At 41.0% G+C, this 60,948-nt stretch overlaps 1 protein-coding gene across 2 annotated transcripts; it reads right to left on the bottom strand.

The window, feature by feature from the left end:
* Positions 1-580: 580 nt before the first annotated feature.
* On the bottom strand, positions 581-52,633 carry LOC106560306 (volume-regulated anion channel subunit LRRC8C). 2 transcript variants are annotated; one of them, XM_014123066.2, is made up of 7 exons: positions 52,425-52,633; positions 18,772-18,914; positions 12,413-12,796; positions 11,631-12,229; positions 10,898-11,219; positions 6,173-6,535; positions 581-5,957 (listed from the first exon to the last, which is right to left on the bottom strand). In XM_014123066.2, exons 2-7 carry the CDS (start codon positions 18,907-18,909, stop codon positions 5,391-5,393), a joined length of 2,373 nt encoding a protein of 790 aa, XP_013978541.1. In that variant the 5' UTR covers positions 18,910-18,914; positions 52,425-52,633; the 3' UTR covers positions 581-5,390. The 2 variants fall into 2 exon arrangements, with proteins under 2 accessions (XP_013978541.1, XP_013978545.1); XM_014123070.2 differs by having other exon boundaries at positions 12,422-12,796; positions 52,425-52,630.
* Positions 52,634-60,948: the final 8,315 nt, after the last annotated feature.

Below are 60,948 nucleotides of genomic sequence, written 5' to 3'. Positions count from 1 at the left end.
GCGGTGTGTCACAGCATCATCGGACTGAGCTTGTTGTCATTGCAGGCAATCTCACTGCTGTGCGTTACAGGGAAGACATCCTCTTCCCAGGCTCATCCTGACATGACCCTCCAGCATGACAATGCCACCAGCCATAGTGTTCGTTCTGTGCGTGATTTCCTGCAAGACAGGAATGTCAGTGTTCTGCCATGGCCAGCGAAGAGCCCGGATCTCAATCCCATTGAGCATGTCTGGGACCTGTTGGATCGGAGTGTGAGGGCTAGCACCATTCCCCCCAGAAATGTCCGGGAACTTGCAGGTGCCTTGGTGGAAGAGTGGGGTAATATCTCACAGCAAGAACTGGCAAATCTGGTGCAGTCCATGAGGAGGAGATGCACTGCAGTACTTAATGCAGCTGGTGGCCACACCAGATACTGACTGTTACTTTTGATTTTGACCCCCCCCCTTGATCAGGGACACATTATTCAATTTATGTTAGTCACATGTCTGTGGAACTTGTTCAGTTTATGTCTGTTGTTTAATCTTATGTTCATACAAATATTTACACGTTAAGTTTGCTGAAAATAAATGCAGTTGACAGTTTCTTTTTTTGCTGAGTTTATTTTAACAAAAATGACAGTTAGAACCTTATAGTCCCGAGGTCTCGAGTTACTGGTACGCAGGTATGTGTGGTTTATCTACAAAAGTAAAATCTACAAATAATAACACGCAATAATGTGCATAATTATGTGGCTGTTAACTTGTATAATATGAATATCAATGCAATGACAATATACAAATACAATGTAAATGAGTAAAGCTATACATAATTAGTGCAGCAATACAACAAATCTCATGGCAAAGAGGCTGCAATTGCATGTGGCATAGAAGACAAAAGCTAGAGCAAGCTAGCTGTGGCTACATAGCATAGCATATGGCAGGCAATCAAACAATATAAAGCTCACGAAAAGATTTCAAGCAGCAATGCAATAGCCACAAAAAAGAGGCCTTAATTAGCATAATATAAGCAAATGCTCAAAAGGTGTGTACAGTGATTTAAGGTGTGTCAATTAGCAACTACATGTAACAGAAAAAACAGATCAATTAATCAAAATGGCTACTTGACTTGGTGTTGGTACCACAGAGATAGTTAGAGGACGAAACACTGTATATGTCCCATTATGTTGTCTGTGAGAGAACAGACTCCTTTCTGCGTTTGCAAACATTGCTGCACAAGGGTAACCTAACCTAGAAAGTGGAAATAATCTGTGGATGTGCCCTTGAGCAAGGCACTTAACCCTAATTGCTCCAGGGTCGCCGTTGATAATGGCCATGACCCCAGTCTCCGAGGGTGTATCAGGGGGAGTTGGGATACTCAAAAAAACACATTTCCAATAGGAAAAATATAACCCACCATTTATTATTATATTGGTTGCAAACAAGGGGGAGTTCTCATAGACCACCAGCAAAAGAAGCCTCCATTTACATGTTGCTTATGAGTGCATTTCAGACTACTTTAGGATTAAAATTGGATTTTAAGACTCGTATGAATGCCTTGCTTAATATAATGTAAAAACGGCATTATACTTAAAAAGCTCTTCAACTTCAACCAGTAAAATGTCCGTTAGCATTCTAGCTAACAACTGCTGGATCCAAAATAGGTATTTTTGCAAAGGTCACAAACAAATTTAATCTTAGCGACTGTTCAAGCAATAATCAAAACAACATTGTAAGCATACAAGAACCCAAAGTAGGGTTTTTGTTTAGACGTAAATCTAGATATTACTTCTAAACAAAAATGGCCGCAGTTGACGATGGGGTATTTCTGCCTCCAAGAAACCTGTGCATCCTTGCCTGATGTGAGTGTGTCATGTACTGAAGAGTGGACTAAGGGCAGCGCCATTGAAGGCATCTCCATTTCGAAGTAGTACATTTTCTTCTTCTACTACTTGAAGTTAGGGCTGGGCATGGCCAAAAAATTATATCTCGATTTATTTTAACTTGTGGGTGATTCCCGATATATCTTTCAATTAAAAAAAAAAAGTTCTCTAAATATGCTTTGTTGTACAATTAACAGTAAAATACACAGCATTTAAACAGTCAGCAATACTCTAACGAATTCAGGGCTTGCATAATTATATTTAGGCTCAATATAAGCCTTCCACAAGCATAAGACCCACTAATAAATGCACTATTTTATTGAAATAGTTTAACTTCTTCGGGCTAGGGGGCAGTATTCGGAAGTTAGGATGAATGAAGTGCCCAAAGTAAACTGCCTGTTACTCAGAACCAGAAGCTAGGATATGCATATAATTGGTAGTATTGGATAGAAAACACTCTAAAGTTTCCAAAACTGTTAAAATAATGTCTGTGAGTATAACAGAACTGATATGGCACGCAGAAACCCGGAGGACAATCCATCCAGCATTTTCCCCCCCAGCTCATCACTGATTAGAATGGCTGTCAATGGGAATATAAAAATAATTCCTCCCAGATTGCAGTTCCTAAGGGCTTCCACTAGATGTCAACAGTCTTTAGAAAGAGTTTCAGGCTTGTTTTTTGAAAAAATGAGCTAGAATTTGTAGTTTTTCCAGGTGGCTCCCATTTTGGCTGTAGTGTTATGACGAGCGTGGATGAGAGCGTTCATTTTCCAGAAACCTTTTGGTTACTGACCCAACGCTCTAACCTGCCACCCCTAGGCTACCTGCCGTGTATGAGCAAAGTTTTCGACTGATCCAATGAACCATTGGATTTCTGTATGATTTCTGTATGAAGTCTGCCTGAATGTGCCTAATTGGTTAATTGATACATTTTCAAGTTCATACCTGTGCACTCTCCTCAAACAATAGCATGGTATTCTTTCACTGTAATAGCTACTGTAAATTGGACAGTGCAGTTAGATTAACAAAAATGTAAGCATTCTGCTTATATCATTTGTCTATGTCCTGGAAAATGTTCTTACAACCCCATGCTAATCACATTAGTCTACGTTAGCTCAACCGTCCTGTGAGGGGGGACGACACCGATCCTGTAGAGGTTAATGTTATAAACGTATCATTATATTTATCGTTATCACATCAATTCAGGCAATTTATCACGATATAGATTTTTGCCACCCAGCTCTATTACCAAGCACAAGCCCCCACGTGCTAGTGAGTAGACGGCTCATCTTTATAATTAAAGTCAAGCCAACTTGGATCTATTTGCTAGCTAGCAAGGTAGAACAGTTGAATTATTATTAACATACCCTTCTGTACATCTCCAACTGTTTGAACAGCATTCTAGCCTGTCCACTTTGTTCAGAAGTTGAAATCAAGTGGACAACCTTGTTTCTTAGAAGGAGAATGAGTTACCGATTCCTTATATAATTGCAAATGTATAAAACAAAGACAACTAGTATAACAGTCTGTGGCTAAAATGCTTCTATAGGTACGTGGTACTGGGCAGACATAAACTAGAGGCCATGAGGAACTTGATAAAAAATAATGGCACCAATTGGCCTGTAGGTGGCACTGTTATAAGTAGTCTCACTTAAACCCTCATTTCCCCTGCCCCATTTGACCTAGAGACTTAATAAAAAACTTTGTACCTACGTGTCATTTCTCATGCTGAACAATTTGCCTCAAGAACCCATAAGATCCGTCAGGATAGATTTCCCTCCCTCTTGGAAATCCTAAACACTTCTTCTCATGAACCATTTCCAAATAACAAGGTATATAGCCTCATGGTACATATCTTAAATACTTAGTTTGAGAAAAGCTAAGGGATTGGTTTGGAGATGTCTGACTTATTGATAAATCAGGAAATCAGATTTTATGTGTCTGTCCATTTTAATCCTTTGAACTACTAACAATTAACTATGTAAAACTTATCATAAAAATATTCTCATAGACAAAAGTCAGATTCACTCCAATGTTGGTCTTTGGACTCATCACAATAGTCCCTAAAGAGTTAACATTGATGCATTCAAAGATATTCACACTGTACCAGCAGATGCACAGTAGCACATACGCTAATATGCTCAAATATGCTAAAAATACTTTAAGCATGCTTTCCAGTGTGAGCTCACTGCCTCTATAATATCTGGCATGCTCACATGAAAGAGGGAACAGCTGTCGCTGGTCTACTTATTGTCCCCTTCCCACTCGCTCCACCCTCCCCGACCAGAAAAAAAAAGCCAGTGAGATATCTCCTTTCCCTAGTCTCTGGGGCACCCCTTCCGCGGGGTCAGGGCAATAAGTAGACCAGAGTGGCCCCGCCTCGATCAGGAAAAATGTGGGTGTGGGATGTTTTGCTTCTCTACCGTCTCTGCCGGAATTGAAAGGAGGTGCCCTCAAACCTGCCTGTTTTTGTACCTGGCCATAGAGCTGGTTAGAGGGCACACCTGTCATGAATGCCGTCTGTCCTCAAGTGACCATAGAGATGGCTAGAGGACACCTGCCTTGAATGCTTCTCCCCACTTTTACCCCACAGACTAGAGAATTCTTAACAATTTTCATTCTAGTATGCATTCTATCTTTCTGATTATAAGCCTGCATTCTATCCAGTTTATGTTGAATGAAGCGTGCTAGACAAACTGCACAATACATTACAGTGTAATAAATAACAGTATCGACAATACAAGAACAAGCAATCTAGTAATTGATATCATCTGATGGACAGTATACCTTAGCTTGGTCCCATATCTGTTTATGCTATCATTCCACTCATTGCCACTACACTCCATGTCATGCAAAACATTACGAGTACAAGCAGTCGAATGTTAGCACAAATCAATGACTGTATATATGAATGGACAAAGACATCCATCACATGACACCATTCATTCTTATGTGAAGATGCAATAGCGCATTGACCACAAAGATTGACATTTTTTCATTCACTATAATGGGGATCCTGTTTTCTGCTATCAATGCCTGCAAAACTGCAGTCAGCCATGAACTTCCGTGGCTTCAATGAAAGTGGGCATTTGTTGTCCCCTGGCACAAATAGGCTGGTACCAGGGCTAAGTATACCATGCCTGTGACTAATTATATTGTTAAGAACCATTAAATTACAACATATTTCCTTCTGTTATATAGCAACACTTAGACATAATACTCAAAAACATACACCCATGAATATCATAACAGTTCCCCATTACGAACTGAGGGTATAGTGTTTAGAGTTTGATCATGATGAGCTAAGTATACAGTAAAATCTACAATTTTGGTTGACTATGATTGTCAGATTAAGACAAAATTGGCATTTTATTTTTGCACAGACATGTAAATTGGCTTGTCCAAGCCAGAATGGCCCATATGGCAGAAGCCAATCTCCTGTTTATGTAAGGCAGCTTGATGTACAAGTACACCCCCTGGACAGGACGCTAGTGTATGGCAGGGTCCTTTGCATAGATACTGTAAAGCATTTCACTCAGCCTTCATTTTGTCTCTGATATCCGAAGGCAAGGTTTCAAACAGGACGTCCTCCACTACTAGGCCGCCACGCTTCAACGCCCGACAGAACCGCAGCTCTGGAGGCAGGAGCTCAAAATGGTTGCCCTTCAGTTCCAGATGTGTCAATAGAACCAGGTATGAGATCTTTGGTGAGAGCAACGACAGCATATTCTTGCCCAGCTTGAGGGTTTTGAGCTTCTTGCAAAAGAAGAGCTCGTCTGGGAGGTTCTCGATCTTGTTGCACGTGACAGAGAAATACTGAAGACTCTGTAGGACGCCGATCTCTGGTGGAATGAACCGGATGTCATTGTTGGACAGGTCCAGGTAACGAAGCTTGTTGCATAAGAACAGGTGTGGGGACAAGATCCCTATCTTGTTGTGGCTGAAGTAGAGGCGCTCCAGGCTGCCCAGCTTCTTGATGTGCTCAGGGATGTAGCAGATACTGTTGTGCCAGAGTTTCAGGCACGTCAGTTTGCGAAGGTGCTGGCAGCTGACTATCTCCTCAATGGAGTGCAGGTTGTTTTCCTTCAGGTCCAACTCCTGTAGAGTTAAGAGTAAAACATTTTTATTATAAGTGTAATTCCACAATATTATAGCAATTGGCCATACATATATATTTTGGCAACCCTAGTTGTGTGACACTGTATGCAATCATAGCAGGCAGTTACAGTAAATCACACCTGTAGGCCGACTACTCAGAGTTTTTAGACACTGTAGACGATCATATCAGGCAGTCATAGTATAGTATATCATACCTGTAGATTTGTGAGGCTAAAGATAGCATGTGGGATGCGTTCCAGGTCACAGTGCACCAGCTCCAATTCAGTCAAGTTCACCATTTTCTTCAGGTTGTTGAGCATCACCAGCTTGGTGCAGTCATTGTAGATGTACAGCCTCTGCAGGTGGCTGGACACGTCCACAATGGACTGGGGGATCTTTGTAAAGTTACTTTTGATCGAGAGGGTCTTCAGATGCTTCAGCTCCCTCAGGGACTCCAGACCCACATTCTTCGAAGCGTCAGGACTCAGTGAGCCAATGAGGTAGAGCTCCTCTAGATTCCGCAGGTGGTACAGCCAATGAGGTAGCTCCCTGCTGTCATCAAACTTCACCCTGAGCACCTTAGATAGAGATAGATAGATATATAGATACTTCATTAATCCCTGCATGGAAATGAAATGTCAACAACAACAGCAGACAAAATACACATGTGTTGTTCCAATAAAATGAATGCCTTTTGAGTCCCTTTGATATTTTAAGTAGAAATTGTACACAAATGTTGAATTTTAAGAGTAACCCGGAGTCGCCTCTTCACTGTTGACGTTGAGACTGGTGTTTTGCGGGTACTATTTAATGAAGCTGCCATTTGAGGACTTGTGAGGCATCTGTTTCTCAAACTAGACACTCTAATGTACTTGTCCTCTTGCTCAGTTGTGCACTCCCACTCCTCTTTCTATTCTGGTTAGACCCAGTTTGCGCTGTTCTGTGATGGTAGTGCAGAGCGTTGTACGAGATCTTCAGTTTCTTGGCAATTTCTCGCACCTTCATTTCTCAGAACAAGAATAGACTGACAAGTTTCAGAAGAAAAATCTTTGTTTCTGGACAATCGAACCCACAAATGCTGATGCTCCAGATACTCAACTAGTCTAAAGAAGTTTTATTGCTTCTTTAATCAGAACAGTTTTCAACTGTACTAACATAATTGCAAAAGGGATTTCTAATGATCAATTAGCCTTTTAAAATGAATAACTAGGATTAGCTAACACAACGTGCCATTGGAACACAGGATTGAGGGTTGCTGACAATGGGCCTCTGTATGCCTATGTAGATATGCCATAAAAAATCTGCAGTTTCCAGCTACAATAGTCATTTACAACATTAACAATGTCTACACTGTATTTCTGATCAATATGATGTAATTTTAATGGACAAAAAAAAGATTTTCTTTCAAAAACAAGAACATTTCTAAGTGACCCAAAACTCTTGAACGGTAGTGTACATTCAACACCGAGGCACATACGCTAATTACTCACATAGATGCACACATTCCTTCAGGTTACAGACCATGTACAGTGCCTTCAGAAAGTATTCACACCCCTTGACTTTTCACATTTTGTTGTGTTACAGCCTGAATATGAACTTGATTAAATTAAGATGTTTTGGTCACTGGAATTATGTTTTATATTTTTCTTTTTACAAATTAATGAAAAATGAAAAGATGAAATGTCTTGAGTCAATAAGTATATACCCCCTTTGCTATGGAAAGCCTTAATAAGTTCATGAGTAAAAATGTGCTTAACAATTCACAAAATAAGTTGCATGGCAATAATAGCGTTTAACATGATTTGTTTAATGACTACCTCATCTCTGTACCCCACACGTACAATTATCTGTAAGTTCCCTCAGTCAAGCAGTGAATTTCAAACACAGATTCAACCACAAAGACCAGCCAGGTTTTCCAATGCCTCGCAAAAAAGGGCACCTATTGCTAGATAGGTGTATCAATACCTCCAGTCACTACAAAGATATTGGTGTCCTTCTTACTGAGTTGCCGGAGAGGAAGGAAACCACTCAATGGTGACTTTAAAATGGTTACAGAGTTTAACCTCACTAGGGTAGGGGGCACTATTTTTACCTCTGGATGAAAAGTGTGCCCAAAGAAAACTGCCTGCTACTCAGGTCCAGAGGCTAGGATAATAATATAATTAGTTGATTTGGATAAAAAAACACTCCAAAGTTCTAAAACTGTTAAAATAATGTCTGTGAATATAACAGAACTGAAATGGCAGGCAAAAACCTGAGGAAAATCCATCCAGGAAGTGCCATTATTTTAAAATGGCTGTTTTTCCAATGAAAGCCTGTCCAACATTTACAGGAATAGGACCCAGATTCCGTTCCCTATGGCTTCCACTAGTTGTGAACAGTCTTTAGACATTGTTTCAGGCTTTTATTCTGAAAAATGAGGGAGAATGACAACTTTGAGTCAGTGGATAGTGGGATGTCCCCAGAGCTCTTTCCTGCGAGCGTCTGAGAGTGCGCCTTTCTTGTTTTTCTTTTATATTGACGACGCTATTGTCCGGTTTAATTATTATAGATTATTTAGGCTAAAAAACAACCTGAGGATTGATTATAAACATTGTTTGACATGTTTCTACAAACTTTACGGATATTATTTGGAATTTGTCTGCCTCTTGTGACCGCAATTGAGCCATTGGATTACTGAACAAAATGTAGCAACAAAATGGAGGTTTTTGGATATAAAGAGGGACTTTATCGAACAAAACGAACATTTATTGTGTAACTGGGAGTCTTGTGAGTGCAACCATACAAAGATCATCAAAGGTAAGTGATTAATTTTAATGCTATTTCTGACTTTCGTGACTAATCTACTTGGCTGGTAACTGTATGTAATGTTTTGTGTGCTGAGCGCTGTCCTCAGATAATCACATGGTTTGCTTTCACCGTAAAGCCTTTTTGAAATCTGACACGGCGGCTGGATTAACAACAAGTTAAGCTTTATTTTGATGTATTACACTTGTGATTTCATGAAAGTGAAATATTTATAGTCATTTAATTTGAATTTGGCGCTCTGCAATTTCACCGGATGTTGGCCAGGTGGGACGCTACCGTCCCACACCCCCTAGAGAGGTTAATGGCTGTGATAGGAGAAAACTGAGAATAGTTCAACAACATTGTAGTTACTCCACAATACGAATCGAATTGATAGAGTGAAAAGAAGTAAGCCTGTACACAATACAAATATTCCAAAACATGCATCCTGTTTGCAACAAGGCACTAAAGTAATACTGCAAAAAATGTGGCAAAGCAATTCAGTTTTTGTGCTGAATACAAAGTGTTATGTTTGGGGCATATCCAATGCAAGACATTACTGAGTACCAATCTCCATGTTTTCAAGCATAGCGGTGGCTGTATCATGTTATGGGTATGCTTGTAATCGTTAAAGACTGGGGAGATTTCAGGATAAAAAAACAGAATGGAGCTAAGCACAGACAAAATCATAAAGGAAAACCTGGTTCAGTCTTCTTTCCACCAGACACTGGGAGATTAATTGACCTTTCGCAGGACAATAACCTAAAACACAAGGCCAAATCTACACTGTAGTTGCTTACTAAGAAGACAGTGAACGTTCATCAGTGGCCGAGTTACAGTTTTGACTTACATCTGCTTACAAATCAATGGCAAGACCTGAAAGTGGTTGACTAACAATGATAAGCAACCATTTTGTCAGAGTTTGAATTTTGAAAAGAATAATGGGCAAATGTTAACTTTTTTTTTTACAAATTGTTGGAATTTTTCTTCTATCACTTATTTCGTGTAGACCGTTGACAAAATATGACAATTAAATACATTTTAATCCCACTTTGTAGCACAACAAAATGTGGAAAATGACAAGGGGTGTGAATAACTTTTGAAGGCTCTGTAACTAGGCATAGGACCTCTAGACAAAGCGAGTGCATCAATATCCATAGGCTAGTAATTGGGTTCATAACAATACTTGACTCCAAAAACACTACAGTAAATACTACAGTAATGTCATCAAAAACACTACAGTCCGCAAAACACTACAGTAATAACTATAGTATATAGCGTAAATTCCGGACTATAAGCCGCAACTTTTTTCCCAGGCTTTGAACCTCGCGGCTTAAACAATGACGCGGCTAATATATGGACTTTTCCCGCTTTCAATTAATTTTTTTATTTTTTTTAAAACACATTCTGTGACGTGCTCAGTTTTTGGGCGGCATGAAGCTTTCATTAGACCAATGAAATTGCCAAACGGGTTAAGGTCAAACAACTTTTTTGTTTACTGTTTAGATTAAATCGAGCGCTCTCAAACTTCCCATCATTCTGATTACGGTAGTCATTTTGTCACCCTCATCATGGCAAAGACACGGAGAAATGCATATGATGCAGCTTTCAAGTTGAAGGCGATTGATCTGGCTGTTGGAAAAGGAAATAGAGCTGCTGCACGGGAGCTTGGTCTTAATGAGTCGATGATAAGACGTTGGAAACAGCAGCGTGAGCAATTGACTCAGTGCAAAAAGACAACTAAAGCTTACTGCTATTTTTGTATTTTTTGTTACAAGCCGTGTTTCGTTAAAGCCTATTTATTTTTGTTACAAGCCGTGTTTCGTTAAAGCCTATTTATTTTTGTTACAAGCCGTGTTTCGTTAAAGCCTGTGTAAAGTTCATTTGTTTCAATGTACCGGTAGGCACCTGCGGCTTATAGACATGTGCGGCTTATTTATGTTCAAAATAATATATTTTTATATTCAGTGGGTGCGGCTTATATTCAGGTGCACTTAATAGTCCAGAAATTACGGTACTACATTATAAACTGGGTGATTTGAGCCCGGAATGCTGACCCACATACTGTAGGAGACAAAAACAGAATACAGAATACAAAGTCAAGAGACATAAAAAAAAACATGCCACACCAAAAGACTACCAGAATGGCATACCTTGAGTTTCTCCTTAAGGAAGGAAGTGGCTGTGGTGTGGATCTTTAAGGAACACTGATACAGAGACAGCTCCTGGAGGTTTTCCAGCTGGGTGATGGAAGCTGGGATGGTTACATTGTTGATGATCTCTAGCTTCAGGGACTGGAGCTCAGTCACCTCAAAGATGGTGTCCGGGAGCCCAGACAGCATGAACAGCTGCAGCTCCAGTCTGTCGTTGTGGTTGGTCAGCAGTCTCTGACGCAGCTTCTCTGGCGTCCATTCATGGTTCAGGTTCAGCTGTTTCAGTTTGTTCTCGCTGACCTCAGACAGGAACACTGCGAACCTGAGAGAGAGACAGAAAGAGAGAATAAGAAGATTACTTTATTGTCCAAAAAAACGATGTAAAAGGATGTGCAATGGAAACTTGTCTTCTGCTTTATTGAAATCAAAATTATACTTTGTCACATGCTCTGAATAAAACAAGTGTAGACCTTACCATGAAAAGCTTACTTACAAGCCCTTAACCAACAATGCAGAGTATTTAAAAAGTAAATTTGTAAAATGTGCTAAATAAACTAAAGGAAAAATAGTAACACAATAACCCCTTCGAAGGGTTGGAGCAGAGGGCAGCCATACATTGGCAGATGAATGGTTTGTTTTACAATTGGAGGCATTACATACTTATCAATAAGAACAAAGAGCTGAATCACTTGAAAGAATTTACAATTGTCTAATTTAAGAAAAAGTTTCACACCTCTTGGAATACAGTGGATCATACTGGTCGATCATGTGCAGCATGAAGGCAAAGTCATTCTTTACGTCTGGGATGTCATCGATTCCCGTTTCTTGCCGCACGTATTCAAAGGAGTACTCCTTCAGCGAGCGGTAGAAGAGCCAGTAGGAAGTGTAGAGGCAGGTGAATCCGTACACAGCCACGAAGCACAGGTAACAGTACGACAACTTAGAGAACAGGTGGGCCATGGTGTGATTACAGGAGAAATGCTTATATCCCGTCATGTCCTGTATGTCCACACTGCACTTCACTGTGATCTGCACCTCAGAGACTAAAGCACTGTTATACGCGATGATGAGGAGGAACTTGAACACCTTGAGAACAGTCTGGCGAACATACATAACATAGAGGATGTCCCCCTCTTCGACGTGCAGGCGGAACTTCTTCACCTTCTCAAATAGAGCTTTGGCCTGTTCTCCTTCCTTCTTATCCAGGGCGCTGGCTGTGGGCTTGTCCACTACGATCTTCTCTGGGACGGATTTGAGGGACTGGGTCTTCTCCAGGTTGTCCAGGTTCCCCTCTATAGACACATTGAGGATCGCTCTACTCTTCTTGGTGTCCTTGAATTAATTCATGAATGAATGGATTAATGCATTTTATTTCAAATATATACAATATAGGGCTGTTTTCCGGGATATAGATTGAGCCTAGTCCTGGACAAAACATAATTTTACGCATTCACACACCCACACACAGTAAATACATACAAGACATACATAAATACAGTACATACAAACACATACCAACAATACCTTCTCCTCTGGGTTCTCTCCAGATACCTCGGACAGAGCTCTGGTAGTCCAGGGGGAGTCGAAGCACTTTCCCAAGATGGAGATGAAATGCTCTATCTTAGAGCTGGAACCTGGGAACTTGAACCAGAAATTGCTACACACCATGAAGATGAGGGTGTGTATGAGGACTAGGTAAGGGAAGTACTTGGCGTACCAGTGCAGAGCTTTCTCATAGCACATCTGGTTGATGAAGCTATACTGCTGGAAGTCCAGGTTCGTTTTCCGGCCCATCATCTCGGGGACATCTGGCTGCACAGCAGTTTTATTTGGTAAGAGTATTGTTTGGTTGTACATGGTCATTTTTTGGGGAAGGCAGATTATTTTGTCCTGCCTCACCTGAAAGAAAACAAAGAACAAACAATAACTCCACAAACCAAAATTGTTTCTGTGAAAGTTCCCAGAACATTCGTTAGGTCAAGACAAATGTTCTCATAACACAAAACTGTCCAGTTGTGCTGATGATTATACAATGTTTGTATAAAACATTTGACTGATGTCGACAGAAAGTTGCTCTCACATTTTGATGCAGCAGTATGTTCTAAAACATTACTGGTGCATTGTGTTATTACATTACCTCGAAACCTAATGAGCATGTTTGGGGAATGTTCTGTGGTGCTTGTTACAGATGTTGTTACAGATGTTACTTCATTTTTTTTTTATCTGAATGAAAAAAACATCTTGTTATCAAAAACATTCCTTGAATGTTATTGGGATGTTATCATCCTAATGTTAGATAAACCCCTAACTAAAACTTAATGGGAACCTTAGCTAAAGTTCTGTGAATGTTCCCGGTTTTCTGTGAAGAATCAAGCTAGCAACACAGCAACATCAAAACTTGGAACTTGAAACTAGTCTATTACATTAAGTTAGTTAGATTCAGTGATAATACAAACAACGGGGGGAATATCTGATAATCTGGCCTGGTTACCAGGCCAGATTATCAGATATTCCCCCCGTTGTTTGTATTATCACTGAACCTTTTGTCGGAGGATAATTAAACCTCTGAGCTGTTTCCCAAAACCATAGTTATTAAAGTTGCACTTGAAAACACTTGTTATTTACAGCTAAGTGCATTGTTAGATGCTTTTTTGTCACTTTATTCACAGAAGATCTCCGCTAAACATAAACATCTTGATCCTATCTGTCTGAAAATGATGCTGATTACTTCAATTATAACAAAATGAAGGATACAAATATGCTTCAAATGAAAGCCTAGATGACTGCATTAATTAAGGATCGGACCCCTTTTTTAAATTTTCGTCTAAAATGACATACATGTACCCAAATCTAACTGCCTGTAGCTCAGGACCTGAAGCAAGGATATACATATTCTTGATACCATTTGAAAGGAAACGCTTTGAAGTTTGAGGAAATGTGAAATGAATGTAGGAGAATATAACACACTAGATCTGGTGAAAGATAATACATGTGTTTTTATATTTATTTTGTCCCATCATTTTGAAATGCAAGAGAAAGGCCATAATGTACTAGTCCAGGTTAGGCGCAATTTAGATTTTGGCCACTAGATGGGAGCAGTGTATGTGAAACGTTTTAGACTGATTCAATGAACCATTGAATTTCTGTTCAAAATGTTGTATCTAGACTGCCCAAATGTGCCTAATTGGTTTATTAATACATTTTCAAGTTCATAACTATGCACTCGCCTCAAACAATTGCATGGTATTCTTTCACTGTAATAGCTGCTGTAAATTAGACAGTGCAGTTAGATTAACACGAATTTAAGCTTTCTACCCATATCAGATATGTCTATGTCCTGGGAAATGTTCTTGTTACTTACAACCTCATGATAATCACATTAGCCTACGTTAGCTCAACCGTCCTGTGGAGGGGACACCGATCCCATAGAGGAAGATAAATAGATTACATGGGCCTATATATTTCAATCATATTGAAATAAATTCTACAGTATATTCAATCAATTGAGTTCTATTTTGACAATAGGCTACTGTCTGTAATTTATGACTCAGTGTATTGCATGTGTAACATGTGCACGAGGATGTCCCCGATCGGTAATTTAGCGCATTCTTATTGGGTAAGCATTATAAGCCGCCTCAATATTTTAAGCCATATGTGGTAATATCTCTAGGAGCTGATCCGTCATCAGTATTGTGGCGTAATTCTAATGATAATTCTCTATGGTCAAATTTGAATGGAGAAAGCTGATCCGAGAGCAGGGATGCTTTTCTTTTGATCTTATCAGTATCGACACATGGTCTAACAACACATTTAGCGAATGTTCTCTCTACGTGGTGTTTGGGAAACGCATGTTACATCTTCAGCTGTTGTAGGAATGATGCATCGTTAAAACACTCGTAAGCCTAAGTTCCATTGTTATCAGGAAACCAGGCCATGTCTCATTTTCTGCTCTGACGTCACTGGTAGAGATGTGACTCAGACAGGAAATAACCAATTAGTGCTTTAGCCAACCGCAGACTGAAGAGGGAGACACTAAATCTAATGCAATGCAATACTGTACCCAAAAAATTATTTGTTATGCTTTGACCTGCCATTGCATCTTTTATAACACTTAAAACATATAGATATTTTTTTCTATTGAAATCATAGATGAATCATGGAGCCACATTGTGGTGATGAAATTACAGTGAGAAAAACAAAATATCTTTTTTTTCTTCTTCAGCTTCGAAAGGTTTTACATAGATCCAGATCAGTGACATGTGGTTTATGGGACAGAGGAAATTAGGCTCATGGTTGTGCTGCAGCAGTACAGGGCAGGAAAGGAGAAACACAGTCAGACCTGCTGAGTAAAATCTCTGGAAAGAGGAGCAGCAGAATTATTTCTCTCTATATATACTCTCTCTCTCTCTCAATCTCTCCTCTTGCTCGCTTTCTCTCACTCTCACGCTCTATATCTATATCCCTTTCCCTCTCCCTCTCCCCTCGCTTACTCTCACTCATTCTCCTGCTCTGTCTCTCTCTGCCCTCCCTCCTTCTCTCCCTATATATGGTAGCTAGTGTGTAGAGCTATTCATTGGCTTCTCTCTGTTAAAATGTCCCTTTGGCAGAGCCAATGTTAACCTTCACTAATCTAAACTCAGACACACAGTCCCATAAAGGCAGGAAATGTATTAATTAGAGCTAGTACACTGTCTTATTTGAAGGCTACAGTTCGCCAATATAAACTAATGGAAGTTATCACATGGGGGGCATTTTGACAACCTGGTCCCAGGCAGTGGTGTAATGTACTTAAGTAAAAATACTTTAAAGTACTGCTTAAGTAATTTTTTTGAGTATCTGTACTTTACTTTACTATTTATATTTTTGTCAACTTTTACTTTTTCTCCACTACATTCCAAAGAAAATAATGTACTTTCTACTCCATACATTTTCCTTGACACCCAAAAATACTCGTTACATTATGAATGCTTGGCAGGACAGGAAAATAGTCTAATTCCCTGGTCATACTTAGTGCATCTGATCTGGTGGACTCACTAAACATGAATGCTGTGTTTGTAAATTATGTCTGAGTTTTGGAGTGTGCCCCTGGCTGACAGTAAATAAAAAATAAAAAAATAAAATCATTACATTTACATTTACATCATTTAGCAGACGCTCTTATCCAGAGCGACTTACAAATCATTTTGTCTGGTTTGCTTAATATAAGAAATGTAAAATAGTTTATACTTTTGATACTTAAGTATATTTCAGCAATTACATTTACTTTTGATACTTAACTATATTTAAAACCAAATACTTTTTTACTTTTACTCAAGTAAGATTTTACTGGGTGACTTTCGCTTTTACTTGAGTCATTTTCTATTAAGGAATCTTTACTTTTACTCAAGTATGACAATTAGGTACTTTTTCCACCACTGGTCGCAGGGCAATTCGCAGGATGTGTGTGGTAAGTGAATCTGTTCCCTCCATTTAGTATGAAATATTACGTTTGGTTACATTATGAATAGAATAGTGATCGTACAATATCATACAAATTAGAGGACGTATAGTCTCAAACGTCTTAACCAGTCATACAATAACATACGAATTGGATGAGTTAATATAACATACATCTTGGAGAACGTATAGTATTATACATTTTTCTCTGAGACCAGGTTGCTTGTTGTGTCTTAACAACAAAGGAGAGTTTCGGCGAGAATTTACATTGTCATTAGTTCTCCTAAACACCAAAGGTTAAGATAATTTACGTAGCAGGTTAGGTGAATTGGGTTAAAGTTAGAATAAGGGTTAGGGGAAGCTTAAATACTAGTTGTCCCTGACGTGGCTCGAACACGCAACCTTTCAATTGATAGGCCTTTCATCCTCCCTGACCAACCTCCCTACTGTTGTTTTCTAACTAAACTTTAGTGCATATCATATGTCTTTGAGGTGCCCAGAAATAGATATAGTATGTTTCATGTGGCTCTGAGGCCAGGCTTGTTTTGAAATTGCCCAAAATTAACAAACAGTGAAAGCACCTTTTCTAAACACTCATTCTGTCTTTTTGTAGAGATCCTTCCCCTCAGCTTAAGGGGACAACGGGGGATATTTCTACCCTAACAAAGTTCCTATCAATGGTGTTTGGTGGTCTCTAAAAATGATTTGTCCTAATCTACAGGGGTTTATATATAGATGGAGCCCCTATGGGCACTGGTCAAAAGTAGGCCACTACTTAGGGAATAGGGTTAATTTGGGACGCACCCCAGAATCAGCAGATCGAGCTCCACCATCTCCAATTGGTCAGAGTGGTGAAGAGAAGTGACAGGTTATGGGCCGCTGGAATCATGACTACATCCCAAATGGCCTCCTATTCTGTATTTATTGCATTACTTATTGACCAGTGCACTATAGGGAATAGGGTGCCATTTTGGACAAATGCCATTTGTTTATGAAGAGGGGGTGGGGCAGGCGGGGTGCCATTTTTGGTGCGAGGTGCAGTGTGTGTTTCCCATGTGTTCCCCATGTGGTTATGAAGAGGAGGTGGGGCAGGTGGGGGGGGGCATTTTTGGTGTGCGGGGCAGTCTGTGTGTGTTTCTGTGTGTTTGTGTGGAGTGCAGAAATGTCTTCCCTTTCCGCTGGTAAACTCCAGCCAGACTGCTGCTTATATGAACCTAACCTCCTCCCCAGGCTTGAATTGATGGGACGTAATTTATTTTTGCAGTGCCCAATTAATTCTTAGTTCGGGCATATATAGTTTATATTTGAAAACTTTCTGATTTCCCGAACTCACTTCCTTGTTTAGCACATTACTTGCTATGCTCGAACATTGAAATCCACAAAGAGGGGGAGGTGCTAAATGGTGCTGGAGTGAAAGATCAGCCAATTAAAACCTGCAGATGTTTTCTCCGTGCCTGCCATTGACTGCCATTTAAGTCCCGTTCTGAGGCGATCTGAAACCAGATGTCTCGCCAGAGAGAGCCAGCTGGTGGGTGAGATTAACATGAACCCAACATTGGCTTGTTTGCCACTGCAGGACCGGCCACAATAAAAGGTCTAGAGCTGTCACCCTAATTACTTTTTATTTACCATTTATTTTAATATCTGCTATTCAGCAAGTCACTTTAAAGACTTGATTTAAGCATTTCAATATATCTCTAATTATATCTATCTATCTTTCTTTCTTTCTACATAGCCCATCTATAATTTAGCCCAAACTACTACCTCTTCCCCTACTGTATTTATTTATTTAATTTATTATTTTGCTCCTTCGCACCATATTATTTATATTTTAACTTTGAACTTTCTTCAAATTATAAATCTACCATTCCAGTGTTTTACTTCCTACACTTTATTTACTTTGCCACCATGGCCTTTTTTGCCTTTACCTCCCTTATCTCACATCATTTGCTCAAATTGTATATAGTCTTATTTTTGTCTACTGTATCATTGATTGTATGTTGTTTTACTCCATGTGTAACTCTGTGTTTTTGTATGTTGTCGAACTACTTTGCTTTATCTTGGCCAGGTCGCAATTGTAAATGAGAACTTGTTCTCAACTTGCCTACCTGGTTAAATAAAGGTGAAATAAAATACAAATATAATAAAATAAATATCTAGGTGGTACTAGCAGATAAAGTAAACATAATATATGCTATAAAAACATGACTATACTATACACAGAACATAAGACAGACTATGTGAACTACAAGAGTAAAACTTAAAATTACATAATTACAACCAGAAATCTGAAACATAACATAACTTCAACCAGTTCTGCCCTCTGGGTATAGGCTATGCTACAAAATGTTTAGAATGTGTATGCACCTCATAGAAACAATTGCTTGTTCATAGATACTTTTATGGAAGCGATTTTGAAGCTGTCTGATGCTACTGACCTGTAGGGTGCATCCGAACACTCCGATCATTAGCATGACCACAGAGAGGTAGTCTGTGAACACATCCCACCAGGGCTTCAGAACCCGGAACTGTGGCTGCTGCTCTGAGAACTGCCGGAACTCTGTCACAGGAATCATGGCTCCTGCTGGGACAGAGCTGACATTGGGATTGTTTGCAAACAATGCATTTGTAAATAAACAATGTATAGCTTAAAAATATGTTTAGTCCTTACATGCCAGTTATTACAACCATAGCTCCATTTATGAATTTAAGTGCGGTGACATTTCTCCATCCTCATCCCTTTGCTGGAGCAAACTAAGTGGCAGGGCAGATTTTTTTTTCAACAAATTAAGGATTTTGCCTTTAAGCCTCCATTTAAATCCCCTTGTCACTTTCCTTGAGGATTCTGACCTATATGTTGAATATTGTCACGTATACTCCCTCTCCGGCCTCTCGGTCATCAGGCTGCTGATTATCCCGCATACCGGACACCATCGTCATGTGCACCAGCGCCTCATGACACTCACCTGGACTCCATCACCTCCTTGATTATCATCCCTATATCTGTCACTCCCCTTGGTTCTTTTATCAGGTGTTATTGACTCTGTTTCATGTCGGTGCGTTGTTTGAGTTTCGTGTGTAGTGTTTTGTTTATTTTTTAAAACACTCTCTCCCTGTACTTGCTTCCCGACTCTCAGCGCACTCAATACAAATATGGCCAGCTTCCAGACTAGTTTGATAACGTTAAAGATTTGACTGTACAACAACCAAACTCATTAAACTGGTGTGATGTATCAATAAACTGAGGCATGATAAAAGCAACATGCATGCCTTGCCCACCTGAGGATCTGTCTTTTCCTGTGTTTAGGGGTGCCAAATCCAGTTGTCAGTTAAATCTCGCTGGATTGATTACTTTCATTTTACTCCTGCGACTCTTTCATACTTTTGCTTGTGACTGTTGTTTTTTCCCGTTAACGTTACGACCTCGGAAATGTCAAAGTAATGATCTGTCAAAAACACCCCGGTAATGGCTGAAATGGGTTTCATGGGATACATTGGCTTTCAGTTGAATCTATAAGAACGCTAAAGCTTCATCTAAGATTTAACACACAGTCTCGACACTTACTGTACATCACAAGAAAGAGAAGAAATAACTTTATTTTGATGGGTGTTCATTTGTGTAATTGAAAAATGGTACAATTTAATACAGTTGATACAGTATGTCTACAAATTAGACAGAGCAAGTGTTTGGTAGTTGCAGCCAGGGACTTAATGGAAGAGTAAATGCCATTTATGCCCCTTTTATTTGTGAAATTGCATTTACTCACCTTTTTATTTAGTTAATTATCGTTTACCCACATATTATTGTGTTCTGAGCGTTTATCAACAGTCAGAATGCTAATATTATTGATCTGAGTTCTAATTACGCCTGCCTCTGTGAACGAATGGAATCATGATTCCGTTATGCTCGTTATACTACAGCGACTGAAATGACTGCAACACTCAAAGAGCTGCAGTTAGTTTCAGAGTGGGTGGCAAGGAATAAGTTAGCCCTAAATATTTCTAAAACTAAAAGCATTGTATTTGGAACAAAACACTCACTAAACCCTAAACCTCAACTAAATCTTGTAATAAATAATGTGGAAATTGAGCAAGTTGAGATGACTAAACTGCTTGGAGTAACACTAGATTGTAAACTGTCATGGTCAAAACATATTGATGCAGTAGTAGCTAAGATGGGGAGAAGTCTGTCTTTAATAAAGCTATGCTCTGCCTTCTTAACAACACTATCAACACGGCAGGTCCTACAGGCCCTAGTTTGTCTCACCTTGACTACTGTTCAGTCATGTGGTCAGGTGCCACAAAAAAGGACTTAGGAAAATTGCAATTGGCTCAGAACAGGGCAGCAAGGCTGGCCCTTGGATGTACACAGAGAGCTAATTAATATTAATAATATGCATGTCAATCTCTCCTGGTGTCACGTCCTGACCAGTATAAGGGGTTATTGGTTATTGTAGTTTGGTCAGGACGTGGCAGGGGGTATTTGTTTTATGTGGTTCAGGGTTTAATGGGATATGTATTTATGTAAGAGGGGTGTTTGATTTATGTGTTCTGGGGTTTTTGGGTAATGTTCTTGTTTTGTATTTCTATGTTTTTCTATGTTGTGTATTTTTTTGTTGGCCTGGTATGACTCTCAATCAGGAACAGCTGTACATCGTTGTTGCTGATTGAGAGTCATACTTAAGTAGCCCTGTTTTCACCTGTCCTTTTGTGGGAAGTTGTTGTTGTACTGCTGTGTGTTAGCCTGCAACACTGTTCATGTGATTGTTTTGTTTGTTACGTTTTCTAATAAAGTTAAGATGAGCACTCAACCCACTGCGCCTTGGTCCAGTATATACGACGACCGTTACACCTGGCTGAAAGTGGAGGTGATTGACTTCATTACTACTTTTATTTATGAGAGGTATTGACATGTTGAATGCACCGAGCTGTCTGTCTAAACTACTGCTTGGACATCTCTTCACAGTCCCCAAGTCCAGAACAGACTACGGGAGGCACACAGTACTACATAGAGCCATGACTACAAGGAACTCTATTCCACATCAAGTAACTGACGAAAGCAGTAAAATTTGATTAAAAAAAACAGATAAAAACCACCTTATGGAACAGCGGGAACTGTGAAGCAACGTAAACATTGGCACAGACACATGCATACACACACACACGATACGCACTAAACATACACTTGGGTTTAGTACTGTAGATATGTGGTAGTGATAGAGTAGGGGCCTGAGGGCACACAGTCTGTTGTGAAATCGGTGAATGCATTCTAATGTTTTTAAAATTGTATAAACTGCCTTAATTTTGCTGGAACCCAGGAAGAGTAATGGGGATCCATAGTAAATACAAATACAAATGTTTGCCTGATACCCCCCAGATTTGCATTGTTAGCAGCGCATTCATTCACAAACTGAAAACTGCCCACGGCACAGGCTGAGACGTGAAACAAACTACCTCAGCCCAGGCAAAATGTCCATCGACTCCTGCCTTGTCAACAAACATCCCTCAACAACAAAAAATGGTTGATATTTCAGTCAAGTGGCTAGCTAACTAGCTAGCTTGTTCAAGGGCTCTAGCTACTGTTAGCCAGATAGCTAGCTAACATTAGCTATAACTAGCTGGCTAGAAGGATGAAGTTAGAGCCTAACGTTAAAAGGAGCCTGACCTAAGCAGGAGCAGTTGACTGAAATTAAGATAGCTATAATCTTAACAAAAGATAGGATAAATAAATTCTCATAACCTGGATAGTAAAGCAAATGTATTCTGTTTCAATCCAATCGTTTTATGCGAATAAAGTACATGACAGAAAAAAAAATGTAATGACATGTCTGATAGAAATAGTACATTTTGGTAAACTTTACAAATGTTGACAAAACAAAATAGCCAGACAAGGTAGTATCTTTTTGTGTGGGTGAAACTAATTATGCGAGAAACGTCAGTGGAAATGCTTTTAATGTGCAAATATTGATATAATAACCATCATATCTAAGTAAACTTGGAGTCACGTGATGACATGTGTGGTCTTCCCACTACGAGACGTCTTATAAGGCTAAAGATGAAATAAGTTATGATTAACTTTACAAGGTGGTGAAAGTGCTAGGTGATGAGCTAGATGCTCGTTTCAAATAAACATTGAGGGTCTTATTCTGGTGACATGATCATCGATGCTTGGCTGCCATTTGACATATAACTTTTTTTTTTTTAATCGAATCAAATTTTATTTGTCAAATGCGCCAAATACAACAGGTGTAGACCTTAGTGAAATGCTTGCTTATGAGCCCCTAACCAACAATGCAGTTTAAAAACAGAGAGAAATAAAAGTAACAAGTAATTAAAGAGCAGCAGTAAAATAACAATAGCGAGACTATATACAGGAGGGTACTGGAACAGAGGGGGGGGGCAATGCAAATAGTCTGGGTAGCCATGTGATTAGATGTTCAGGAGTGGCTTGGGGGTAGAAGCTGTTTAGAAGCCTCCTGGACCTAAACTTGGCACTACGGTACCGCTTGCCGTGCGGTAACAGAGAGAACAGTCTGTGACTAGGGTGGCTGGAGTCTTTGAAAATATTTAAGGCCTTCCTCTGACACCGCCGGTACAGAGGTCCTGGATGGTAGGAAGCTTTGCCCCAGTGATGTACTGGGCCGTACGCACTACCCTCTGTAGTGCCTTGCGGTCGGAGGCTGAGCAGTTGCCATACCAGGCAGTGATGCAATCAGTCAAGATGCTCTCGATCATGCAGCTGTAGAACCTTTTGAGCATATGAGGACCCATGCCAAATACTTTGTCTCATCAGGGGGAATAGGTTTTGTCGTGCCCTCTTCACGACTGTCTTGGTGTGCTTGGATCATGTTAGTTTGTTGGTGATGTGGACACCAAGGAACTTGAAGCTCTCAACCTGCTCCACTACAGCCCTGTCAATGAGAATGGGGGCGTGCTCGGTCCTCTTTTTCCTGTAGTCCACAATCATCTCCTTTGTCTTGACCATGTTGAGGGAGAGGTTGTTGTCCTGGCACCACATGACCAGGTCTCTGACCTCCTCCCTATAGGCTGTCTCATCGTTGTCGGTGATCAGGCCTACCACTGTTGTGTCATGGGCAAACTTAATGATGGTGTTGGAGACGTGACTGGCCGTGCAGTCATGAGTGAACAGGGAGTACAGGAGGGGACTGAGCATACACCCCTCAGGGGCCCCTGTGTTGAGGATCAGCGTGGCGGATGTGTTGTTACCTACTCTTACCACCTGGGGGCCGCCCGTCAGGAAGTCCAGGATCCAGTTGCAGAGGGAGGTGTTTAGTCCCAGGGTCCTTAGCTTATTGATGAGCTTTGAGGGCACTATGGTGTTGAATGCTGAGCTGTAGTCAATGAATCGCATTCTCACATAGGTGTTCCTTTTGTCCAGGTGGGAAAGGGCAGTGTGGAGTGCAATAGATATTGCATCATCTGTGGATCTGTTAGGGCGATATGCAAATTGGAGTCTAGGGTTTCTGGGATAATGGCGTTGATGTGAGCCATGACCAGCCTTTCAAAGCACTTCATGGCTACAGACGTGAGTGCTACAGGTCGGTAGTCATTTAGGCAGGTTACCTTAGTGTTTGTGGGCACAGGGACTATGGTGGTCTGCTTAAAATATGTTGGTATTACAGACTCGGAAAGAGAGAAGTTGAAAATGTCAGTGAAGACACTTGCCAGTTGGTCAGCGCATGCTCGCAGTACACGTCCTGGTAATCCATCTGGCCCTGCGGCCTTGTGAATGTTGACCTGTTTACAGGCCTTACTCACATCGGCTGCGGAGAGTGATCACACAGTTGTCCGGAACAGCTGGTGCTCTCATGCATGTTTCAGTGTTATTTTCCTCAAAGCGAGCATAGAAGTAGTTTAGCTCGTCTGGTAGGCTTGAGTCACTGGGTAGCTCTCGGCTGTGCTTCCCTTTGCAATTTAATGGTTTGCGAGCCCTGCCACATCTGACGAGCATCAGAGCCGGTGTAGTACAATTCAATCTTAGTCCTGTATTGACGCTTTGCCTGTCTGATGGTTCGTCTGAGGGCATAGCAGGATTTCTTATAAGCTTCCGGGTTAGAGTCCCGTTCCTTGAAAGCGGCAGCTCTAGCCTTTAGCTCAGTGCGGATGTTGCCTGTAATCCACGGCTTCTGGTATGTGCGTACGGTCACTGTGGGGACGACGTCATCGATGTACTTATTGATGAAGCCAATGACTGATGTGGTGTACTCCTCAATGCCATCGGAGGAATCCCGGAACATCTTCCAGTCTGTGCTAGCAAAACAGTCCTGTAGTGTAGCATCTGCTTCATCTGACCACTTTTTTTATTGATCGAGTCACTGGTGCTTCCTGCTTGAATTTTTTGCTTGTAAGCAGGAATCAGGAGGATATAATTATGGTCAGATTTGCCAAATGGAAGGCGAGGGAGAGCTTTGCATGCATCTCTGTGTGTGGAGTTTTTTCCCTCTGGTTGCACATTTAACATGCTGATAGACATTCGGTAAGACCGATTTAAGTTTCTCTGCATTAAAGTCCCAGGCCACGAGGAACAACGCCTCTGGTTGAGCATTTTCCTGTTTGCTTATGGTGGAATACAGCTCATTGAGTGCGGCCTTAGTGCCAGCATCAGTCTGTGATGATATGTAGACAGCTACGAAAAAATACAGATGAAAACTCTCTAGGTAGATAGTGTGGTCTACAGCTTATCATGGGATGCTCTAACTCAGTCGAGCAAAACCTCGAGGCTTCCTTAGATATCGTGCACCAGCTGTTATTTACAAAAATACATTGTCCTCCGCCCCTTGTCTTACCAGACGCCGCTGTTCTATCCTGCCGATACAGCGTATAACCAGCCAGCTGTATGTTGATAATGTCGTCGTTCAGCCATGACTGCTTGAAGCATAAGATATTACAGTTTTGAATGTTCCATTGGTAGTTTAATCTTCCGCGTAGGTCATCGATTTTATTTTCCAAAGATTGCACGTTTGCTAGTAGAATGGAAGGCAGTGGGGGGTATATTCGATCACCTACAAACTCAGAATGCAGCCCGCCCTCCGGCCCCTTTTTCTCCGCCTTCTCTTCACGCAAACGACGGGGATCTGAGCCTGTTCCTGGGAAAGCAGTAAGTAATTTTCGTCGGACTCGTTAAAGGAAAAAAAGGATTCTGACAGTTTGTGGTGAGTACTCGCAGTTCTGATGTCCAGAAGTTATTTTTCGGCCATAGGTAACAGCAACATTATGTACAAAAATAAGTAAAAAAATAAGTTACAAACAACGCTAAAACACAATTGGATAGGAACGCATAAAACGTCAGCCTTCTTCTCTGGTGCCATCTTTGAGAATTTTTTAACTTATCAAACACATTAAAATGTTGTATTCTATACCCATCTCACTCTTTTTTCCATAATAATCTCATTACGGCTATACATGCGCTCTAGCTAACAACATGCAGATAGAGTACTTTATCTACGCCCTGCCGCGCTGTTGGCTAGAGCACACGAGCCAATACCAGAGTGGGCACACTCGCTATATAGCACCATTTTTTTCCCGAAAACCATCAGTAGAGTTGAAAATGCAATGGAAACCTATTTAACTTGTATTTTTTATTCGTTACATGGGAATTTAACCGTAAAACGGTATTTTTATGTGCAGTACGTCATCACACACAGCCTTTTATGTGCAAGTCAATTTGATGGAAACACATCTCCGGTGGGAAAATGTGCATATTGTTTTAATGCAGATTTTACAATATTCTCATGAAAATCTGTCACCAATTGGATGGAAACCTAGCTACAGAGAGTAGTGAGACAGACAGTGGTGAGGCAGGCTGCAATGCAGGAGGCAAAGAAGACACAGAGAGAGGATGCAAGCAGAGAGAGAGAGGTTAGTAGTACAGGGTTTCCTAACTTGAGGGGTCCCCTGAAATATATATAGGGACCCCGGAGAGAATTTTAATCTTATATAACACACTAAAATGTTGTATTCTATACCCATGTGAAGAAAAACACATTATCAGAGTCAACTAAGGGCCTTTTACACTGATAGAATGCACTTTCGTGCCATTATGTTTCGGGACAGCATGTGGGACCTAACATTTATTGAAATATAAAGACAATTTAAATATAAAGACAATTCAATATTATTCTCAAGTATATAAAAATCTATTTAAAAAAATGGTTTTACAGAGAGTAGTGACACAGACAGTGGTGAGGCAGACAGTGGTGATGCTGAGGCAGGCTGCAAAGCAGGAGGAGGCAAAGAAGACACAGAGAGAGGAAGCAAGCAAATAGAGGTCACAGTGGTACCCAAACTTGGGTCCGGGGACCCATGTGGTGTCCCCTGAAATTTAAATGGGGTCCCCTCAGAGAATCTGTAATCTTAACAAACACAATAACTTGTTTCTCTTCAAATGGGTATAGAATACAGCATTTTAAAGTCAACTAAGGGCCTTATACGCAGGTACACTACAAGTTTAAAATGCAGAACACTGAATTTCAGTGCAGCTCACATGAGATACTAAGAACATGAATGTGATTAAAAAGATGGCACATTTCAATAAACAGTATTCAGACCCTTTACTCAGTACTTTGTTGAAGCACCTTTGGCAGCGATTACAGCCTTGAATCTCCTTGGGTATGACGCTACAAGCTTGGCACACCTGTATTTGGCGAGTTTCTCCCATTCTTCTCTGCAGATACTCCAGCTATTTTCAGGTGTCCAGATGTTCAATCGGTTTCAAGTCCGGGCTCTGGCTAGGCAAGAACATTCAGAGACGTCCGGAAGCCACTCCTGCGTTGTCTTGGCTGTGTGCTTAGGGTTGTTGTCCTGTTCGAAGGTGAACCTTCGCCCCCAGTCTGAGGTCCTGAGTGCTCTGGAGTACCCAGTCCCTGCCACTGAAAAACATCCCCACAGCATGATGCTGCCAACACCATGCTTCACCATAGGGATGGTGCCAGGTTCTCCAGATGTGATGCTTGGCATTCAGGCCAAAGAGTTCAATCTTGGCTTCATCAGACCAGGGAATCTTGTTTCTCATGGTCTGAGAATCCTTTAGGTGCCTTTTGGCAAACTCCAAGCGTGCTGTCATGTGCCTTTTACTGAGGAGTTGCTTCCGTCTGGCCACTCTACCATGAAGGCCTGATTGGTGGAGTGCTGCAGAGATGGTTGTCCTTCTGGAAGATTCTCCCATCTCCACAGAGGAACTCTGGAGCTCTCTCAGAGTGACCATCGGGTTCTTGGTCACCTCCCTGACCAAGGCCCTTCTCCCCTGATTGCTCAGTTTGGCCAGGCGGCCAGCTCTAGAAAGAGTCTTGGCGATTCCAAACAAATTCCATTTAAGAATGATGGAAGCCACTGTTTTCTCAGGGACCTTCAATGCTGCAGAAACATTTTGGAAACCTTCCCCAGATCTGTGCCTCGACACAATCCTGTCTCGGAGCTCTATGGACAATTTTGCATGGTTTTTGCTCTACCATGCACTGTCAACTGTGGGACCTTATATAGACAGGTGTGTGCCTTTCCAAATCATATCCAATCAATTCTATTTACCACAGGTGGACTCCAATCAAGTTGTAGAAACATCTCAAGGATGATGAATGGAAACAGCATGCACCTGAGCTCAATTTCAAGTCTCATAGCAAAGGGTGTGAATACTTATGCAAGCATTTCTAAAAAATAAAATTAAAAAAAAACATGTTTTCGCTTTGTCATTATCGGGTAGTGTGTAGATTGATGAGAAAAAATATATTCAATACATTCTATAATAAGGCTGTACCATAACAAAATAGGGAAAATGTCAAGGGGTCTGAATACTTTCCGAATGCATTGTTTATGGAGCTATGCTAGTAGCATCATGAAGGCCTTATAAGTGTATGCCTCTCATGCCTACAATGACTCATAATTTACTATCCCTGATTTAAAAAGGAGCTCCACCAACTGGTGGTGATCTCCGAAAGAGTAAAATTACAGTTGAAGTCGGAAGTTTACATACACCTTAGACAAATACATTTAAACTCAGTTTTTCACAATTCCTGACATTTAATCCTAGTAAAAATCCCTGTTTTAGGTCAGTTAGGATCACCAATTTATTTTAAGAATGTGAAATGTCAGAATAATAGTAGAGAGAATAATTTATTTCAGCTTTTATTTCTTTCATCACATTCCCAGCGGGTCAGAAGTTTACATACACTCAATTAGTATTTGGTAGCATTGCCTTTAGATTGTTTAACTTGGGTCAAACATGTCGGGCAGCCTTCCACAAGCTTCCCACAATAACTTGGGTGAATTTTGTCCCATTCCTCCTGACAGATGGTGTAACTGAGTCAGGTTTGTAGGCCTCCTTGCTCGCACACGCTTTTTCAGTTTTGCCCACACATTTTCTATAGGATTGAGGTCAGGGCTTTGTGATGGCCACTCCAATACCTTGACCTTGCTGTCCTTATTAACCTGTTGGGTCTAGGGGGCAGCATTTGCACGTCTGGATAAAAAAAATGTACCCGATTTAATCTGGTTACTAATCCTACCCAGTAACTAGAATATGCATATACTTATTATATATGGATAGAAAACACTCTAAAGTTTCCAAAACTGTTTGAATGGTGTCTGTGAGTATAACAGAACTCATTTGGCAGGCAAAACCCTGAGACATTTTCTGACAGGAAGTGGATACCTGATGTGTTGTATTGATTTTAAACCTATCCCATTGAAAAACACAGGGGTTTAGGAATATTTTGGCACTTCCTATTGCTTCCACTAGATGTCACCAGCCTTTACAAAGTGTTTTGAGTCTTCTGGAGGGAGATCTGACCGAACAAGAGCCATGGAACGGTGATGTCCCATTAGACACCTGGCGCGCTACTTCATGTTGGGTACCCTCGTTCCAATACGTTATAAAAGGCTATGCATTCGTCCACCTTGAATATTATTCATGTTCTGGTTAAAAAAGGCCCTAATGATTTATGCTATACAACGTTTGACATGTTTGAACGAACGGAAATATATTTTTTCCCCTCGTTCATGACGAGAAGTCCGGCTGGCTTACATCATGTGCTAACGAGACGGAGATTTTTGGACATAAATGATGAGCTTTTTTGAACAAAACTACATTCGTTATGGACCTGTGATACCTGGAAGTGACATCTGATGAAGAGAATCAAAGGTAATGGATTATTTACATAGTATTTTCGATTTTAGATCTCCCCAACATGACGTCTAGTCTGTATCGCAACGCGTATTTTTCTGGGCACAGTGCTCAGATTATTGCAAAGTGTGATTTCCCAGTAAGGTTATTTTTAAATCTGGCAAGTTGATTGCGTTCAAAAGATGTAAATCTATAATTCTTTAAATGACAATATAATATTTTACCAATGTTTTCTAATTTTAATTATTTAATTTGTGACGCTGACTTGACTGCCGGTTATTGGAGGGAAACGATTTCCTCAACATCAATGCCATAGTAAAACGCTGTTTTTGTATATAAATATGAACTTGATAGAACTAAAAATGCATGCATTGTCTAACATAATGTCCTAGGAGTGTCATCTGATGGAGATTGTAAAAGGTTAGTGTATCATTTTAGCTGGTTTTATGGTTTTGGTGACCCTGTCTTTGACTTGACAAAACATTACACACAACTCTTGTAAATGTACTGTCCTAACATACTCTAAATTTATGCTTTCGCCGTAAAACCTTTTTGAAATCGTAAAACGTGGTTAGATTAAGGAGATGTTTATCTTTCAAATGGTGTAACATAGTTGTATTTTTGAAAAATTTGAATTTTGACATTTATTTGGATTCAAATTTGCCGCTCTTGAAATGCACCTGCTGTTGATGGAGTGCACCACAGGTGGCACGCTAGCGTCCCACCTAGCCCCAAGAGGTTAAGCCATTTTGCCACAACTTTGGAAGTACGCTTGTGATCATTGTCCATTTGGAAGACCCATTTGCGACAAAGGTTTAACTTCATGACTGATGTCCTGAGATGTTGCTTCAATATATCCACATTTTACCTGCCTCAAGATGCTATCTATTTTATGAAGTGCACCAATCCCTCCTGCAGCAAAGCACACCCCAACATGATGCTGCCACCCCTGTGCTTCACAGTTGGGATGGTGTTCTTTGGATTGCAAGCCTCCCCCTTTTTGCTCCAAACATAACGATGGTCATTATGGCCAAACAGTTCTATTTTTGTTGCATCAGACCAGAGGACATTTCTCCAAAAGTATGATCGTTGTCCCCATATACAGTTGCAAACCGTAGTCTGGCTTTTTTATGGCGGTTTTGGAGCAGTGGTTTCTTCCTTGCTGAGCGGCCATTCAGGTTATGTCGATAGAGGACTCGTTTTACTGTGGATATAGATCATTTTCTACCTGTTTCTCCCAGCATCTTCACAAGGTCGTTTGCTATTGTTCTGGGATTGATTTGCACTTTTCGCACAAAAGTACGTTAATCTCTAGGAGACAAAATGCGTCTCCTTCTTGAGCGGTATGACGGCTGCGTGGTCCCATGGTGTTTATACTTGCGTACTATTGTTTGTACAGATGAACGTGGTAGCTTCAGACATTTGGAAATTGCTCCCAAGGATGAACCAGACTTGTGGAGGTCCACAATTTTTTTCTGATGTCTTGGCTGATTTCTTTTGAATTTCCCGTGATTTCAAGCAAAGAGGCACTGAGTTTGAAGGTAGGCCTTGAAATACATCCACAGGTACACCTCCAATTGACTCAAATTATGTTAATTAGCCTATCAGAAGCTTCTAAAGCCATGACATAATTTCCTAACAGACTTGCCAAAACTATAGTTTGTTAACTTCTTATGGGCAGGTGGGACGGTAGCGTCCCACCTGGCCAACATCCGGCGAAATTGCATAGCGTGAAATTCAAGCAACAGAATTATAAATATTTAACTTTAATAAAATCACAAGCGTAATACATCAAAATAAAGCTTAACTTTTTGTTACTCCAGCCGCTGTGTCAGATTTCAAAAAGGCTTTACGGCGAAAGCACACCATGCGATTATATGAGGACAGCGCCCCGCATACAAAAGCATGAAAAGAACATATTTCAACCAGGCAGGTGCGCAACGAATGTCAAAAATAGCATTATAATAAATGCCTTATCTTTGATGATCTTCTTCTGTTGGCACTCCAAAAAGTCCCAGATACATCACAAACTGTCCTTTTGTTCGATAATGTCCTTCTTTATATCCATAAAAACTCAGTTTAGCTGCTGCGCTTCACTCAATAATCCACCCAGTTTCCCTCCATCAAAATGCATACAAAATGAATCCCAAACCTTACTAATAAACTTTTCCAAACAAGTCAAACAACGTTTATAATCAAACGATAAAATTTAAGACGGAGAATCGATATTGTCTTTACCGGAGAAAAATACCAAAGAACGCACTCTCTTCCACGTGCTTGGAAACACTACAGCCAAGATGGGAGCCACCCAGAAAAACTCATTTTTCCAAAAACCAGCATGAAACTCTTTCCAAAGACTGTTGACATCTAGTGGAAGCCCTGGGAACTGCAATCTGGGAGGATTTCGCCTTATAGTAAAAGTGACAGCCATCAAACTGTGGCTGGCCGAATTTTATTTTGGGGGGTGGTTTGTCCTCGGGGTTTTGCCTGCCATATCAGTTCTGTTATACTCACAGACATAATTTTAACATTTTTACGTTAGAGTGTTTTCTATCCAAATCTACCAATTATATGCATATCCTAGCTTCTGGGCCTGAATAACAGGCAGTTTACTTTGGGCACACTTTTCATCCGGACGTGAAAATACTGCCCTCTACCCAAGAGCGGTTAAGAAGAAATTTGTGGAGCGGTTGAAAAACGAGTTTTAATGACTCCAACCTAAGTGTATGTAAACCTCCAACTTCAACTGTAGGTACAATCGTCCAAGCGCCTCTGTTAGAAGGCATGCCAATGACCAGTAGGAGACGGATGCACAGAAAACATTTTATTTCACACACACACACCAACATAGCAAGAGGGGACTGGTAATGGTGGTAGTGCTGGTGGTATCTATAATAGAACAGAAGATAGAGAGTATGCATGACGGAGCTGCTCTTCCTCCCGGGGAAGGACTACCCGTTCCATGATCTCGCCATCACGGTTGACAACTCCCTTGTGTCCTCCTCCCAGAGTGCTAAGAGCCTCGGCGTGACCCTGGACAACACCCTGTCGTTCTCCACTAACATCAAGGCGGTGACCCGATCCTGTAGGTTCATGCTCTACAACATTCGCAGAGTACGACCCTGCCTCACACAGGAAGCGGCGCAGGTCCTAATCCAGGCACTTGTCATCTCCCGTCTGGATTACTGCAACTCGTTGTTGGCTGGGCTCCCTGCCTGTGCCATTAAACCCTTACAACTCATCCAGAACGCCGCAGCCCGTCTGGTGTTCAACCTTCCCAAGTTCTCTCACGTCACCCCGCTCCTCCGCTCTCTCCACTGGCTTCCAGTCGAAGCTCGCATCCGCTACAAGACCATGGTGCTTGCCTACGGAGCTGTGAGGGGAACGGCACCTCCGTACCTTCAGGCTCTGATCAGGCCCTACACCCAAACAAGGGCACTGCGTTCATCCACCTCTGGCCTGCTCGCCTCCCTACCTCTGAGGAAGCACAGTTCCCGCTCAGCCCAGTCAAAACTGTTCGCTGCTCTGGCACCCCAATGGTGGAACAAGCTCCCTCACGACGCCAGGACAGCGGAGTCAATCACCACCTTCCGGAGACACCTGAAACCCCACCTCTTTAAGGAATACCTGGGATAGGATAAAGTAATCCTTCTAACCCCCCCGTAAAAGATTTAGATGCACTATTGTAAAGTGGTTGTTCCACTGGATATTATAAGGTGAATGCACCAATTTGTAAGTCGCTCTGGATAAGAGCGTCTGCTAAATGACTTAAATGTAAATGTAGAATAGGCATAGAGAAAGATATAGGCCTCTAGTGACCAAAAGGCCATTTTAGCATAAGAAGCGCCATTGAGGGCGTCCACCATTTTAAAGTAGTCAAAGAAGTCAACTGGGTTGGGATTCCTATGGGTTGTAGCCTCATTGGCGCTGTCCATGCTGTCACAAATGCTATAATGGTACAGATATAAAGATGAGTCCTCTATGTTAAACTTAGCACTCCGTATAAACAATATAGCAGTGGGCTAGCATGCTAGGCTAGGGGCTTGTAGACTAGGCACAGTACAAGGCATACAGGGAAGCTACAATTAGCAAGGCTAACAGCGATGGCTACCAGGGCAAAGGGCTACCATTGACCAAAGGACTAAGACGGCACACAGAATGACAATATACAATAGCAGGTAGCTTAAGGCTAGTATACTATGTGACTATGCTATGTAAACAAAAAAAGGCCATGGGGGCAGCCATCACAACACAGCAGCCATCTTGAGGCCTATATGACCACGCCTGGGGTGTATTCATTCTGCCAATTCTGTTGAAAAACGTTTCTTAAAGCGGAAGCAAGCAGAATGAAACGGGGATGGACCTACCTGAATTTGTCCAATAGAAACTTGTTTTGCTTTGTTTGCTTCCATTTGGTTCTTAAACGGTAAATTATTTCCATAATGACTACACCCCCGTAGACCTACTGGCTGGCCTAAACATAAACAAGTAGTTTTCAATACACCCACACCTAGCAAAGTCCACGTACTATATCATGGACGCACGCACTAACACTAGCGTGTGTTATCAGAGTCCAGGGCTTCAGGAAAAAGGTCAGTTGGTTGTGGCCCAGCTGTTTATGTGCAGGGCAGAGGTTTATAAGAGAGCTCCTCACTCTGCCACTGCTTGCTGAAGACTGAGAGAAAGTGGCAGGAATTGGGTATCTGTGACCCCAGATGACTGGCTGTGATTGGCTGACCCCACAGTTGAAAGGCAATCCTAGCAACCTGGCCTGGCAACAGAGGTGTGAAGTGTACGTTTATGGCCCCTTAGGCTCCAGTGGGCGTGGGGGGCCTACTTTGTGCAGTTAGAAGTCCCAAAGTTGTGCCTCTTTGTCCCAGTTTCTCTCTATGTCCTCTCTCTCGCTCTCTTTTCCTCCCTCCCTCTCTCTTTCTGGTCATCTTCAGCAATCTGCTTATTACGGGTATCACTCTGAAATCTATCCATATTTTTTCCCTCCAGCATTTTGGCAATGAAGCACTTTAACCTGTTTAGGATAGGGGGCAGTATTGACACGGCTGGATAAAAAAACATACCCGATTTAATCTGGTTACCACTCCTACCCAGTAACTAGAATATGCATATACTTATTACATATGGATAGAAAACACCCTAAATTTTCTAAAACTGTTTGAATGGTGTCTGTGAGTATAACAGAACTCAAATGGCAGGTCAAAACCTGAGAGATTCCTTTACAGGAAGTGGCCTGTCTGACCATTTCTTGAACTTCTTTTCCATCTCTATCATTTACTAAGGATCTCTGCTCTAACGTGACACTTCCCACGTAGTCCATAGGCGCTCAGAGCCCGGGAAAAAACAGAATGTCGTCATTCCAGCCCCAGGCTGAAACACATTATCGCCTTTCTCAAGTGGCCGATCAAGGGACACTGGCTTATGCGCGTGACCCCGACCGCCCCCGCCTTTGGGATTTTTTCCTCTGTTTGCCGAAAAGGAGATTCCCTGTCGGAATATTATCGCTTTTCTACGAGAAAAATGTCGTAAAAATTGATTTTAAACAGCGGTTGACATGCTTCGAAGTACGGTAATGGAATATTTAGAATTTTATTGTCACGAATTGCGCCATGCGCGCGACACTTCTTTACTATTTCGGATAGTGTCTGGAACGCATCGAACAAAACGCCGCTATTCGGATATAACGATGGATTATTTTGGACCAAACCAACATTTGTTATTGAAGTAGCAGTCCTGGGTGTGCATTCTGACGAAGACAACAAAAGGTAATCAAACTTTTATAATAGTAAATATGATTATGGTGAGTGCTAAACTTGCCGGGTGTCTAAATAGCGAGCCCGTGATGCCTGGGCTATGTACTTAGAATATTGCAAAATGTGCTTTCACCAAAAAGCTATTTTAAAATCGGACATATCGAGTGCATAGAGGAGGTCTGTATCTATAATTCTTTAAATAATTGTTATGCTTTTTGTGAACGTTTATCGTGAGTAATTTAGTAAAATGTTAGCGAATTCCCCGGAAGTTTGCGGGGGGTATGCTAGTTCTGAACGTCACATGCTAATGTAAAAAGCTGGTTTTTGATATAAATATGAACTTGATTGAACAAAACATGCATGTATTGTATAACATAATGTCCTAGGGTTGTCATCTGATGAAGATCATCAAAGGTGAGTGCTGCATTTAGCTGTCTTCTGGGTTTTGGTGACATTATATGCTGGCTTGAAAAATGGGTGTCTGATTATTTCTGGCTTGGTACTCTGCTGACATAATCTAATGTTTTGCTTTCGTTGTAAAGCCTTTTTGTAATCGGACAGTGTGGTTAGATTAACGAGAGTCTTGTCTTTAAATGGCTGTAAAATAGTCATATGTTTGAGAAATTGAAGTAATAGGATTTTTAAGGTTTTGAAAATCGCGCCACAGGCTGCCAGTGGCTGTTACGTAGGTGGGACGAATTCGTCCCGCCTAGCCTAGAGAGGATATTATCTACTTCCCCAGAGTCAGATGAACTTGTGGATACCATTTGCATGTCTCTGCGTGCAATTTGAAGGAAGTTGCTAACTAGCATTAGCGCAATTGCTAACTAGCATTAGTGCAATGACTGGAAGTATATGGTAACTGCTAGTATGCTAATAAATACCATAGACTTCTAGCCATTGCGCTAACGCTAGTTAGCATTGGCTCGCAAAATGAACTTCCTTCATACTGGATGCAGAGAAAAATGGTATCCATGAGTTCATTTGACTCTGGGGAAGTAGATAAAGGGATCCATTGCCAAAATCCCAAAGTATCCCTTTAGACACAAATAGTCCAACCATATAATGTGCAATTTACTATATAAAGCCCATTATGTCAGAGTGTGCTACGTTTCAGCTTAAAGCTGCAATATGTAACTTTTTGGGTGACAGACCAAATTCACATAGAAACGTGAGTTATAGATTTTCTCATTAAAGTCTATGAAGCGGTAGATCTGTTCTATGTGCACTATTTCTATGCATCATGTTTTTAAGTTCAGTTTTTTATCTTTTACTTTCGTTTTTTATACCAGCTTTAAACAGCTAAAAATAAAATACTATATTTTGGGTTATTGACAAAATATTTTGCAGCGGTTTACATGGTACAATGATTCTCTACACTTGTTTTGTCACAGAAACTGAAATAAGGTGAACTATTAGAATTTTAGCAACCAGGAAATGACAGTTTCTCCATATTGCACTTTTAACTCCAGGAAATGCCACACACAACAGACAGATTTTTTTGACAGGAGTTCCATAGAAGGATGCCTTTCTTTGGAAAGTTCTTACTCACAGGAATTAACATGATTCTACTCTGTCTGCACTTTAGTGCCTAAGTAAAACAATACAACTCAGAATAGAAACCCACTGGGCACAAACTGGTTGAATCAATGTCATTTCAACAATACCATTCAATGTGATGACATTGAATCAAAGTTAACATATTTGTTTATTTCACTTTAAATTTGCGTTTGTTGACAACTCAAATGTACAGTGCATTCGTGAAAGTATTCAGATCCCTTGACTTTTTCCACATTTTGTGACATTAGAGTCTTATTCTAAAATGGATTATGTCTTGTGTAGACCTCACTACCCTCTGGAGAGCCTTGCGGTTGTGGGCGGAGCAGTTGCCATACCAGGCGGTGATACAACCCAGCAGGATGCTCTCGATTGTGCATCTGTAAAAGTTTGTGAGTGTTTTTGGTGACAAACCAAATTTCTACAGCCTCCTGAGGTTGAAGAGGCGCTGTTGCGCCTTCTTCACCAGGCTGTCTGTGTGGGTGGACCATTTCAGTTTGTCCATGATGTGTACGCCGAGGAACTTAAAACTTTCCACCTTCTCCACTACTGTTCCGGCGATGTGGAAAGGGGGGTGCTCCCTCTGCTGTTTCCTGAAGTCTACGATCACCTCCTTTGTTTTGTTGACGTTGAGTGTGAGGTTATTTTCCTGACACCACACTCCGAGGGCCCTCACCTCCTCCCTGGAGGCCGTCTCGTCGTTGTTGGTAATCAAGGCTACCACTGTAGTGTCGTCTGCAAACTTGATGATTGAGTTGGAGGAGTGCATGGCCACGCAGTCATGGGTGAACAGGGAGTACAGGAGAGGGCTGAGAACGCACCCTTGTCGGGGCCCCAGTGTTGAGGATGAGCGGGGTGGAGATGTTGTTTCCTACCCTCACCACCTGGAGGCGGCCCGTCAGAAAGTCCAGGACCCAGTTGCACAGGGAGGGGTCGAGACCCAGGGTCTCGAGCTTAATGACGAGTTTGGAGGGTACCATGGTGTTAAATACTGAGCTGTAGTCAATGAACAGCATTCTTACATAGGTATTCCTCTTGTCCAGATGGGTTAGGGCAGTGTGCAGTGTGATTGCGATTGCGTCGTCTGTGGACCTATTGGGGCAGAAAGAAAATTGGAGTGGGTCTAGGGTGTCAGGTAGGGTGGAGGTGATATGATCCTTGACTAGTCCCTCAAAGCACTTCATGATGACGGAAGTGAGTGCTACGGGGCGATAGTCGTTTAGCTCAGTTACCTTAGCCTTCTTGGGAACAGGAACAATGGTGGCCCTATTGAAGCATGTGGGAACAGCAGACTGGGATAGGGATTGATTGAATATGTCCGTAAACACACCAGCCAGCTGGTCTGCGCATGCTCTGAGGACGCGGCAAGGGATGCCGTCTGGGCTGGCAGGGTTAACACGTTTAAATGTTTTATTCACGTTGGCTGCGGTGGAGAGTCCGCAGGATTTGGTAGCGGGCCGTGTCGGTGGCACTGTATTGTCCTCAAAGCGAGGACCTAATTGGTGGAGTGCTGCAGAATGGTTGTCCTTCTGGAAGGTTCTCTAATCTCAAAATGATGGAGTCCACTGTTTTCTTGGGGAGCTTCAATGCTGCAGACATTTTTTGGTACTCTTCCCCAGATCTGTGCCTTGACACAATCCTGTCTCGGAGCTCTACGGACAATTCCTTCAACCTCATGGCTTGGTTTTTGCTCTGACATGCACTGTCAAATGTGGGATCTGTAAAATGGTATAGAATCAGCTTGATCTCCTCTGTCGAAGAAGCTTGGACTTTCTTTTTTGATATTTTCAGTGGTATTGTTAACAAACATGCCTCCATAAAGAAAATTTGATTTAAAAAAAAGTTCAGCACCTGGTTCGACTGTGATCTTGCAGAGTTACTCCACCTCAAGAATTGCATTTGGCGAAAGGCTCGGCACACGCATGCTCAGGCTGACTGGAACTCGTTCAGACAATTGAGAAATAAGTGCACTTAGGCTATCCGGAAAGCCAAAGTTAGTTACTTTAAGGAGCAGTTCTCTCTTTGTGGGTCTAACCCCAAGATGTTCTGGAAAACGGTTAAAGACCTGGAGAATAAACCCTCCTCCACACAGCTGCCCATGTCCCTTAATGTTGATGATGTGGTTGTTACTGATGAGAAGCACATGGCTGAGCACTTTAATCACCACTTCATTAAGTCAGGATTCCTATTTGACTCAGCCATGCCTCCTTGCCCATCCAACATTTCCTCATCTCCCACCCCTTCTACTGCGACTAGCCCTGACGCTTCTCCCGCTTTTTCCCCTGCCCACAACAAAGTTTCTCCCTGCAGGTGGCCACTGAGTCCGATGTACTAAAGGAGCTCCTGAAACATGACCCCAAAAAAACATCTGGATCAGATGGTTTAGACCCTTTCTTCTTTAAGGTTGCTGCCCCTATCATCGCCAAGCCTATCTTCAATCTTTTAAACTGTCTCTCCTTTCTGGGGAGGTTGCCATTGCTTTGAAGGCAGCCACAGTTTGTCCTTTATTTAAAGTGGGAGATTAACCTGTTTGGGCTAGGGAGCAGTATTGAGAATTTTGGAAAAAATATGTGCCCATTTTTAACTGCCTCCTACACCAACTCAGAAGCTAGAATATGCATATTATTGTTCAGGTTTGGATAGAAAACACCCTAAAGTTTCTAAAACTGTTTGAATGGTGTCTGTGAGTATAACAGAACTCCTATGGCAGGCAAAAACCTGACAAGGTTTCATGCAGGAAGTGGCCTGTCTGACAAGGAGTCGTGCGTCTTGCATCTGTTTATTGAAGAGTAAGGATCTTAGCTGTAACGTGACAATTCCCAGGGCTCCAATAGGCTCTCAGAACCCGGGAAAAACCTGAACGATGACGAGGCAGCCTCTGGCTGAAACAGATTATCGCCTTATCCAAGTGGCCGATCAGAGGACCATTGAATGAGGCGCGTGCACGATTCGCCCCCGTGGAGAAATTTCATTCGGCTGTTTAGCTTATTGCAGATTCCCGGTCGGAATATTATCGCTTTTCTACGAGATAAATGGCATAAAAATTGGTTTTAAACAGCGGTTGACATGGTTCGAAGTACGGTAATGGAATATTTCGACATTTTTTGTCACGCCATGCGCACGACCGTTATTTACCATTCGTATAGTGTCTAGAACGCACGAACAAAACAGAGGATATTTGGATATAACGATGGATTATTTGGGACCAAACCTACATTTGTTATTGAAGTAGAAGTCCTGGGAGTGCATTCTGACGAAGAACAGGAAAGGTAAGAACATTTTTCTTATAGGAAATAGGATTTTGGTGAAGGCTAATCTTGCCGGGTGTCTAAATAGCTAGCCGTGATGGCTGGGCTATGTACTTAGAATATTGCAAAATGTGCTTCATCCGAAAAGCTATTTTAAAATCGGACATATCGAGTGCATAGAGGAGTAATGTATCTATAATTCTTAAAATAATTGTTATGCTTTTTGTGAACGTTTATCGTGAGTAATTTAGCAAACTGTTAGTAAATTCCCCGGAAGTTTGCTTTTTTCTGAACGTCACATGCTAATGTAAAAAGCTGTTTTTGGATATAAATATGAACTTGATTGAACAGACATGCATGTATTGTATAACATAATGTCCTAGGTGTGTCATCTGATGAAGATCATAAAAGGTTAGTGCTGCATTTAGCTGTGGTTTGGGTTTTTGTGACATTATATGCTAGCTTGAAAAATGGGTGTCTGATTATTTCTGGCTGGGCACTCTCCTGACATAATCTAATGTTTTGCTTTCGTTGTAAAGCCTTTTTGAAATCGGACAGTGTGGTTAGATTAAGGAGAGTCTTGTCTTTAAATAGCTGTAAAATAGTCATATGTTTGAGAAATTGAAGTAATAGTATTTCAAACGATTCAAAAATCGTGCCACTGAATTCAGGTGGCGAATTCATCCCGCAATGCCCATAGAGGTTAAGCTGATCCTAACTGTTATAGGCCTTCTATTTGGCCCTGTTTATCAAAGGTGTTGGAAAAACTTGTCAATAATCAACTGACTGGCTTTCTTGATGTCTACGTTATTCTCTCTGGTATGCAATCTGGTTTCCGCTCAGGTTATGGATGTATCACTGCAACCTTAAAGGTCCTCAATGATGTTACCACTGCCCTTGATTCTAATCAATGTTGTGCTGCTATTTTTATTGACTTGGCCAAAGCTTTTGATATGGTAGACCATTCCATTCTCGTGGGCCAGCTAAGGAGTTTTGGTGTCTCTGAGGGGTCTTTGGCCTGGTTTACTAACTATTTCTATCAAAAACTGCAGTGTATAAAGTCAGAACATCTGCTGTCTCAGCCACTGCCTGTCGGCAAAGGGAGTACACCAAGGCTCAACCCTAGGCCCCATGCTCTTCTCAATTTACATCAACAACATAGCTCAGGCAGTAGGAAGCTCTCTCATCCATTTCTATGCAGATGATAGTCTTATACTCAGCTGGCTCCTCCCCGGATTTTGTGTTAAATGCTCTACAACAAAGCTTTCTTAGTGTCCAACAAGCTTTCTCTACCCTTAATCTTGTTCTGAACACCTCCAAAACAAAGGTCATGTGGTTTGGTAATAAGAATGCCTCTCTCCCCACAGATGTGATTAATACCTCTGAGGGTTTAGCGCTTGAGGTAGTCACCTCATACAAGTACTTGTGAGTATGGCTAGACGGCACACTGTCCTTCTCTCAGCACATATCAAAGCTGCAGGCTAAAGTTAAATCTAGACTTGGATTCCTCTATCGTAATCGCTCCTCTTTCACCCCAGCTGCCAAACTAACCCTAATTCAGATGACCATCCTACCCATGCTAGATTACGGAGACATAATTTATAAGTAAAGGGTGAGGGTGCTCTTGAGCGGCTAAATGTTATTTACAATTCGGCCATCAGATTTTCCACCACACTCCTTATAGGACACATCACTGCACTCTATACTCCTCTGTATACCCGTTGCAAGACCCACTGGTTGATGCTTTCTAATAAAACCCTCTTAGACCTCACTCCCCCTATCTGAGATATCTACTGCAGCCCTCATCCTCCACATACAACACCTGTTCTGCCAGTCACATTCTGTTAAAGGTCCCCAAACACACACATCCCTGGTTCACTCATCTTTTCAGTTCGCTGCAGCTTGCGACTGGAAAGAGCTGCAACAAACACTCAAACTGGACAGTTTTATCTCAATCTCTTCATTCAAAGACTCAGTCATGGACACTCTTACTGACAGTTGTGGCTGCTTTGCGTGATGTACTGTTATCTCTACCTTCTTGTCCTTTGTGCTGTTATCTGTGCCCAATAATGCTTGTACCATGTTTTGCGCTGCTACCATGTTGTGCTGCTGCCATGTTGTGCTGCTGTCATGTTGTGTTGTCATGTGTTGCTGCCTTGCTATGTTGTTGTCTTAGCTCTCTCTTTATGTAGTCTTGTGTTGTCTCTCTTGTCGTGATGTGTGTTTTGTCCTATATTTAAATTTTATTTATATACATTACCGTTCAAAAGTTTGGGGTCACTTAGAAATGTCCTTGTTTTTTAAAGAAAATCTAATTTTATGTCCATTTATATAACATCAAATTGATCAGAAATACAGTGTAGACATTGTTAATGTTGTAAATGACTATTATAGCTGAAAACGGCAGATTTGTATCAAATATCTACATATGTGTACAGAGGCCCATTATCAGCAACCATCACTCCTGTGTTCCAATGGCACGTTGTGTTAGCTAATCCAAGTTTCTCATTTTAAAAGGCTAATTGATCATTAGAAATTCCTTTTGCAATTATGTTAGCACAGCTGAAAACTGTTGCCCTGATTAAATAAAGGTGAAATAAATAAAAATAAATAAAAATTAAAGAAGCAATAAAACTGTCCTTCTTTAGACTAGTTGAGTATCTGGAGCATCAGCACTTGTGGGTTTGATTACAGGCTCAAAATGGCCAGAAACAAAAAACTTTATTCTGATACTTGTCAGTCTATCCAAATAACTTCACAGATCTTCATTGTAAAGTGTTTAAACACTGTTTCCCATGATTGTTCAATGAACTATAAACAATTAATGAACATGCATCTGTGGAACGGTCATTAAGACACCAACAGCTTACAGACGGTAGGCAATTAAGGTTACAGTTATGAAAACTTAGGACACTAAAGAGGCCTTTCTACTGACTCTGAAAAACACCAAAAGAAAGATGCCCATGGTCCCTGCTCATCTGCGTGAACGTGCCTTAGGCATGCTGCGAGGAGGCATGAGGACTGCAGATGTGGCTAGGGCAATAAATTGCAATGTCCGCACTGTGAGACGCCTAAGACAGTGCTATAGGGAGACAGGACGGACAGCTGATCGTCCTCGCAGTGAAAGACGTTGTGTAACAACACCTGCACAGGATTGGTACATCCGAACATCACACCTGCGGGACAGGTACAGGATGGCAACAACAACTGCCCGAGTTACACCAGGAACGCACAATCCCGCCATCAGTGCTCAGACTGTCCGCAATAGGCTGAGAGAGGCTGGACTGAGGGCTTGTAGGCCTGTTGTAAGGCAGGTCCTCACCAGACATCACCGGTACACCCACCGTCGCTGGACCGGACAGGACTGACAAAAAGTGCTCTTCACTGACGAGTCGCGGTTTTGTCTCACCAGGGGTGATGGTCAGATTTGTGTTTATCGTCGAAGGAATGAGCGTTACACCGAGGCCTGCACTCTGGAGCGGGATCGATTTGGAGGTGGAGGGTCCGTCATGGTCTGGGGCGGTGTGTCACAGCATCATCGGACTGAGCTTGTTGTCATTGCAGGCAATCTCAACGCTGTGTGTTACAGGGAAGACATCCTCCTCCCTCATGTGGTACCCTTCCTGCAGGCTCATCCTGACATGACCCTCCAGCATGACAATGCCACCAGCCATAGTGCTCGTTCTGTGCGTGATTTCCTGCAAGACAGGAATGTCAGTGTTCTGGCATGGCCAGCGAAGAGCCGGGATCTCAATCCCATTGAGCACGTCTGGGACCTGTTGGATCGGAGGGTGAGGGCTAGGGCCATTCCCCCCAGAAATGTCCCGGAACTTGCAGGTGCCTTAGTGGAAGAGTGGGGTAATATCTCACAGCAAGAACTGGCAAATCTGGTGCAGTCCATGATGAGGAGATGCACTGCAGTACTTAATGCAGCTGGTGGCCACACCAGATACTGACTGTTACTTTTGATTTTGCCCCCCCTTTGTTCAGGGAAACACTATTCCATTTCTGTTAGTCACATGTCTGTGGAACTTGTTCAGTTTGTCTCAGTTGTTGAATCTTGTTATGGTCATACAAATATTTACACATGTTGAGTTTGCTGAAAATAAACGCAATTGACAGTGAGAGGACGTTTCTTTTTTTGCTGAGTTTATATATATGTGTGTGTGTGTGTGGATGTCTGGGTGTTTCCGTGAGTGCATGTGTGCTAAGATGCGGAGAAACAGAGCAGGTGGTCAGTCCAGTTCAAGTGTTTGTGTATAGCTTGTAGGGCTGGGTGGTATACCATTTTTTTTGCGATATACCGGTATTGATGCATGGACTGGTTTGGGTTTTTACTTTACCTTCTATAACGGTATTTGAATGTTTGGTTTGTTAAATGTGATACGCAGTGTGTAACGTTAATTTTTATAGTTTACTTCGCTACTTGAGTCCTCTCCCTCCACTCTCGCCACTCTCTCTCCATGCTGCTTTCCACACAGACCTAGCCCCGGCTCCTGTCACTCAAGGAGTGCATTTGTTGTTCCTCGACCACGAGACACTTGCATGGTCAATACAGAATATGCAACAATGTTGATGACAACGATGAAGTTGTCACTTTGCTTCTTAATATAAATCACTATTAGCTTGTGTTTCTTACATCTGCAAACAGCTAGTTTGTCTTTTCTTAGGAAGTTGTTCCTAAATCTTGTTAGCCGCTAATGCTAATCGCTAGCTAGCTTATAAATGTTCTGAGTAAGAGCAAGCGTAATTAGCAATACAGCCTGATAATACCAGTGATGGTGCAGACCTAAATCAGCATGTTGTTTGTGCAACAGTATCTTCTAAATTAAAGAGGAATATGCAAAGCAAGAATATGTTAGCTACATGAAGTAGCTCAGAGAAAACATTCAAAGTAGCCAAAGATTATAGGGTCCCCTAGGAAACACCTATCAACACTTTAGTTTCTACCCTGTCACAATAACTCCTCCCTGGCATTTTGATTCGTTGTCATGTCAAACACTGAATGCCCACTATTATATTCTAACTATATAATTAGAATAGACATTCTATTTCCATGATTCCAACACTTAACCCAAGTGTTTTGCTCTAAATCGCAAGTCAAATTGCAACATTTGGTTAAACATAAGGCCCAGATTGCTTGCCCATATTGTGCAGCCCTACGTGGCAGTGTGGAAATGATCTCAAATGCAGAAATTAATGAAAATTATGACTTTTTTGGGGTTGAAGTTGAATTGAACAGTATAAAACAATCAGAATGGAGAAAGACCCATTGAAATCCATTAGAATGTATGTGTTGCCACCCTAGGGTCACGCACTACTCATAAAGCAAATTTAGAACTTTTATTATTAAAAAACATAAAATACCGTCATACTGTACATTTTTTGGAAAATACTGTGATATATTTTGGCCATATTGCCCAGCCCTAATAGCATGTATAAGGAAACAACTGAAGAATTAACAGATTTATCATATTCTAGAAAGAAGATTAGCAAACTAGATGGTCATTGTTTGACAATAATTTTCATTTTGTTCTTGAATGATTCCATATGAAATCAGGACAAAGAAAAACCATGATATCGGAGATTTTCCCGAAATGTAATCCATATTAGGGTCCTTTGGACGAAGGATTGTTGACATATACACTAAGTGTACAAAACATTAAGGATACCTGCTCTTTCCATGACAAGGTGAATCCAAGAGAAAGCTATGATCCCTTATTGATGTCACTTGTTAAATCCACTTCAATCAGTGTAGATGAAGGGGAGGAGACAGGTTAAAGAAGGATTTATAAAGCCTTGATACAATTGAGACATTAATTGTGTATGTGTGCCATTCAGAGGGTGAACGGCCAAGACAAAATATTGAAATGCCTTTGAACGGGGTATGGTAGTAGGTGCCAGATGCACCGGTTTGTGTCCAGAACTGCAACGCTGCTGGATTTTTCATGCTCAACAGTTTCCCGTGTGTATCAAGAAGTGTCCACCACCCAAAGGATATTCAGCCAACTTGACACAACTGTTGGAAGCATTGTAGTCAACATGGGCCAGCATCCCATTAATGTGTATATAGTCTTTAGCACTAAACAACTCTATCAAAACATGTCTCAAGAGAGCTACAGCAAAATATTTTAGTACTTCCAATAACACTAATATTTTAGCACTTTCAAGCCCAAATATTTGACATTTTTGTTATAGATGTTTCTATAAGCCAAAATATGAATTTATCTGTTGTGTGGATTTAGAGCATCCAGACCTGGTCTAAGGGATGGCTTACTCTGGAGATTCCATCAATATTTTTGTAATTACAAGACTGCTCTGAAACAGAGAACTTGGTCTCAGCATGACTCTGTTTTAAAATAAAGGTTCAATTAAAAACAGCTGCACTGTTTTAAATAGACCACCATGCCAGTAAAAAACTATAATCTTTAACCAGGGTTGGTCAGCATACAACTTTGTCTGAAAGTCACAGATTCTGAGCATTTCACTGTGGAGTCTAAACAGTACTACTAACATCTCTAATTGTATTACACAGCATTGAGTATGTTTACATGCAGACTAATAATTAGTTGTTAAACTGATTTGTAGCAGTAGGCCCAGTATTGAAATAGTCATGTGGGCACCTTACCTTGCTTATCTTAATTGGCATAATGTCAAAATCGAAGTAAGCATAAGCCGATTAAAACATGTAGTTTTCTAAGCAATCTTTCAAATTATTAGGACATGTAAACAGCTTAATTGGCATTCCAGCTGTGTATTTGATCTACACATATGCCAGCACCGTTAGCAAAGTCTCCCTTTTATGAGTGAAGTGAGTTCGGAAAAACTGAAAGCATGCATCTTAGAAATAGTTTTCACATACAAACCTTATATGTCCCAACTAAGAATGAAAAAGGTTTTGCAAAAATAACATGGTCACTGTGGTAGAATTTTTATTTTGTTTGCGGATTTTCTGCATTTACCAAAAGTCCCATCAGGTAGCCTGATTTTTATTATATGAATTATATTAATCTGACTATCCACAATAATCATATTATTATGTGTTTGCTCATTGTTTTTTTGAAGAGTTCATGAGTAAAAGGACTACCAACTTTACCCATTTCATGTAAAAAATGTAAAACTGCTATTGGGTAAACTATAGCTACTTGAATATAACGTTGAATCTCCCTTTCTCTTAAAATAAATGTTTTAAGATGATTAGACGTTTATTTATTTTTTCACAGTTATTGTCCATGGATGCCGGTTACACTATAATATGACAATTGTGCCAGCGCTAGATAACACCCAGTCCCCAGTCAGTCCCCAGGATAACACATCCTGTTCAATATGGGTTCATTAGTTATTCATAAGGACCAGGGAAAAACACTAGAAAATATTAGACTCTAGGGTCCCTTTGAGAGAATAGTGGAGTGAACTTGTAACAATAGGTCTTAAATGTTAACAATAATGCAATAACGTCAGACTTACGTAGGACAAATCTTTTAACAATAACTTGTACAATGGAAACCGGAAATATACTATAAGCTACAACTGGTAAATATTATTCAACTGCATAATCAAAACTACTGAGCCTATTTTCTGATCTTAAAGCAGTCTGTTATCCTTGTTCAACTTCAAAACACATACTATGATTGGTCTTTCCCAAAAAAACAACAACCATAAACCATCCCCTCTGGACAGGATATTGACAAACTCAAAGGCGTTAGTATTAGGCTATACAGTATAAGGCTAATCTATGGTGTGAATTCTCTGCCTCGCATAAATAAGCACTAATTCTGCTAACCAGTTAATCATATACCCTGTGAAGCCATGGGGTGGAGAAGCAGAGGGGTAGGAAATGGGGAATAGGTGATATCATTATCCAAACTAGAGTAATCTCCACCACTTTCATATTTCTACCCTTTAAACAAAATAATAAAGGCTAAGTGTGGGCAGTCAACTAATTTAGTTATGTGGTATATGCCTAACTCAATATCAGCACTCTTTAGTAGCAGTACCAGAGTGCCGAAGGCTCAGGTTACATGGGCTATAGACAGGCGAAAGTAAAAATCTTTATCTATATCTCTTAAAATAACATGGTCGCTGTGGTAGAACGTTTATTTCGATTTCCCCATCAAGTAGCCTATTTCAGATGTGTCCGTGTAAACAGGATTATTAGGTCAATTGCTGTTCTTGCAACAGATATAAACATTTAAATCAAACTATCAAATTAATCTGACTATTCACAATAATTGCATTATTGTGTGCATGTAACTACTCATTCTAACGAAATATGCGCTATGTAAACAACATGGACCTTTACCATCAATCATAATACAATAACAAAATGTGCCTTATGCTTAATTCACATTATATCTGAGCAGTCCGTTGCATGGCGCCGGATGTCATTAATTTCAAGGGGGACCGTCGCAACGGAGTCGTATCGCAATGTTGCAGTTGAAGGCTCTGTTGAGAAACGGATGCCGCATACATATAATTTTTTATAAACTTTGAGTCGTCTTTAGTGCAGCTAGAGTCCGTCAAAAGAACAGGAATTACCAAACCTCAGAACAAGATGACAATGTGGTTTTCGGTGATGGCTTTATCGAATAAGTAGCAATGTGTAAACAATTACCCATTCCTATAAGTGAACACTATATTAATAGTAATGTTAAATAATACACTTTGGCTGTTAAGCAAATTACAGTGCATTCGGAAAGTATTCAGACCCCTTGATTTTTTCCACATTTTGATATGTTATAGCCTTATTCTAAAATGCTTATGAAAAAAAGAATCATCAATCTACACACAATATCCCATAATGACAAAGCAAAAATAGGTTTTTAGAAATGTTACACATTTCATAAAAATTAACTGAAATATCACATTTACATAAGTATTCAGACCCTTTACTCAGTACTTTCTTGATGCACCTTTGGCAGCGATTACAGCCTTGAGTCTTTTTGGATATGACGCTCCAAGCTTGGTACACCTGTATTTGTGGAGTTTCTCCCAGTCCTCTCCACAGATCCTCTCAAGCTCTCAGGTTGGATGGAGAGAGTCTCTGCACAGCTATATTCAGGTCTCTCCAGAGATGTTGGATCGGGTTCAAGTCCGGGCTCTGGCTGGGCCACTCAAGGACATTCAGAGACTTGTCCCGAAGCCACTCCTGCATTGACTTGGCTGTGTGCTTAGGGTCGTTGTCCTGTTGGAAGGTGAACATTCGCCCCCAGTTTGAGGTCCTGAACTCTCTGGTGCAGGTTTTCATTAGGGATCTCTCTGTACTTGGCTCCGTTCATCTTTCCCTCAATCCTGACTAGTCTCCCAGTCCCTGCCTCTGAAAAACATCCCCACATCATGATGCTGCCAACACCATGCTTCACCATAGAGATGATGCCAGGTTTCCTCCAGATGTGAGGCTTGTCATTCAGGCCAAATAGTTCAATCTTGGTTTCATCAGACCAGAGAATCATGTTTCTCATGGTCTGAGAGTCCTTTAGGTGCCTTCTGGCAAACTCCAAGCGGGCTGTCATGTGCCTTTTACTGAGGAGTGGCATCGATCTGGCCACTCTACCATAAAGGCCTGGTTGGTGGAGTCCTGCAGAGATGGTTGTCCATCTGGAAGGTTCTCCCATCTCCACAGAGGAACTCTGGAGCTCTCTCAGAGTGACCATCGGGTTCTTGATCATTACCCTGACCAAGGCTGGTGGTTCCAAACTTCTTCCATTTAAGAATGATGGAGGCCACTGTGTTCTTGGGGACCTTCAATGCTGCATTTTTGTGGTACTCTTCCCCAGATCTGTGCCTCGACACAATCCTGTCATGGAGCTCCACAGACAATTCCTTCGACCTCATGGCTTGGTTTTTTGTTCTGACATGCACTGTCAACTGTGGGACCTTATATAGACAGATGTGTGCCTTTCCAAATCATGTCCAATCAATTCAATTTACCACAGGTGGACTCAAATCAAGTTGTAGAAACATCTCAAGGATGATCAATGGAAACAGCATGCACCTGAGCACAATTTTGAGTCTCATAGCAAAGGGTCTGAATACTTATGTAAATAAGCTTACTTTATTTTTTATTTGTAATAAGTTTGCAAAACTTTCTACAAAACTGTTTTCGCTTTGCCATTATGGAGTTGTCAGGGGCGTCATAAAAGACAGACCGAGGCGCAGCGGGTATCGTGCTCATTTTCTTTTATTTATTTTAAGAGAACACTTAAACAAAAATAAACTAACGCCAAACAACAGTTCCGTAAGGACAAGGACTATATGAAAAACAACCACTCACAAAACCCAAAGGAAAACAGGCTGACTAAGTATGGCTTCCAATCAGAGACAACGAAAGACACCTGCCTCTGATTGGAAACCACACTAGGCCAAACCTGGAAAACAAAACATAGAAAATGTTTTGGAACAAAAAAACCCTAGAACAAAAAAACCCAAACACACAAAACAAACACCCCCTGCCACGCCCTGACCATACTACAATGACAAAAGACCCCTTACTGGTCAGGACGTGACAGGGGTATTGTGTCTGTAGGTTGTTTATTTAATCCATTTTAGAATAAGCCTGAAACGTAACAAAATATGGAAAAAGTGAAATGGCCTGAATACTTTCCGAATGCACTGTATATTATATGACTGTTGTCTGACGTTTTACTTTTTGGTAATGTTAATGGCGTTTGTTTTTAATGATAATTATTAGGTGGCGGTCACTAGCTACAGGATCTTCAACACAGCTTATAGCTTTTAGCTACCTTGCCGCTCTGTAGGCTAGTGTGACTTGGCAGAAAGTTAGAGAAAGAAGTTGAGGAAAAAGTAACTAAGTGAAGCATGTTTTAGTAATCACTTCAAACAATGTTTCTCCTATCTTAAATGAAAAGGTTTCATTTTGCAATCTCCCAAAACAAATGTGATCACTGACGAGAGACTAGGCTCTCCTCCATCATGTTCTGCATTGTGAAGCTCAGTCCCGTGTGGCTCAGTTGGTAGATCATGGCACTTGCAATGCTAGGGTTATGGGTTCGATTCCCACGGGGGACCAGTACAAACAATAACGAAAATGTACGCACACACAGTAGTGTGTTGCTCTGGATAAGAGTGTCTGCTAAATGACTAAAATGTCAATCTTATGCTCTCCGTAGCGGAACAAGATTGCGTGAAGATGACGTACGGTGTAATGAAATAAGTCACAATGTGTACATGGCTTGTCCCTAGTGATGTCCATCCGACAGCCTTGGTTCTATAGTGGATGTCGATGGGTGTTTTTTAGGGCAGCTGTATTCTTGTGGATCCGGGCTGCGTTCAGTACAAAAAAACAGTATGCAACGTTCAAATTAAAACGGAAATAGTGCTGTTCTGAACGACCAGTTGAAAAATGGGGAGGGGTTGGGTTGTGGGTTGGGGAACACTGTCAGAATGGGCTTTGCCTTTAAATACATCACTCATTGCTTCAAGCCGCACCCCGCCACAAGAAAGGGAAAGGGGTACCTAGTCAGTTGCACAACGGAATGCATTCAATCGAAATGTGCCTTCCGCATTTAACCCAACCCCTCTAAATCAGAGAGATGCGGGGAGCTGCCTTAATCGACGTCATCAGTGCCCAGGAGCAGTTGTTGTTGGGGGTTGACTGCCTTGCTCAAGGGCAGAAAGGCAGACTGTTCCACCTTGCCGGCTCGGGGATTCGAACCAGTGTACCTTTCGGTTAATGGCCCAACAACCTAGGCCTACCGAAACCCGATTATGACAATACTTTTTGGGGGGTTCAAGGTAATTGTCAATAATTGTCGTTACACTATTATAAGATAGTCTACAATATAAGATATACATTTAAAAAAATAACATTCCCTCTAGACAGGATATCGACAAACTCAAGGCGTTAGTCATAGGCTATACAGTATAAGGCTAATCTATGGTGTGAATTCTCTGCCTCACATAATAAATAGGCACTCATACAGTTAACCAGGTATTCATATGGCCTGTGAAGCCATTTCACAACTAATTTTCTCCTATTTTCTTTTTGAGAAGAGGGGTAGGAGATGCGGGAATAGGTGATATAATTATCCAAACTTGAGAAATCCCCACCACTTTTCATATTTCTTGCCTTTAAACAAAAGAATAAAGCCTAGACAATGTGTGGGCATAAAACTCATTGAGATATGTGGTGTTTGCCTAACTAAATATTAACACTTCAGTAGCAGTGCAAGCTAGTGCAGGAGGCTCAGGTTACATGGGCTATAGACAGGCGAAAGTTAAAATGTTTATCTATATCGCTTACCGGCAACAATGTGTAGGCTAATTTACAGTAAACCTCAAATACAGTCACAGATAATGTTACGAAATTTGTCCTATGTAAACAACATTGACCGTTACCATCAGTACAATAACAAAATATTCCTTACCCTTGATGTTCGTCCGCCTATAGGTTCTGGTTTTTTTTTTACTGTAGCGGCAGCGATTAAGTCATTGTGACCCAGTGCTGCGTTCAGTAGGCTACGAAAAATCGGGGTGCAACGTTCAATTTAACGGAAACGGTGCTGTCCTGAATGACCAGTTAGAAAAACGGGGAGGGGTTGGGGAACGCTTTCGGAATGGCTGCTTCCCTTTAAATACGTCACTAATTGCCTCAAGCCACACCCCGCCACACCCATCAAACCGAGCAAATGTTGGCCTGTCGAAAGTCTGTTCAAGAACGTTGAAGATCGTTTTTGGGAAACGTGTCTTTCATTATAAACAGCCACGCAATATAGCAAACGTTTAATCTAACTGAACGCACCGGTGGTGTGTCCTCTGCTTTTTGTGAGCTAGCTAGTTCAATGCTAATGGGAGTTGATTGTGGGGTAGATTGTTGTATTATCTGGAAGACCATCTCAGATTTGTTCCAGAAAAGGAAGGACTACCCTTGATTGGTTCCAGTCAGTAGGATCAAAGCTTTGGCAATGAAGGAAGTGATGTCAATAGTAAAGGTTGTGCACAGACCTTTTGGGGGGCATGTTCTCTAACAAAAAAAGGTCACTCTTTGAGATATTATTATTTTAAATTAAGAGAGGAAAGCTGCATGAGTTAAGTATTTAGCAAAAACTATTTTGAACTGCATTAAATGCTGCACTTATTATTAACAATGACCCAACCCAATTCCAGTCAAAATAAAATATTGTAAAAAAAATCTGTAGCCGTCCGTGTATTGAAATCATGAAAAGTAGGGACCCTAAACTGAGATCTTGGGAGGGTGTTTGAATGTAAACCCAATGTAAGTGGGATTACACACAGAATGTGTTTTAAAACAGAAATGCAGTACTCTGACCAAAAGTGTTTTTAAGAAAGCTTTGTGAATGCCCTTTTTGGAGTTTCATTGCATGAAAACACAAAAACGGTGTTTCTCATACAATCAAAATACAAATGGTTTATAGCCTAAATGTTGATTGATGATGAGGGTCTATGGAGAATATTTTTTTGTAGAATACCACCTTTAATTATTTATGCTTTATTTTGACAGATCAGAAACAGGAGAGGCAGTAAGATGGTACATTTCATAAACATTTTACCCACTCAACCACACAGCCACACTGTAAGAAATTATTCTGGGGTGAATTGAAACTGACACCCCAAAAAATAAAACATACACTGAGTGTACAAAACATTAAGAACACCTTCCTAATATTAAGTTGCACCTCCTTTAGCCCTCAGAACAGCCACAATTCTTCGGTGCATGGACTCTATAATTTGTCGAAAGCGTTCCACAGGGATGCTGGCCCATTTCGACTCCAATTCTTCCCACAGTTGTGTCAAGTTAACTGATGTCCTTTGGGTGGTAGACCATTCTTGATACACAGGGAAAACTGTTGTGAAAACCCAGCAAAGTTGCAGTTCTTGACACACTCAAACCGGTGCGCCTGGTACCTACTACCATACCCCACACTTCAAACTTTTGTCTTGCCCATTCACCCTCTGAATGGCACACATACACAATCCATGTCTAAATTGTCTCAAAGCTTAAAAATCCTTCTTTAACCACAGAGTTTCCCAGTCCAGTGAGGTCGGGACAGACAGCTGGTTTTATGACATTTCTTTTGGATATATGGGATCATCAGATCATGATATTTTGTTCTTTCATTCTGAGGCTTGGTTATTATCGAGGCCGGGAGATTTTGGAAAAATATTTTTTCAGATATTGTGAGAACCTATTATCATTTGCAATGGATGTTGAAAAAATAAACGTTGTTGACTTACTGTGTGAGGTGAAGAAACTGAAAAGCTTAGCTTATTAGTGGTGAGTTAAGACAAACAGAAATCAGACATCCCCAAATGGGCACTTTCCTGCATTTGCACATAGCAGGCCAAGTAGGCCTATTTCTATGCATGCTCAGGTGTGTGCTTCCACAGCGTTATCAGGACAGAGAAACCAGACATATGTCCGTTGCTCACAAGGAGCACTCCAAACAAAAGACCATGCAAAAATTGACAAAACTCGTAAATGATGGTTATGAAATAAACCAAAACTTGATTCTCACAAGTGTAGCAGATTGTGAACTCTGTAATTAATACGCGCATTAACAGAAATTAATGTAACCAAATGATGGGGATTAACAATACATTTACTAGGCCTACTGGTGACAATAATGGGGAAGTGATAAAAATAAACAAAGGGCAAACAATTCACACAATGAAAAAATGAATGCACAAGAATTGACGGGAGACAGTTTAGCGCATTCTGAAGCTCTGAGAGCATGCATTCTGGACTGGAGAGAGACACCATATCTTAGCCACACGTCTCCCCTTCTTCTTGTCTCAACATTTTAAATTATACTCAAGACACACAGAGCCGGCTCTGGGCATAAGAATGGAAAAAAACAATGTATATATATTTTTAAGATCTCAGTTGGGGTCTCAACTTACTGTTGAGAGTTAGAATAGTAGAATACACAAGGTGTTAGTTCAAAATTGGGTTGTGCATCATACATTTTTCCCTTGTCATGTCAGTCACTGACAGTCACTCAATTAGCTATGTCAGCTAACAATTTTTAGATTGGTAAAGTAGTCTAGCCAGCTATCTAAACTTGTAGTAATCATGGCCTGATACCTACCGGTCACGCAGGACATGTGCCCAGGGGCCCTGATCTCCAGGGAGCCCTCATTGATTTTGTTAGTCACTCTCACTCAGACATCATTAACATGGTGTCAGCTAAGGCAGAATGTGTAGAATTGCAGTAAATTTGCTTTATAACTGAAAAAATGTCTCTCCACTGCATGGCAAAACGAGTGTAATTGCAGTAAATTAGCTGTAAAACTTCAAAAAGTTTCTCTGTGCCCCATTGCAAAATGAGTAGAATTTCATGAAATTTGTCATAAAATTGCAGAAATGTATCTCCGCCCCATGGCAAAATGTAAATGTATCTCTCCTCCGTCAAGAGGGGGAGGCCACAAAAACGTTTTACCCACACGTTGTAGGTGGGGGGGCCCAACCAAATCTCGAAAAGGCCTAGAGGCCCACGCATAATGCTGGCCCTGACTACAAGAACTAGATCCCTGATAACACATTATCTTCACACATAGACAGCTGCAACTCAATAATCAGCTAGGCCTATTGCCAAGCACGTTGCCCAAATTGCGGGCTTCCAAAATAGGCATAGGCCTACACACTTGTGATTTGAAACAATCTACAGCATTTATTTAATTTGAAGCTAATGATCCTCTGTGGCTAAGTCATGCTCTCCGGTGATGTATTTTGATTCATTTTATTTAGACAGGAGTACAAATATAATTTTAGCAAAACATCAACTTACTTTAGGTGAAGCCAGCATCCCAACAGTGCACTCACCAACTTCACTTTCCAATTCGCAATACGCTGAAATCAGAGATCTGTATATTTACATGTTTATAATATAGCAGACACTCTTATCCAGAGCGACTTACAGTAGTGAGTGCATACATTTTCATAAATACATGTTTTCTTACTAGTCCCCCGTGGGAATCGAACCCACAAGCCTGCCGTTGCAAGCGCCATGCTCTAACAACTGAGCCGAGAGGCTCATGTCTCCGCCCTAACAATGGGAGTCGTTGGCCCAAAGGTGGAAAGGCAGGCGACAAGCTTAGGTCTGCATGTCTAGGTCAAATAAATGATCAATATTTCACAATTTTATTTGGATGGGCAAGGAGGTACGGTAGTGCGGGCCAGGCCCCATAAGGCCCACGCATAATGCTGGCCCTGACTACAAGAACTAGATCCCTGTACAAGGGGTCCCTAATGTAAACCGAATCTCTTTCCTCCATTGGAAATGCATGCTGTCCTACTTTAGCTTGCTCAGGTTGGTAAAGTGGGACAAAAAAAAGACAATTACAAAATTGAAACATAATATTGGCAACTTTTTATGTTTTTTGATGCACCAGTACATAGTATACACATTTACATCAGAATGTGCCACTGTGATAATTTATGACAGTTTTATAACCTTAACATCAAAACAGAAAAAAAAGCTATGTCACTGATCTTACAGTATGCTTCGCAGGGATGCTTCCTGTTTGAATCTTGCTCTGCCCCCCTCTATGATGTCACAACAATGAAGTGAGTTGATTTTGATCATGTGGTTTTCTGTAAGGGCTTAGTAACAAGTTTAGATCTTTTCTTGTTGGACCAAGAAATAAACATGTCAGGATTAAGCTGTTTCGGTTTATATGATGTCCCACTCTTTCTGAATTGAACCTATCTGAAATGTGAAAATGATAAATCAAATTGCCAGACAGCCTAATGTTCTGACAAAGATGAGTCCGTAGTAGATTGCTAAACTGTATTTTATATGGATGATGAACTTAGGCCTACTCTGTTTTTGGCAGGCAAACTGGAGGAAATAAAACAAGTTATTTCTGGTCACTAATCTCGATATGTGCACCCGTCTTTGCGTGCCAATGCTGATGACCGGTCATTGGTCAACAATCAAGACAAGCATCTTTTTGGTTCTGGAGCATAGATGTGCATTTACTGCTGATTTGCACGCAGGGGGTTCAGAACAACAGCAAAAAAAGTATACAACATTTTTTTTGAGGGGGGGATTATACCACCACTAAAAAGGACACTTTGGAGACTGGAAAGGCTAAGGGGCATGTGCTCTGCACAGGTAGAGCCCCATCTGTGCACGTGCCCAGGCCGGGCCCACCCATTAGGGTCAGATTGATGAGGGCGGCATTTAGTAGTGTTTTCTTTTTCTTTTTTTAGAAATTGTTATAATTCTTCCACTTTGACATTCCACTGTGAGTATTTTGTGTAGATCGTTGACACAAAAAATGACAATTAAATACAACAACACATAAAACCAGTCACTTGGGTCAAATGTTTCGGGTAGCCTTCCACAAGCTTCTCACAATAAGTTGGGTGAATTTTGGCCCATCCCTCCTGACAGAGCTGGTGTAACTGAGTCAGGTTTGTAGGCCTCCTTGCTCGCACAAGCTTTTTCAGTTCTGCCCACAAATCTTCTATAGGATTGAGGTCAGGGCTTTGACTGAATAAGACACACCTCCAACAACACATAAAACCAGTCACTACAACCAGTCACTACACACAGGCACTACAAAGAACAGGCGTCCTTCCTAACTCAGATGCCAAAAAGGAAGGAAATGGCTCAGGGATTTCACCATGACACCAATGGTGACTTTTGAACAGTTTCAGAGTTTAATGGCTGTAATAGGAGAAAACTGAGGATAGATCAACAACACTGTAGTTACTCAACAATACTAACTGACAGAGTGAAAAGAAGGAAGCCTGTACAGAATAAACATATTCCAAAACATGCAGCCTGTTTGCAATAAGGCACTAAAATGTGGCAAAGAAATTAACTTTATGTCCTGAATACAAAGCATTACGTTTGAGGCAAATACAACACATCACTGAGAACCACTCTTCAAACTCTCAAGAATGCTGGTGGCTGCATCATGTTACGGGTATGCTTATCATCGACAAGGTCTAGGGAGTTTTTTAGGATGAAAAGAAATGGAATAGAGCTAAGCATAGGCAAAATCCTAGACGAAAACCTGATTCCGTTTGCTTTCCAACAGACACTGGGAGACAAATTCACCTTTCAGCAGGACAATAACCTAAAACACAAGGCCAAATATACACTGGAGTTGCTTACCAAGACAACATTGAAGTTCCTGAGTGGGCTGGTTACAGTTTTGACTCGAATCAGCTCAAAAATGACTGTCTAGCAATGATCAACAACCAACTTGACAGAGCTTGAAGAATTGTAAAAATAATAAATTGCAAATATTGTAAAATCCAGGTGTGCAAAGCTCTTAGAGACTTGCCCAGAAAGACAAACAGCTGTAATCTCTGACAAAGGTGATTCTAACATGTATTGACTCAGGGACTTGAATACTTATGTAATCAAGATATAGTAGTGTTTTCTTTTTCTTTTTTTTAGAAATTGTTATAATTTTTCCACTTTGACATTCCACTGTGAGTATTTTGTGTAGATCGTTGACACAAAAAAATGACAATTAAATACATTTTAATCCCACCTTGAACACAACAAATGTGTAAATAGTCAAGGGGGTATGAATACTTTCTGAAGACACTGCGCTTTGATGAGAAAACAAAAAAAGAGCTTTGATGTGAATATGGCATATTAACAAACATCATATCCTAAAACCAGGACAGGTCAAAGTAAAATGGACAATATGGAACGGAAAATCAGGCTACTCATAACTGCTGTCCAGGAATTTTACCCTGTGGGCTAAATTGTCATGATAGTCAAGGTTTCAAGTTAGTATCCGTCAATTTTGTGACGAGATGATAAAATGCTTTTGCATTTCCTAATGTGTAAACACTTTGATTCTCATTGCAATTAGGCTCAGGATAACTCCTGATAAAGTTGGGTAGCTGATATTGAGCTTAATTAAATAGCTAAAGTTATTAGTCACAGGAATCAGGAATAATAAAGCCAATGCAACTGCCTGTTTTACAATGGTAGGCCTACCACACAGATGGGCATTCCATTGCCGGCCACTGTAGGCTACACCCCAGTTGACTGGACCAAATCTGAACCAATCATAGACATCTATGTTTCACAAGTTTGGACAGCACAGATCAGCATATCAGAGTACAGCACATAACATTACAGCGCAGTGAAGAAAATTAGAGTATAGTACAGTACAACAATAGTGCACAGTACAGTAAAGTGAAGAAAAGTAAAGTATATTTAAGTACAATAGAGTACAACAGCACAGTATAATGTACTGTATTGTACCCTACTTTACTTTAGTCCATAGGGCGGCGCACAATTGGCTCAGCGTCGTCAGGGTTAGGGGAGGGTTTGGCCGGGGTAGGCCGTCATTGTAAATAAGAATTTGTTCTTAATAACTGACTTGCCTAGCTAAATAAAGGTTAAATAAAATCAAAATCAAATAATGTACTCTACTCAAGACATCTTTTCAACTTTCGTTCAGAACCTGAAAATGAAACTAACTTCAACATCTGGAACAAGACACCTTTAAAGACGTCTTCAATGTAATTTTGTTTACTGGGACTTTACTAGTTTTGCGGGGTATAGGAGGAGGGCAGCAATTTTTGGGGGTCTTGCCTAGGGTGGCAGAATGGCCAGGACCGGGCCAGCACGTGCCTGTCAATAGTATATTTTGATATTGAAAATGCATATGACACTATGTGGCGGGAAGGTCTATTGATCCCATTCCTGCGGTCAAATGACAAAATCGTCCTCTACTGACTTCATGGGTGGAATGTTATAAATATTTTTCATAATTTCACAATTCATAAACCAATTTTTTTTAAACATCCTGAAAATTCGGTGTTTCTATTTCAAACGGTTTTGTTATATTTCAGGCTTCTGTGATGTATATGAAGTGTAACATTGGGATGCAAACTCAAAATGTAATACATTTCAATTTATCTTTAACTGACATGGTACAGGTGTCTTCTTTTTTAAGACCAATGTGTAGAGGTGTATAATTTTGTTTCAAAGTAGATTTGTTTAAGACTACCAAGAAAGACTCTGTGTGACCCTGATTCAGCCCACTGCAGTAAAAGGTTACATTAAATGGAATGGGTAAGCTATTGGTGGGAGAATGTATAAATTAATAATGGATTTCTTGTTTGATCAAACCTTCCAGGTCAGGGTGGGATCCGAGCTATCCAGAGAATATGAGATGAAAAATGGAACTTCACAGGGTAGTGCAATTAGTCCTATTTTATTCACATTGATGATTGATATCTTTGGGAATGTTGGACAGGATATAGGGGCGGCCATTTATGCAGATGATGGTGTCATTTGGAAAAGAGGTAGGAATGTTTCTTATGTAATGGATAAAATGTAAGGTGCTGTTTCAGCAGTAGAAGAATGGTCAAGCTACACTACCTGACCAAAAGTATGTGGACAACTGCTCATCGAACATCTCATTCCAAAATCATGGGCATTAATATGGAGTTTGTCCCCCCTTTGCTGCTATAACTGCCTCCACTCTTCTGGGAAGGCTTTCCACTAGATATTGGAACATTGCTGCGGGGACTTGCTTCCATTCAGCCAAGAGCATTAGGTTGGGCACTGATGTTGGGCCGATTAGGCCTGGCTCGCAAGCGGTGTTCCAATTCATCCCAAAGGTGTTTGACGGGGTTTGAGGTCAGGGCTCTGTGCAGGCCAGTCAAGTTCCGATCACGACAATCACGAAAAAAAGTTTCTGTATGGACCTCGCTTTGTGCACGGTTTCATTGTCATGCTGAAACAGGAAAGGGCCTTCTCCAAACTGTTGCCTCAAAGTTGGAAGCACAAAATCATCTAGAATGTCATTGTATGCTGTAGCGTTAAGATTTCCCTTCACTGGAACTAAGGGGCTTAGCCCGAACCATGAAAAACAGCCCCAGACCATTGTTTCTCCTCCACCTAACTTTACAGTTGGCACCATGCATTTGGGCAGGTAGCGTTC

This window comes from Salmo salar, chromosome ssa10 (genome assembly GCF_905237065.1).
Source record: "Salmo salar chromosome ssa10, Ssal_v3.1, whole genome shotgun sequence".
Classification (NCBI taxonomy): domain Eukaryota; kingdom Metazoa; phylum Chordata; class Actinopteri; order Salmoniformes; family Salmonidae; genus Salmo; species Salmo salar.
Note: the sequence above shows the minus strand (reverse complement) of the source record. Positions and strands in the feature narration are given on the sequence as shown.

Excerpts from the sequence above, each read along its gene's own strand:
- LOC106560306 (XM_014123066.2), bottom strand. The coding sequence starts at position 18,909 with ATGATTCCTGTGACAGAGTTCCGGCAGTTCTCAGAGCAGCAGCCACAG. Across the intron at positions 11,220-11,630 it reads GATCCACTGTATTCCAAGAG|GTTCGCAGTGTTCCTGTCTG; the intron begins GTGTGAAACTTT and ends TCTCTCTCTCAG. Across the intron at positions 6,536-10,897 it reads TCCTTAAGGAGAAACTCAAG|GTGCTCAGGGTGAAGTTTGA; the intron begins GTATGCCATTCT and ends TCTCTATCTAAG.